At 40.8% G+C, this 72089-nt stretch overlaps 4 protein-coding genes across 4 annotated transcripts in view; 2 read left to right on the top strand and 2 right to left on the bottom strand.

The window, feature by feature from the left end:
* Nucleotides 1-13774, top strand: part of lyrm4 (LYR motif containing 4) — a 73028-nt gene extending 59254 nt beyond the window's left edge. The window contains exon 3 of the mRNA XM_072678706.1: nucleotides 13340-13774. Coding sequence (XP_072534807.1) covers nucleotides 13340-13408 — 69 coding nt within the window. The 3' untranslated portion in view covers nucleotides 13409-13774. The remainder of the gene's footprint in view (nucleotides 1-13339) is intronic.
* A 5463-nt stretch (nucleotides 13775-19237) lies between these two features.
* On the bottom strand, nucleotides 19238-21565 carry ppp1r3g (protein phosphatase 1 regulatory subunit 3G). The gene has a single exon (XM_072679150.1). The coding sequence runs from the start codon at nucleotides 21563-21565 to the stop codon at nucleotides 20888-20890; it is 678 nt and encodes a 225-aa protein (XP_072535251.1). The 3' UTR covers nucleotides 19238-20887.
* Nucleotides 21566-27875: 6310 nt separating this feature from the next.
* Nucleotides 27876-39910, bottom strand: cyb5a (cytochrome b5 type A (microsomal)). Its single transcript, XM_072678705.1, has 5 exons — nucleotides 39640-39910; nucleotides 35690-35818; nucleotides 33773-33802; nucleotides 32815-32849; nucleotides 27876-30446 (listed from the first exon to the last, which is right to left on the bottom strand). The coding sequence occupies exons 1-5, from the start codon at nucleotides 39772-39774 to the stop codon at nucleotides 30359-30361; spliced, it is 417 nt and encodes a 138-aa protein (XP_072534806.1). The 5' UTR covers nucleotides 39775-39910; the 3' UTR covers nucleotides 27876-30358.
* A 4746-nt stretch (nucleotides 39911-44656) lies between these two features.
* Nucleotides 44657-70781, top strand: c5h18orf63 (chromosome 5 C18orf63 homolog). Its single transcript, XM_072678704.1, has 13 exons — nucleotides 44657-44791; nucleotides 46411-46489; nucleotides 48518-48574; nucleotides 49440-49551; nucleotides 52993-53034; nucleotides 53377-53453; nucleotides 55272-55378; nucleotides 56879-56975; nucleotides 59281-59366; nucleotides 60577-60760; nucleotides 65041-65712; nucleotides 67122-67205; nucleotides 70659-70781. The coding sequence occupies exons 1-13, from the start codon at nucleotides 44658-44660 to the stop codon at nucleotides 70779-70781; spliced, it is 1854 nt and encodes a 617-aa protein (XP_072534805.1). The 5' UTR covers nucleotide 44657.
* The last annotated feature ends 1308 nt before the right edge of the window (nucleotides 70782-72089 follow it).

The raw sequence follows: 72089 nt of genomic DNA, 5'->3' as shown, positions 1-72089 counted from the left end.
ACAGAAATTTTTCTCCCTTTTTTTTCTGTCAGGGGAAGAAAGCGTGAGGTGAGTGCTCAGAGCAGCGCCCGTCACGACTTTGTCTTCTTCTTATCCTTGTTCTTCAACTTTCTGTCTGGGGCCCATTTTTAACGTTCTCCTCTGGAACCTTTCCCTGTGTCTTTTGCTCCTCTGCTAACTGTAAACATTGTATTCTGGTCACATTCACCCACAGCACACAGATCCACATGTCTGAAGACCTCTCTGCAGCGAGTAATACATATGTGTGTGTGTGTGTGTGTGTGTGTGTGTGTGTGTGTGTGTGTGTGTGTGTGTGTGTCATAACCAGCATGTAGGTACAGAACTAAAAAATAAAATCTGGTTTAAAAAATAAATAAATAAATAAAGCTGTAACACTTTTTGTGATCTTGTTCTTTTCTTGTGTGTGTGTGTGTGTGTGTGTGTGTGTGTGTGTGTGTGTGTCGGGGGGGATCTGCAGTGTGACACAGGGTGTCTGCTGCAGCCGCAACAATTAACATGAGAGTGCGCCTGCTGCATACTGATTGGCTAACAGAGCCGCCACCTCTCTCCTCTGGCTCCTCCCCCTCCACTAGTGGAGAAGCGCGGTCAGCGTGAGCAGAGCCATGCCCACCTCAGAGGAGCCCAACTGGGCCTTGAGCGTGCCTGCGAGTTGGAGTGAGACTCTGCTGCCCTCTAGTGGAGCCACGCTGAGAGATTTACACACGCTCCTATCCTCCCGTTGAGTCCGTTCATTCATACCCTCACACCTGCGTTTACACTACTCTGTGCTCGAGAAGTGGCAGGTAGCTGTAAACACAACAGCGGGTGTGTGTCTGGAAACAGGGTAGTTCCCCTGTTCTCAGATGTGGACAGGTGTTAGATAGGTACAGTTAAAGGGGGGGCCTGAAGTATATTTTTTTATATTCATGATTGTTTTTTTCTGATAAATTTAATGGTTGGGATGTAAACAAATACAAAGAGTGGAGGTGAAATGTTTGGTTCAAGAGAAACGTACCAGCTCAGATTTCTTTACAGTGGTGGTGATGGGAACATGGAACAAGGGCAATACAATAAATATGACACTCTTCTCCAGAGTGACTTACAAAAGTGCTTCACTAAGATCCCCTAAGTTCAGACACTACTAAACACAAGTCAGTATGGAGATCCTAGTACTCTACTATTCACCCAGGTACTCTCGGAAGAGGTGGGTCTTCAGTCTGCGTTTGAAGACAGCGAACGACTTTGACACACAGGGGAAGCTCGTTCCACTACTTCGGTGCAGGACTGAGAAAAGTCTGGACACTCGTCTTTCGTGGATCTTGAGGGATGGCGGGTCGAGCAGAGCCGTACTTGAAGCTGGAAGGGCTCTTGGTGTGGATCGGCTTTTGACCATTGCCATCAAGTACGGAGGGGCTGGCTGGTCCAGTCTTTGCTTTGTAGACCAGCATCAGGGGTTTGAATCTGATGCGGGGAGCAGCTACAGGAAGCCAGTGGAGTGACATGGCTGAACCTAGAAACGTTGAAGACGAGCTTTGCTGCTGCATTTTGGATAAGTTGCAGGGACCTGACCCTTTAGATATATGGTTCCCATCACCACCACTGTGAACAATTTAGACTTCCTCCAAAACAAAGCACTTTACACCAAACCTATTTATTACTTACTAGTTACTTTTACATCTTAATTACTTACTTAATTTTTTTATATAATGAGTGAAATTCCTCTTTGACCCTCTAGAGTCTAAAAGCATTTTGTTAAATTTGCTTTTAAAGGTGTGTTCAAAACACCTCATGTGACCTAGAGCACTGTGTGATTAGATACGCTGACTCTAACCCTAAGTCTGATTTTAGAAATTCTTGATATTTTCTGTGAAAACACGAATTGTTTGGGTGCCTGACTTGGGTTTACCAGAGTCTTCGATTCACAAAAGCAGAAGAACGTATGAAGAATAGTTTATAAACACGGGACCAGAGGTGTCTGAGGGTCCGGTCCGTTGGTCAGTTTTACACACAACCTAGACGGACGCACAAATCCATCAATTACAGATGAGAGGCAGGTGAAGGTCGCAGAAATCCACCAGTTAGGCAGACTAGGCAGAGATGAGCATGTGAACTTATCTTCACAGCCTTCTAACTCTGATGGGATGGGAGTCACGTATGATCTGGGAATCAGATGCAATGGAAAGGGCGGGCCCTACAGATTCAGGACATGGTTGGACCATATTTCTGCGCTGTATTATCACAAAGGTATTAATAGAAACATGGAGAAACGCCATTTGTGACGCACCGGCGCGTTCGTAGACTCCAGTGGGTTAAAGTAACACTACTAAGCTTAAAAATCTGTCTTTTCAGCATACACTAGTTTAGCCCCACCCATTCTAGCTGAAGTTACAAGTAGTGTTTCATCCTCTACTGCTTTTTATAAGGCATGGTACTAGGCAGCCAAGGTCCGCATAGGTCATTTGCATAGTAACAGAAATGGCTTGTTTAGTGCTAAGGGGTAAACAGAGGCTGAACGCAGGAAGGGGGGTCAAGTGTTAGAATCTGACCAAATTGTAATTGCTGGACGATGCTGGGTCAGAGCATCTCGAAAGCAGCAGGTCCGGTGGGGTGTTTCCAGTATGCAGTGGTCCAAGAAGGGGAAACCAGTGAACCGGTGCCCAAGGCTCATTGATGCATGTGAGGAGCAAAGGCTAGCCCATCTAGAGAGGACTTAAAGGATCTTCTGCTAATGTATTGGTGCTTGATACCACAGGACACCTTCCGAGGTCTCGTGGAGGCCATGCCTTGACTGATCAGGGCTGTTTTGGTGGCATAAGGGGGACCTACACAGTATAAGGCAGGTGGTTTTAATGTTATGGCTAATGATCAGTATAAGGCATTGAATAAGCTAATGTTTAAACATGTCATGCTTTTTGATGTGGAGCACCTCACAGACTACAGACAAGTGTCAGGTCATGGAAATGCCCACAAGGGCCGACAGTGACACTGTGCATTACTGACACTGTGTGCACTTGGCTGTTCAGAACAGTAAAGGTATTTTCTCACTGCAGTTTGGAAACCGTACACTGTTCAAATAGGAGGAAATGTGCTTGAGTGGCTGCCTATTTAATAAGGGAGCCCAAGTATAGCCTTCGTGTGGGAAGCGCTGCGGGTTTGACCGCTCTGAAAAATCCTGCGACAGATAGAGAGAAGAGAAACCGAGGAGGAGAGAGAGAGAGAGGCAGGGAAGGGAAAGACTCTAGGTGAGAACAAGAGAGGCAGATTTGGTGGGGAGAAGACGGTGTGAGTGTGAGTCACATCCGCACCCCCCCCCCCCCTCTCTCTCTCTCTCTGTCTCTCTCTCTCTCTCTCTCTCGCTTTCTCTCTTTGTGTGTCGTGTCTCCTTCGTTAGGAAAATTCCAGCCCTGGCTCGTGGCACCCACCGGCAACCTCCCCAGTTTCAGGCTTTTCCTGCTTTGACGTGGGCCCAGCTGCTGTGCTGTCTTCACAATGCTGCACTAAACATCTGTCTCGGTGCCAGCTAGGAGAGAGAATATAGATGCTGCATCGCTCTCTGAGGAGTAGCGGCTGCGCTCTTGAAACTGTCTGGAATCTGCAGGCGTACTTTAACTATGCAGGTTATGACCTCAAAAAATGCTGAGGTTGCTAAACAATGAATGAAAGTTAGTGTCAGAGTCCGGTCAGCAAGAACTTTTTTGTAGAGCCTTATGCTGAGTGCCCCCTCTGGTGTCATTTACTGCGACTGTGTGGTGCGCTAGATCCAAAATGACTGGAAAATAAGTAAGAAAATCAGTAAGATAAAAAAAAAGAAATCCACAAAATGAAATATATATATATATATATATATATATATATATATATATATATATATATATATATATATATATATATATATATATATATATATATATATGAACAAACGCCACGGGTGGACAGTTTCACCTAAAATGAACTTTAAAATATAATTTTGTTTACATTTACAGTTTAAACACTTCATTATTTTGCGTGACTGGGTGGTTGGGTTGAGCTGGACGGCCCCTGTGCAACAAGAAAAAGCAACAAATAAACAATATAAAAGGTTTTTTTTTTGTTCCTGGCTGCTCCAAAGGCTCAAATTAGGTTATTAACATTTTGCAACTTCATCTAAAGCAACAGTGTGCTATTTATATAGATTATATATATACTAAACAAGTTAGTGTGACAGGGTGGTAAATCAAACTGAGGAATGCACAAATTTTATATAATAGTGTAAAAATCTAATGTCAACAGACACACACATAATCCTAAAACTAATGCAGATGTGATTTACTATATGGACAAAAGTATTGGGACACCTTGACATTTTGTTTCCTTTAAAATCAAGAGTATTATAAAGAGTTTATCCTGCTTTTGTTGGAGTAACTGTCTCTACTGTCCAGAGAAGATGGCTTTCTACTAGATTTTGGAGCATTGCTGTGAGGATTTGATTGCATTCAGCAACAAGAGTGTTAGTGAAGTCAGGATGTTTTGGATGATCACCACCCCACCTCATCCCCCTAACAGGGACTAGACAAGCCATATGTGCGTGCATTTGCAAATCTGTGTGAGCGAATGCTGAATGCATTCTTTAGAAGGGGCGTCCATAATCATATACTGCATTTGTAATGGAAAAGTAATGTTTGTCACTACAGACGTGAAAATGGCCATGTGCTAATGGCAAATCATTAAAAATAGTGTTACTTCATAAGAATTTGTATATATTTTTATTATTAATCATGTTAACAGGAATACTGTAATTAATAGTAACTCTTTGCAAACATACATTGGCACATTTTTCTATGTTTAAGCTCATCAAACAGAGTTATTTTTGATGCTTTAAAATATCATTATAAAATAAAAGTGAGTTCTAAAGGGAGTCAAGTGTGTATTTTCACTAGTGGTCTCAGACATGTGGACCCCACTATACCATATAATGTCATGAATAATTAATTCTTACTCTAGCCTGTTTTCTGGCTCACTGGCACCCCCTGCATGGTTTCTGTGCTAGGTTTCTTTTCAAGCAGAGGTGATCTGTAGGACTTCAAGTGCAGTGTCAAGCGTTTCTGGAGCGAGAGCCACTCTGTTTTTCTGCAGCAGGCACAGGTGCCTCCCCAGGGGTGCTGTGTACCCTGCGTGCCCGCTGATGCCAGCCAAAAAAAAGGCCTACAGTGGCACTGTCCAAGCTGGCACTGAGCAGTGCAGAGAGCTGCTCTCAGCTTGGAACCAGAATGTCGACACAGTGTGCTTTTTCTCGCTGCTGTGTTTTTGTGATCATCCTGAGAGGCCAGAGCGTTAGCAGAGTTTTAGTTTGACCTCGGGTTAAGTGTCGAATTGAGCAGAACTGTGTGGTGCTTTGCCTAACATTTTTGTGAGGCCAGTTTTGTTCTTGAGGTCAGGGACACTGAAACTGGGGTCTTTTAAAGACATTACATAGGTTTTTACTACACTTTTACAACTACGCTATATGGACAAAAGTATTGGGACACCTTATTTATTGTGTGTTTTCCATCAAACAAAGCAACAAGAGCCTTAGGCATGGGGGGGGGAGGTTATAACCCTGTAGCACATGGCTGGCATTAGGCATAGTGCCAGTAGGTTCAGGTCCTATTGCCAATACTTCTCTTCAGTGACTAGACAAGCTGTGTGTGTGCATTTGTACTTCTGTTTCAGCAATGGGTACAGTTTAAAGTAGCTTAATGAACTTATTAGAAGGGGTGTCCACAAACATTTGGACATTGAGTTGAAGTTGAAGCCTATAAATAGAGTTCTTGTTTCTTGAGTCCTTGTTGTCCAGGTGTGGTGAGGTTAGATGGATAGTGGCATCCTAGGTGGAAAGGATCTGCTTGTAGGCATATTTAGTGGGGATCCAGTGTAGATGTAATGGAGTGCTTTGTGAGCCATGATCAGCCATGCAAAGCACTTCTTGACAGTTGAGCTGTGTGCAACAGGGTGGTCTGATTATGATTGATAATGTGAAGAGGGTTAAAATGGCAGCCTGAATATGGAAGTTGTTAAAGACGTCTGTGAAGACGCCAGCTAGTTGGTGGGTGCACCATGCACATGTTCTGGATGTTCAGTTCACCCCTCACAGGTTTCTCAACCTTGTTTGGTCCCAAAAGCTACCTGCTACTGTGATGACATTTTGGGATTGTTGGAGATTTTTTTTATGCATCTTGTGGTCTGCTCTTGGGCTGAACTTGCTTGGGCTCACCTGGTCATGCTGGCAGTTGTGGATTAGCGGACGGTGGGACGGCTGATTCTGAGATCTTTTTAAACCCCCTCCCAGACTAATCTGCATCTACAACATTCTCTCTGAAGGCCTCAAAAACTCAGAGGCCAGGGTGATGCCACTCACTTCCATAATCAAGCGCAAACCAAGCTAAAGGTTTTCTTTCTAATTGGTAGTCGCCGCCGTTCATCACTGCTCATTAGCATAAAGTTGAGCGGAGCTCACTTTGTCCACTTCACCACGCTCACGGATGCGTCTCTATACGCCTCTGAGTGTCACTGAGAGAATGCTGGTTAAGAGCATGCAGGCACTGAGAAATCTGATTACTGAGCTAGCTAAAAAATCAGCTATCTCTATCAGATTTCTTGATCGGATTCCTAGACCTTACTCAGATCAAAGAAATCACAGTATGCTGTTTCATGACTACTTCAATTATCAGATAACTGCAGAAAACCAATCTGAACAGATGTATAAGAGCATGTTAACAGGCTCACTATTGGGCTCAGGCCTTTTAGTGTGTATGCGCTGAGTTAAGGGCAGAGAGCAGAGGCTGTTTGGGGAGGCAATGTTCGAGGGGGGGGGGGTGGTCTGTATACGTGCTCAGACATCTCACTGACCCATCAGGCGCATGGAGCTGTGTTTTGGGTAGAGTGTGTGGGTGTACGACATGAAGAGAGAGAGAGATCTTTTTGCATATTTGAAAAGGGCAGTGTGATCTGCTCAAAATGATAAAACGGTCTTAATAAAAGATTTGGAATAGGATTGTACTACAGAGCAGATGTGGTTCTAATGTAATGGCAATGAGGCACAATGTAACAACTGCACTGCCACTGGTAGTGTCTGCGGTGTCCGTGTGTTGACTGCAACACCCTAAACCATAAGCTGCCATCTACTGCTTGTTTCAAGCCAAGAGAAAGAGTACATCATGTTATACAAACTTAAAAATACACAGCCTGTCCTTAAGTTTGTGGACACACCACAAATTTGCCTCGCTATCCAGGTTTCCTCTACAATTAGGGGCATTTAATATAAGGGTTTGTCCCCAAGCCTTCTGGACAGACTTTGCACTATATATTAAAACACTGCTGTAAGGATTTGATTGCATTCAGCCTCAAGAGATCATAAGGATGTCATGTACTGATGTTGGGTGATTTAGCTTTGGATTGCAAACCACTCCAGTTGTTTACCAGAGGTACTGTATGGCGGTCTGTCACTCCAGAGAAAAGAGTTCCACTGTTCCACAGCTCAACACTGGGGGGGGTTTATACCCCTCACAGGTTTCTCAACCTCGTTTGGTCTCTTTCTGATGGTAGATGCTGTACTTTGACATCAGCAGTGACTCTAGCCCAAGCTTAGCATTGGGTGACCTTAGGCCCATGTGCTGCTGCTCCAGAGTGTCCCATTCTACAAGGCTGTATGCATGCAACTGAACCCTTTTGCAGCAATGGATGCACCTTAAAGTAATGGGATTCACTTGTTTAAATAGACATGTCTGGATACCTTTGGACATAAAGGATACCATATAATGCTTATTTTAAAATGTATATAAATAATAATAATAATAATAGTAGTAATAATAATAATAATAATGCTAAAAGTGTCAACCAATGCTCAGTATTAACCTCTTAGACTATATCAGCTTCATAGGCCCTAAAATAGAACCCTGTGGGACTCAAGATATGCTAAACCAAACAGTTACCAAATAATCCACAAACATGGGCCTCAATAGGCTTGGATTCACCATCTTAATTATTAATATCTGAACTCAATTGTTTGTCCATATGGGAAACAGAAAGAGGGGACATGGCTGTAACATCCAGATATATTGCATTTAATTCCATGGCTATTAGCATGCACATGACCTCAGCAGTGAAGGAGCTTTAGTCTAGTCCAGCTGGCTGTTCTACTCAGGGGGTTGCCCACCTGGCCCAGGCTGCCCCATCTCCACCCCCCTGTCCCATTAGCCTCTGTGCTGCCTCCCTATGGGCCACTGCTCACCGCCGTCTCTGCACGTCCCGCCCCAGCTCCTCTAAACGGAGGTTACAGGCAGGAGTCACGCAGAGCCGCTGGAGCTGACAGATGGTCCATGTCACAGGGACGCGCAGCATATTTACAAAGGCTCAGCCCTGCTCCTGAACGCTCCTCTTTGCTGAGGCATCACTTTGAAAAATGAAAGTGTGCATCCCCTTAGCCGACCTTGCATCTTTTCTTCCCCCAGCGCTCTTTTTCCCCTGCGGGGCGGCAATTTGCCGCACGTTACGGCGTGTCTTGGTAACGGATGGGCTCCTTGACTCTTGTTGAGGTGTCTCTTAATAGAGTGGCCAAGTGTTGCGTTCAGCTAAAGCGTCAGTTAACTGCAAAGTGGAGTTTTCTGAAGCGCTGTGAAGACTCAAATCCAGCAGATTGGGCTGAGTCAGTGCTGCTCTACTGAGCTCTGACTCACTCCACACGCCGCCGACAGGCTTCTGCACAAAGGAGGATTAAAAGGAAAACAAAACACTCCTGCAAATAAATCACACCTCTCTCTCTCTCTCTCTCTCTCTCTCTCTCTCTCTCTCGCTCTCGCTCTCGCTCGCTCTCTGTGTCTCTCAGTGCAGCCCGTTCCACAGTGCTTCTGCCCACCCATTTAGACAATTAGGAGGAATAAACTTTTTACTTTTGCATTTTCAGTAATACCTATTTAAAGCATGCAGCGTTTTTTTATTTTAAGGATTTGGCTTCTTTATTGTAGCAACTAAAGCTGCAATAGAAAAGGGCACAAGTGTCAGACCCACCACAGACTTATGTGAAACGCTGAGAAACAAAATGAGGGGGGGGGTTATGTTGCGGCAAAAACCTAATCAAATCAGATGTATTTGTACAGAATGTTTATAACTGAAGTTGTCACAAAGCAGCTTTACAGAAATCCAGTAATGCAACAAAAGATCAACAAAGCGTAAAGCCATCAGTGAGCAAGCTGAAGGCCACTGTGGCAGGGGAAAGAAACTTTGGTTTTCAAGGGGCACCCATCCTCCTCTGGTCAGAACTACTTATAGATTATTGATTATAGTCACTGTATCACTGCATAAGACTGTTTAACTGCTCAAATGTACAGATACAGGCATAGTAGTTATTATTATTATTATTATTATTATTATTATTGTAGCAGACATTATAAGTGTTATTAGTTATTAAAGTCCCTGTAGTCAGTAATGTAGGGTGGGCAGCTAGAAGGCAGGTAGCAGTAGCTGAAGCATGAGCAGTTGGTCTGAGGCGGGTTGCAGTGGTCAATCTTCTGTCAGTGTCGGTCTGAACAAGTGAGCAGTAATGTTCTCGGAAAAGAGATGAAATTAGAATTTAGATTTATGAACATTACGAGTAATGCAAATCTTAAACGAAGATACCGTTTTTAAAGAGAGGCTAAAAAGGTCTGAAGTACAGAATTTGTGGAGGGCCAAGAACCAAAACGTCAAAACAATGTGGAAATTTTAGTTGTATATTTTAGGCTTTTAGTTTATATTTTATAACAGAATAATATTAATACAATATCAAGAGAGAACCATTTTTTGTATTTAATATAAATTAAGGGGCCAGCTTTGGTCTGTGGATCAGTTTAGGCAGCCCTGACTTTCAGCTGTAAATGACTGATCCTGCAGGGATTTAATATAAATACTCATACTCTTATAATAATACTCATACTCTTATAATAATAATTCAGTGCAATATAAAACCTTCAATTTCACTGTGATTTGATTTTAGCTCTTAGTCTGCCGTGCTCTTTTTGTTACAGTTCTAGTAGTTTTTTCACAGCAGTGGAGAACAGACAGTGATTTTGTGGTTTAAAAAATAAGCTGATTTTATATTGGTCAAACAACTTTGTCTTGGTAGAGAACCTAAACCAATGACCAAGCAGGACCCACATCACTGAAGTGATTGAGTGGGTTGATCACTCAGCTGATGTCATGGCAACAAGTATTTGGTCTCTACGTGTTGTGTACAGACGAGTGCATATTTACACATCGCTGCACTCAAAAACCTTGCAACTCCAAAATAGCAGCTTTTGCCAGATTCACTTTATTTGAAAAAGTAACTCCTCTCTAGTGATGGAGTGGGTTGAGGAGTGCGGAAGTGAAACGGATGTCATGGCAACACAATCACTGTTGGAGGTGTGTATTTTCTTCTCCAAATTAGACCAGCAAGGCAACTAATTTAGACTACCATCTACATTTGGGTATATAGGGACATAAAGCCCATCAGCATTAAGCAATTGAACTGTGTCCAGATACATTTAGGTTGAGGTGGGGTTGAGGTGGGGTGTTGATCATCCAACATCCTGACCTCAGTAAGGCTCTTGTCACTAAATGCAATCAAATCCTCGCAAATGCTTCAGTATCTAGGTAGTTAATTCAACAATAATTTTGAATATTCTTTATTTCAGAAGGAAAAATAAACAAGCAGGTGTCTCTAAACTTTTGTCCATATAAGTGTATGCTAAAATCTGTCACTTGCATTAGGATGAACAGTTAGATTCAGGGTTATTGTAATCACTTTAGCTTTGTGTGTGTGTGTGTGTGTGTGTGTGTGTGTGTGTGTACCATGTTGTGTTTTGTATGGGTATATTTCTTCTGCCACTGCCTGGCCCTACCCAGATCCACCTAGACCGTGGTGTTCCAGCAGAGTGTGTGTGTGCTTGCTTGCACACACTCTCGAGTTTAGTGTGTTTTGTGCATGTTTGTTCCTCTCCACAGGTGTGTGGAACAGAGTTTTCCAGCTTGTACTCCAGTGTTTTCGCTCGCTCATCATCAAGGCCTAACCTGTTTGGCCTGGCGGCCCGTTCGCTATCGATTTAGCCTGCAGTCTGCTCTAACAGAGCTTAACCTCTGCTGTTTAAACGCTGAACCCACACCATCAAACTGAGATTACAACACATGCCTGGACTTAACAGCTCCATGCTCCCATAAGCACACATACACCTCTCCTGTGCGTGATCTGCTGGGAGGTGCAGTTGTGTGGTTTGTGTGCTCAGGCTTATGAAGGCTGGGGAAAGCTGCTAGCTCTAGTGTGTTTGAGGTTTTTTGTAGTTTAAAACGACTGTAATTAAATTTAAATGGCAACAATTCAAAACTGCTCCAAATCCCAATGTTGATTTAGTCTATATAGAACAGCTAGAGGTCAAAGTCCTGAATAGCCTATGTGATAGAAGCCACCTGGGATGTCTGTTTTTATTTGTACTATTTATTTATTAACCGTGTTGTCTTTACTTGATCCTTACGCATCAAATCTTCCAGATTCAGCCAAATGATTGAGTTTATTTTAGACAGTGAACAGATATTGGTTCAACAAGCACACTGTACCTGAAGTATTATACAGTGACATACAGAACTTTGGGCACTCCCGTCTGAAATTTCTGTTAATGTTAATAGTTAGGACATAAAAAGATGAACGGATTTCCAGAAGGCATGAAGTTTAAATATAAAGACATATTTGTTTTTATATAACAATACAGATTAAGATGACAAAAAACCCTGCACCCAATGATTGGGGTTAATATTTTAAGGCACTTTGCAGATGCTCTTCTCCAGAGCAACTTACAAGATCCTTCTAAGCTTAGATACTACTAAATACAGAAGTCAGTATGGAAAATACATTTTTATTTTTCATGAACTAAAGAAAACGAGCCTGAAGCAAAGGGTTGGGGGCCCTTCATGGTCAGTACTTAGTAACACCCCCTTTGGCAAGATCACAGCTCATAAATGTCTTATGTATCCTTTCTAAGAGTGTTTCACTTCTTGTTCTGGAAATTTGCCCCCATCCTTTCTTGCAAAAGGCTTTTCGTTCTGTGAGGTTCTTGAGCCGTCCTGCTGCACTGCTTTGTTGACGTCTATCTACAGATGACCAATGGTATTTAAGCAAATGCTAAACCTTTAGCTCTTGAGGTAGTCTATTGTGTTTGCATTTCGAGACCATCGTCGTGCTGTAAATGCCATCCTTTTTTAATCTCCATCTTTGTACAGATGTTGTGATGTTCTTGGCTTTCAGAATTTGCTGTCAGTTAATTGAATCCATTCTTTCTTTAAGCAGTGAAATATTCTTCATGCACTGGCTGCAAAACATGTCCAAAGCATGGCCGCTATGCTTAACAGTGTCTTCATAATTTTTCCATCCTTCAGTCAGTTGAGACTGTTTTCATGTACCCAGTTTAATGAGACGTTCTTATCTTCTGACTTACTTTTGTCTCATTTTATTTGGTTTTAAAATAGAAGTTGTTCATTTTGTCACAAACTTGTATATATGCAGGACTGTGCAGGACTTAAACGCTAGATAACCTGTAAATCACTACAGAACATTAGAGAAATTACAGTTAAACAAAGTCAATAGTCAGAGTGTGCTGTCTGTCAATAAAGCTATAGATATGTTGGTTAGAAGAGAAAAGAGTTGGAAAGGGCACGGTCAGGAACGAGTTGGAGGGAGCACGGTCAGGAGCGAGTTGGAGGGAGCGCGGTCAGGAGCGAGTTGGAGGGAGCGCGGTCAGGAGCGAGTTGGAGGGAGCGCGGTCAGGAGCGAGTTGGAGGGAGCGCGGTCAGGAGCGAGTTGGAGGGAGCGCGGTCAGGAACGAGTTGGAGGGAGCACGGTCAGGAGCGAGTTGAAGGGAGCGCGGTCAGGAACGAGTTGGAGGGAGCGCGGTCAGGAGCGAGTTGGAGGGAGCGCGGTCAGGAGCGAGTCAGGAATGTGCTCTTCCGTGTTTCTCCAACTGCACTGTGCTCTCCTAACTGTGCTCTTTCCAACTCGTTCCCGGCCGTGCTCCTCCAACTCTTTCCTAAGTTAGAAAGAGCACGGTTAGGAACGAGTTGGGAGGAGCACAGTCGGGAACGAGTTGGGAGGAGCACAGTTAGGAGAGCACAGTGCAGTTGGAGAAACATGGAAGAGCACAGTTGGAACACAAAGCACAGGTTTGGGTGCAGAAGCTCTCTATGAACACTGTACGGATCTGTTCAGTTCCACCAGCAGCTCACCTGATCTACTGTAATAAAAGACTGATTAGATACTGGTCTTGCTGTAGAGACTGGCTTTGGAAATGATTTTAACCATGGTTCTTTTCTTTTTTATCTACAGGTGTCCATAGGTAGGATGTATGAAACCCAACGAACCGTGGTGGAGCCCGAACCGAAGAAGTGTGTCTGATTGGGCATGGAGTGCAGTGTGGTGGTTTAAAGGTTTGGAAACTGGCGGAGATTGGGTTTCCATTTTTCCAACAGCTCTCCGCCAACGCTCCATCGGGGTTATCGTTAGTATGGAAAGAAATGCACTGATGGTGTCAATGATGACACATTTTTATAGCTTATACATCCTCTGTTCTCAATTACGTCCTACACTCACCCCCACTGCATCTTCCCAAAATCCACGCTGCAGTAAGTGCAGAAGAAAGGACCTGTAGCTCAGCAAACACACTGCACAGCCCACTGTTACAGCTCTATCCTTTAGAACCTGTGAAATTGTAGATATGTGTGTATTCCTTGTCTTGTTTCATTAAAAGTATGTTGACTTCAATCACCACAAGCTGAGTCACTCCACTTTACTGATGGGATTATCAAAGGTATGTAAAGTGAAGCACGTGTAGAAGGGCTGCAGGGCTGTTTTGCATGGGTTAAAGGTATCTCCCGCAAGGCCGAGAGTCTAAAAATAGACGATTCTGTTAGTTTTCTGTTAGGGATGACCTAGTAAATAGGAGATATGAGTATAAAGGTCAGGTTACACAATGTCTCCACACAGGATGAGAGAGAGAGAGGAGGGGAAGCCTAGAGTGATCTGTTTCCTTTATATTGGCAGACAAGGTTGATCTACAGAAAAGTTCCACAAAAATCCTAAAAACATAAATCTTACTATTTTTCTTAAATATTAATGTTATTAATATTTAATGTTCAGATATTTTAGTAAAAATAAGTAATACATTTTTGACATCGTGGCCACTGTCTCTGTGATGTTTTTTTTTTTTTTTTTTTTTTAGATTAAACCTTCTCCAAAATGACACCTTTACAGGAGAAGGACAAAACCTTCTAAACTTTCAATGGAAGTTTTATTGGAGCATTGACATTTTAACACAACGTAAAAAACAACAGCCAGATTCACAAAAAAGTCAGAAATAAAAGAAAGATAAGTTTGAGATAAATAATCAGAACTTTTTTGTTAGATTTTGCCTCAAATACATAACTATACAACCTCATCACAGAACCTTTAAATCAGAAGATCTGAGTTATTAAACAGGACAGAAACTCTTAGATCATAATCAACCTAACATACAGCTAAGCATGTAACAGTGTGAAGATCATATATCCTAAAGCCCAGCATCATGAAACACACATATACTCCAAGAGCGAGTCTGTGAGAAGAACATGTAGAGGAACTGACCCCAGATGGATCTGTGAGACTGTATGATGGGTAAGGAAGTTGTCAGATGTAATACGGCCTTGAGGAACCAGCTTCAGGCCTACATCATGTACAACCCACTGAGCAGAAAGGCTCTCCTAATAGGCCTTCATGTTTCTTAGAGATGAACAAAGGCTGCTCTGAGCTTATCCACATCAAAGTGGCCATGATGAATTACAGTGATGTGATGGACAGCTTGGAAAAAAAGTCTCTTCTGCAGAATTCAGGGCTTGTTTCTGTGAGCGTTCAGCAGTAATTATATCATATATTGTTGTATATTATTGTATATCTCATACTTTCAATGGAAGTTAATGTAAAAAGATTTGATTTTAAGTCATTTTGAAACATTTCTATTGGCCCATTCATTGGAAGATTTTGATGTAATGTAAAAAATATACCCCCCCCCCACACACACACAAAAACCTGTCAGATTTAAAATACGTCAAAAAGTGGACAGCAGTGAGACGTGCATCAAAATAATCAATATAACAATCAATGAGAGTAATTCTGAGTTGAGTAGTTCATTTGACTCACAAGAATGGAGTCATCTGCACATTGCTTTTACAAATTCAATATTCTGAGCTAAGAAGGCATTGGCCTGATTTTTTATTTATTTATTTTTATTATTATACACCTTTCTGGGTAACACTACTCGGATGGTTCGTTACAGATACCTCGTAGATGCTGACCTGACATTAAACAAACTTTCAACTGACTTTCTAATAAATGAAACTGACCTCGGAGTTAAATGTAAATGACTATCCTGAATGTAACTCTACACCTAACCTTTACCTCAACTTTTCCCTTTTAGCTTACTAAATCTTAGATTTAGGGTTAGTGTGTAGGGTGGTTTAAGGTTTCAGTTTCAGTTGAATGTTAGTTGAATGCCAGGTGAGCATCTGTGACTCATCTCTGCTGGACCATCCAGGTAAAGTGATCCCTTCACCTGCATAATTAATGAATTGTAAAAGGTTAAGATGTAAACGAAGTCATTCAGATTGGTTTGGTGTGAAATGATCTGTTCTAGAGAAGCTGGTGGTGATAGAAAGGGTTATGTACTGCTATTTTATCAATATCTGCATTCCATCTGAAACTAAGAGGACGTGACTGAAGACTGGTCATTTCATATAGCAATCACTGATATCTAATCCAGCTACTGATAAATAAAGTGCCTGTATTTGTGCTGTAGAGTTTGTGTCACTTGGGGCTGGATTCAGTTTTCCCCCTAACTTATTATTAAAAAATTGCAAGACTTTTATTTCTCTTATTTTACGTTTTACGCCTTACCTTTCTATTTAAAATATTTAAAAAAATCTTAGATACTTAATAAAATGAAAGAAAAAAACTCCTTTTTAATCCATACACCATTTTGCATGGATATAACTGTGGAAAACAATGGAAAAATTACAATTATACATGATATTGTTTATGATGGTGTAAAATGCAGCATAAAAGGCTGCATAGGCTAAAATTCCAAAGGGAAAACCAGAAATAGTGTCTTAAGAAACTCCTTTTAAGACCTTCTTGAGAGATTATGTAATAAATTAGTTTTTGGTTTGCTTTTGGGGGGCAGGTTATTTTGAGAAATGCATTTAAGATTTCTTGTATGTTTTTATTAGGAAGGTTTTGGTGAATCTGGCCCCTGGTTTGATTCCCGGTCTAGGTGACTATGCTGCGCTACACCAATAAGAGTCGTTGGGCAAGACTCCTAACACTACATTGGCCCACCTCTGTAATACGAGTAACCTTGTAAGTCGCTCTGGATAAGAGCGTCAGCGAAATGCCATAAATGTAAATGTAAATGTTTCTATCACCACCACTGTTTCTCTACAATGCACCATTCCACACCAAACAATCTGAAAAATTGGAATTCTCCTCCACCAAAGGGATATTATTTTGTTGGTCTTATGCCAGCATGCACACGTGTAGCAGCACCACGACTGGTTTACAGCCAATTATTGAAAACATTGACTCCAAACGTTTACTACATGCAGAGGGTAGTTGTAGTAAAATTGACTTTCAATGTTAAAACCTGCAGATTGCTCAAAGCTCAGAGGCGTAAAGTGCGAACAGAGATGACCTAAAGCCCCCTTTCAGCATCTGCCAAAACGTGTTCCATATCTATAAACATACCATATCAGTGAAACAGCCTGTTCTGGTTGTGTTCACCTAAAGCAGCTCTGCTGATATTGCACCACAGTTTGTCTCGCTCTCTTTCTCCAGAGCGTTTCACGTTTCCCTCTGAACCTCATTGCTTAGGTCTTCACAACTTTTGTGGAAAACTGCTGGAAAGTTTTTAAGCTGCATATATCATAATCAGCCGTCCTCTCAAGGGACGAGCACGTTCATTCAGACGCTGTTTGTTTGTAGGTAAAAATATTATGCAAAACCCCCCCACACACACACCCACCCTTTACCATCTTGTCCTCAGCGTGGCTTCATCTGCATTCACGGCCACGCCGTCTGCACCGTGTTTATACACTCTACCACTTTCATGAGAGAACCGAGGACATCCTGTGTCATGTGCATTATTATAATTCATAAAGTTATATAACATGATGTTTAAGGTTGGGAACAAAGATGCACCTTTTGCAAGGGGTCTTTTATTGTTCTTTTTTTTCAGCCAGAGCAGAGCCGTGCTACTGCTGACTGCTAATGGCCTTTCATGCCTCTCCTTACCGCATTCTGTCAAAGTCCTTTAGGTGCATCGTTACAAACTGAAGAAATAATGATCAAATATTATTTTACTAAAAGCAGGAGGTATGTCTACCTACGCTATATGTCCAAAAGTTTGTAGACACCTGCTCCTCCAAAGTTGCTTTAGAAATTACGGGTAATAACATGGAGTCTGTATTCCCAACAGCCTCTACTCCTTACACTAGGTTTTAAAGCATTGTTGGGATGATTTGATGGCATTCAGCCATGAGAGCATTAGTGAGGTCAGTTACTGATGCTGGATGATTTGTTATAGATGTATCAAAATGCCACTGAAACAGATCCAAGTCAGTTCCACTGCTCCACAGTCCAGCACTGTGTGGATTTATACCCCTCTCTCTACCCGGTGGCATTGGGCATGGTGGCTGTAGACTCAGCCATGGCTGCTCCAGAGCTTATCTGTTATATTGGCAGTAAAGTAGCTGAACTCACTCATTAAAAGCAGTGTCTGGATACTTTTGTATGCATCCACCTTTAATTTCCATTAAACAATAGAGGGTCAGTTAGAGGATGTCAATAACTGGAAGAAGAGGAGAATCCAGTGTGAACAGCAGCACTTTATGGTCTTCTAGTAGTAGAGTGCCTTTACTTCAAATACAATTCGACCACAAATCGAACATGATATGAACGGAAATTCTCCTGAAAGTGGGTGTGGCAAAATAAGGTGGATAGTGTATAGCTGTGTCCAAAACGGTGCCCTATTCGCTATCCCTCACTATCAGTATGTGTGTGAGCTCACTGCTTAAACAACATGACGCATTATGGGGGTTTCCTTATCTGTTTAATGTACAATGTTTGTTTACTCTACATTACGGTGCATTGTGGGATTGTTACGGTGCACTGAAAATTCAGCACTACATTTTCAGACATCACGTATATCTGTACTTACGTACCACTGCAGCATTGTGAAACCATGTGGGCGGGTGCCCACAGCAAATGTCACATTTTGTTGTTTTTCTAAGTGTAAATAAGTAAATCAATTCTTAACAGAAAACATGATTAAATTTAATATATAACATTTTTTGCACATTTTAGACACATTGCTGATGTGCTAAATGTAAGACGTAACAAATAGCATGAACCATTACTTTAAAATATTCAAATTATCATTATTAATTGCAACGTGTTAAGAATAAAGCAAATCAACAGTAAAAGTGTGCAGAATTGTGTTCTTGTTAGAAGGTGTGAAAACACTTACATTTATGGTATTTGGAAGATGCTCTTATTTAAAGCTGTATAGCATTTATTACAATACAGGTATCTCAGTGTAGCAGTATGAGTCTTGCTGATGTCTGCCCAGGGGGAAGGTAATAGCAGCAGGGTTTTTTTACTCACTAAAGCTTAAAAAAAACCACCACATGCAGGGGTACCCAAACTTTTGCATAAGATTGTATATACATAGGGGCCATCTTACCCACGCAGCGCGAGCAAGGCCAATGCTGCTTTGGACTCTCGACTGCAGATAGTTGCAGCATCGCTGGGGGTTGAACTCTCAATCTCACGATGGCTGTGCCCCAATCTTCAGTCTAGCTGATAGGACTGAGTACATAAACTACGCTCGAGCGGTGTTGGAGATTTTACTAGCATGGCAAACACAAGTTGCCTTTACAAGATTACAAGATTTGAGATACGGTCTTATGAAAAACAAAGAACACCCTTCTTTTAATTCTATGGTTTTACAAATCGAGACACAAATGAAAAAACATCTTAGCAGGTAAATGCAGTTAGGCTAATTAGGTAAATGCAACCTCAGATGGAAAAACACCAGGTTTCAGTGTTTACTTGTTTATTTATTTATTTGTTTATTTAACAAAAATGAAGGCAAACTGGAAAAGCCATGTGTAAAAAAAAAAACTAAGTACACCCCATGAATCAACAGCCTGTAGAACCACCTTTAGCAGCAGTAACTTGAAGGACTGGTTTTCTGTCTGACTTCTTTCTCACATTGTTCTGGAGGAATTGTAGCCCACTCTTCTTTACAGAATTGGTCCGGTTCATTGACATTTGTGGGCATTATTTTATGCACAGCTCTCTTAAGGTCCTGTCGCAGCATTTCATTTGGGTTGGGTTCTTTCCTTTTAAGTTTTTCTGTTATAGATTTGCTGGTGTGCTTAGGGTCATCGTCCTGTTGCATGACCCAATATTAGCCATGCTTTTGTTGGATAGATGGCCTCACATTTGACTCTAGAAATCTAAAAATGCCATTGTTTCAGAGGTCTTTTGGTTTGTTCAGATGGGGGAGGAGGGATTGGCAATTGTTTTGAATGTTTCCTGCACTTCTGATTGTGTTTGGAATTGGCCTAATAACCCTTCCCAGATTAATGGGCAGCAACAGTTGCTTCTCTAAGATCATTGCTGCTGTCTTTCCTCCTTGGCAATGTTGCTGATCTTCATCGTCGCAGTGATTTTAATCTAATCAGTATCTCATACAAAAAAACTGGATATACGTGTTTTTCCATGGACTGCAGCGATATGTCCAAATGTTGGTGGGCAGATAAACTTTTTTGGCGCCATGACTGATGCCAGACATGTTACTACTACTTTTATATCTTAGTGGCATAAGAGTAGTAGCAACCAGCATTGAGCTGTGGAGCAGTGGAACTCTGGAATAATGGTACAGTACCCTTTATGTCAGAAGAAACAATGAATGCAGGTGTCCCAATACTTTTGTCCAAACATTGTAACATTGTTCTATATTAAAACACACTGGCAGCCAGGTAGAGTGTATTTGGCGTGTTTGAGGATCATCAATGTGCCGATCCTCAGCAGTTAGAGCTCCGGGCTCTGGGTTTGATACCTGGGCTCGGCAAGCTGCCACTGTTTGGCCCTTGAGCAAGGCCCTTCACCCTCCCACAGCGATGGCTGCTCACTGTCACTGTGTGTGTTCCCTGCACGGATGGGCTAAAGACCCAACACTAATGGTGAACACGGTGGTCTTAACGTTTATTGCAAAGTGTAAAACAGCCTGTCAGTTTAAATGGTCCTCCGGTGGGATTGAGAACCAGCAGTATAACCTGTGTAGTGTAGCATTTCCCAAGAACCAACAATGTCCTGATCTTCACCAGTGGCTCAGTATGGTGGTAGGGTTCCAGTATCCAGCATAAATGTTCAAAAGGTCTTAGGAGTCTTTAGGTGTGATTGAATTTCTTTAAATGAGTGTCAGATTTATAGCAAAACACCTCACCTGTGATTAACAACCAGAAATGTGATTCTTTACAACGTACCATGATACACTTGGTGTGATTGAGGGTCCAGCTTGTGCCGACCAGTGGGTTCGGTCAGTACTGACGCAGCATTGTCCTTCATTGACACACTGTCCTGTGTAAAGGCTCTCCGCTACACAGGTACAGAGAGGAGGTCGTCTTCGGTATGACCTTTATAGTGTTCCCCGTCCCATGAGCCACCGATCTGTCGATCTTCACCTCTGGACCAGTTTTGGGGCTCCAGAGGTGTCCTACAGCACTGTCCTACAGCAACTCAACCACCAGTGAAGAGAGCCCCCCTTAACTAGTCCTGGGGTCTTCACACGTTGTTTAGTTGCCCTGGCCTCAGTGTGTAGTTCTGTCCGTCGTTGTTGTCCCAGAATTCCTCTTCTTCAGTCCTCAGGTATAAAGCGAAGTGCACGGCAGCGCTGGGCTCAGGGCGCGGGGGCGCGCACACGGTGAACGAGAACCTCTTCCCGCCGGGCACGAGCACCGCCGGCACAGACACAGGCACTGCGTGCGCGTCCACGTACGACTGCCACTCGTCGAGCGTGTACCTCACGCCCACCTCCCTCGCGCGCGCCCCCGCGTCCGCGGAGACCCGTATGATACCGTGCACTCGCCCGCAACCGACGGTGACCCTCTGGAGCGCGAGCCCGCAGCGCCGCACGCGCTCCTCTAGCTCGCCGTCGTCCTCGGGCGCCCTGAGGGCGGGCGCGAGGGGGAGCCCGCAGAGGTGCATGGGCACGCGCGGCTCCTCCGCCGCGCTGAAGTGCTTGACGCTGGCCAGGGTGAGGCCGAGCGCGTCCGCGAAGCGCACGCGCTTGCTGCAGCCGTGCGAGTGCGCGCGGAGCAGCACGCTCGCTTGCTCCGGGTACGCGGGCAGGGACTTGGCGCGACGCCGGTCTCGCGCGTGCACTAGCCCGATCTCGAACTCTGCCTGGGACAGGTGGTCCTCCTCATCGGAGACCACGCCGTTCTCCTGCGGGACGGACATCGCGGCCTGTCTGCAGGGGCAGCACTCAGGAGTGGAGCTCAGTGTGGAGTTTGGCTCAAGGGGTGGGGGGTGGGTTCATGCACTGGGGTGGGTTCATGCACGCCCCCGGACTGGACGACGACAGGCCTGATTGCATGCGCTATACTAGCAGGTGACCTACACTTCACCTGCTGTGGACCTGTTCTAATGGAGGCATCCAGCTGCTCTGAGTTGCACCCATTGCTGACACAGATGTGCAAATGCACACACACACACACACACACACACACAGCTTTTCTAGTCCTTGAAAAAAAGTAATGGTAATTAAGTAATGAAATAGGACTCTCTGGAGCAGCCTAATGTCAGGCCTGTGCTAGAGGGGTATAACGCCCCCCAGCATTGAGCTGTGGAGCAGGGGAACTGTGCTCTCTGGAATGATGGTTGGTGTTTTGGGCTGGGTCTAGGCAGAACCTCAATTTTTCATTGGCTGAATGGGCTGCAGAGTTGAAGTGCAAGGTGGGAAAGGTGGGAAAAGTGGGTTAGCGCCTCGCTCTGGTCTCTGTCTGTGAGGAGTTCGGTGTGTTCTCCCCTTATCCATGTGGGTTTCCACCTCTAGGAATGAGAGAGCGTGTGCTTGTGGTACCCTGTGAAGGACTGGTGCCCTGTCCAGGGGGTCTTCTGCCTTTAACCAATGAATTTGTATAGGCTCCGGACCCACTGAAACCTTAACCAGGATGAAGCGGATAAGAAGAAGGATGGACTTTTAGTCATCCCGGCCTTACTTACCAATCCTAGAGCAGGAGCAGAGCTATTAACCAATCCTAGCATAGCAGGAGATTAAGTGGCCTACCGCTAACCAATCATAGAACAGGAGAAGTACTACTAACCAATCATAGAGCAGGAGAAGTACTACTAACCAATCCTAGAGCAGGAGCAGTACTACTAACCAATCATAGAGCAGGAGCAGTACTACTAACCAATCATAGAGCAGGAGAAGTACTACTAACCAATCCTAGCATAGCAGGAGATTAAGTGGCCTACCGCTAACCAATCATAGAGCAGGAGCAGTGCTATTAACCAATCCTAGCATAGCAGGAGATTAAGTGGCCTACCGCTAACCAATCCTAGAGCAGGAGCAGTGCTATTAACCAATCCTAGCATAGCAGGAGATTAAGTGGCCTACCGCTAACCAATCATAGAGCAGGAGCAGTGCTATTAACCAATCCTAGCATAGCAGGAGATTAAGTGGCCTACCGCTAACCAATCCTAGAGCAGGAGCAGTACTACTAACCAATCATAGAGCAGGAGCAGTACTACTAACCAATCATAGAGCAGGAGCAGTACTACTAACCAATCATAGAGCAGGAGAAGTACTACTAACCAATCATAGAGCAGGAGCAGTGCTATTAACCAATCCTAGCATAGCAGGAGGAGAAGTGGCCTACTGCTAACCAATCATAGAGCAGGAGAAGTACTACTAACCAATCATAGAGCAGGTGCAGTACTACTAACCAATCATAGAGCAGGAGAAGTACTACTAACCAATCATAGAGCAGGAGCAGTACTACTAACCAATCATAGAGCAGGAGAAGTACTACTAACCAATCATAGCATAGCAGGAGAAGTACTACTAACCAATCATAGAGCAGGAGCAGTACTACTAACCAATCCTAGCACAGCAGGAGAGCTAATACTAAGTGGCCTACTGCTAACCAATCCTAGCACAGCAGAAGTATTATAAGCCAATTCTCTAGAATAGCAGGAGAGCTAATATTAACTAACCTTAGTGTAGGAGAAGTAGCATTTTACAGCACAGCATGAAGATATTACGTCCCAACCCTAGCGCATGAAGAGAGATGCTTCTAGCCAATCTTTGTACAGGAGACAAGATCATTCTATTTTCCAAGAATCGAAGAATCATCCTCCCTAATGTCTTTAAAAGTTTAAAACTTACAGACATACTGTCTATTCTCTCGACCAAACCACCAACCACAGCTTCAGTTTTTGGGCTTGTGTCATAGAGCAGAGCCTTTGTTTTTTTTCATTCTGCTGCACCAGTTCAGCACAATACCCGCTCTGAGAGGCCTACGACAATGCTGCTTTTCATCTGCCTGCGTGGGACTGCTGGACCGCACTATAGGCCTACTTTAAACTTCCGGCTCTCCGGAAATCCGTTCTTCAAAGTCCACAAACGATTATTCAACATAAAATCTTTATCACTCATCATCTGTATTCCAAACATGAAACTCCAAGACCAGAGTGACCATACTGTGAGTTTCCCTGGTTTTAAATGGAGCATTATCAGGGCTGCTGAAAGCTTGACTGACTGCCCCACTGGCCAGAGTCAGAGGAGTGGTCAGCTTCTCAACACTAACGCTTGCAGAGAGGCTGTCCTGTTGATGAATATGTGATGTAATAGAAAACAATATTATTGACTGGTGGAAAAAGTGGAAAATCAGGGAAGGTGCCGTTTTAGCCTAATATACGAGAGCTTTACAAGTCATAGTTCATTTTTACTAGAAAAAAACTCAAATTCAAGATCTCAGTAATGATGATTTTCATATCTGAAATTAGGATTTGTAATATTAACATTTACTAGTAATATTATCAGATCTATAAATGATGACATATCCTAATGTACAGTGAGTCCAAGAAGTATTTGATCCCTTGCTGATTTTCTTTGTTTGCCCACTAATAAAGACACTATCCTTCTGCACTTTTAATGGTAGATATATTCTAACATGGAGAGACAGAATATCAAGACAAAAATCCAGAATATAATTTTAAAGAATATATTTTAATTAATTTGTATTTCAATGAGGAAAATAAGTATTTGATCCCTCTTGCCAAACACACTCAATACTTAGTGGCAAAGCCTTTGTTTGCAAGCACAGCGGTGAGACGTTTGTTGTAGTTAACCACAAGTTTAGCACACACACCAGGGGGAATTTTGGCCCACTCTTCTTTGCAGATCCTCTCTAAATCATGAAGGTTGGTGGGCTGTCGCTTGGCAACTCTGACCTTCAGCTCCCTCCATAGATTTTCGATCGGATTGAGGTCTGGCGACTGGCTGGGCCACTCCATGACCTTAATGTGATTTTTCTTGAGCCAATCCTTTGTTGCCTTTGCTGTATGTTTAGGGTCGTTTTCATGTTGGAAGACCCAACCACGGCCCATTTTCAGATCCCTGGCAGAGGGGAGGAGGTTGTCCCTCAGGATTGTGCGGTACATGGCTCCATCCATCTTCCCAGTGATGCGGTGAAGTAGCCCTGTACCCTTGGCAGAGAAACACCCCCAAAACATTATGCTTCCACCTCCATGCTTGACGGTGGGCACAGTGTTCTTGGGGTCATAGGCAGCATTTTTCTTCCTCCACACATGGCGGGTGGAGTTGAGGCCAAAAAGTTCAATTTTGGTCTCGTCTGACCACAAAACCTTCTCCCAATAACTTGGTTCATCTTTCAAATGATCATTGGCATACTTGAGGCGCGCCTCCACATGTGCTCTCTTCAGCAGGGGTACCTTTCGGGCACTGCAGGATGTGAATCCATTGTTGCGCAAAGTGTTGCCAATTGTTTCCTTGCAAACTGTGGTCCCAGCTGCCTTCAGGTCATTTGCTAACTCCTGCCGAGTGGTTGCAGGACGATTTCTGACTGTTCTCAGCATCATTGCCACCCCACGAGGCGAAATCTTCTTTGGAGCACCGGGCCGAGGTCTGTTGATTGTCATGTTATACTCTTTAAACTTTCTGATAATTGCACCAATAGTTGTTACTTTCACATCCAACACCTTACTAATCTTTTTGTAGCCCATTCCAGCTTTGTGAAGGTCAACAATTCTGACTCTGAGGTCCTGTGACAGCTCTTTGGTTTTACCCATGTTGGAGACTTGAAATCTGTGTGATCTGTCTGATTCTGTGGACAGGTGTTTTTCACACAAGTGATTAGTGAGAACAGGTGGCTTCAGGTCAGGTAACAAGTTGATTGGGAGTGTCTAACTGGTCTGTAAAAGCCAGAACTGCTAATGAATACTAAGGGATCAAATACTTATTTCACTCCATGAAATACAAATCAATTAATATATATTCCTTAGATTTATTTTCTGGATTTTCTTTTTAATATTCTGTCTCTCCATGTAAGAATACATCTACCATTAAAAGTATAGAATGATCATGTCTTTATTAGTGGGCCAACGAAGAAAATCAGCAAGGGATCAAATACTTCTTGGACTCACTGTAATTTTGACTAGTCTAATGTTACCATGGATTTACATGGAATCTCACTGTATTCTCTACAACTGTTTTTATTAGTAAAAGATCAATATAAAAGTATGGACACTGTAATTCTATTTAGTTTTAGTAACATTTTAGATATTATTATTATCTAACATGTTAGATATTAAAATAGCAAGCCGTTTAGCCTAAAATCAAGTCATAAGTTTTACTAGTAAAAACTCAAATTCAAGATCTCTGTAATGTAGTTCTTACTAGTAGAGATTCTCATTTCAGCATGAACTACAAATGATCTGACTAATATCAGATCTGCAGATCTATAAATCCATTTTACTATGTTTTACTGTCATACTGGCAGGACGGCATATCCTTCATGTATTTTGTACTAGTCATATGTTACCATGGATTTACAGAGTCTTTTCTACAACTATGTTTTTATTAGTAAAAGGTCAAACAAACATTTGTACACTGTAGTTTAGTGTTTAGTGTTAGATATTAATATGGTAAGATGTTTTAGCCTAAAATCACACCAGTTCTACAAGTCTTATCTCAGTTTCTACTCATAAAACTCAAATTCAAGATTGCAGATTCTCATTTCAGACTGAACTACATGTTTTACTAGTACTAAAATCAGATCTACAGACAAAGACTTTCAGACTAGTCATACTGCCAGCAAGGCATATCCTAAATGTCATTTTGACTAGTCATATTCTACCATTAATTTACATGAATTTTCACTCTCTAATATCATTAATTATATTTTCACTAGTAAAACTGTCACACATCTGTGAATGAATTCTGACTGGTACAAATGCTCATTTAAAACACCTCTAATGTAAAAATATATCGATTAAAGAAACTGCACATATATTAAATTACAACCAGCCAATTCTAAATAGGGTATATTCTATATTAGCATTTGCAATAGTCTGAATTTGTTTAGACATATGCAGACTTTAATATGGGCTTTTTACTAGTTGGAATTACAGTGTTGATACATGACATTACAGGTTTTACTTAATATAAACTGACTAAATGTCTCAAATATTAAAATGAGATTTACTTTCTATTAGTAATAATGTAAACAGCTTGTATTACTGGGGCAATTTAGGCTAAAACAGCAACATTCAATATTAACTGAGTGACCTGCCAGTATTTGTTACAGCCTAGTCAAATGTGTGCTGTGTCTTTAGTGACAGCTGCAACCATTTCTGTCTTTTTCTCTTTTCCTTTTCTGATGTGTTTCAGTGTGTTTACATACTGATATATGTTATTTGTGTATTATAATGGCAAAACGTTGCTGCTTTCAATCCATTTTTCATACAAAATTCAGTTTAATTGTTAATTATTAAATTATTTTTATATATATATATTTACCTTAATGAGGTCCTGAGCGGTTAATTTTGAGTACTTTTTTGACTTTAATAAACCTAGTTAAACTGCTTGTCACCACATAAAGCAATTTATTTAGGTTGAATAGACAAAGTTTTGTAGTGTACTAATAAACAAACTGCATGTTGGCAGCAGAAGTCTAACGGAACTACCTCTGAATATGTATTTTACATATCCACACACTAGTAAAAATTCCTAATAGTAAGACGCTGCTACATACTAATTATACATGTGTTGATAACATGCTATTCAAAATGAATATAAAAAAGGCTTATTGATTGGTTCCCTTTGCTTGTCTATGCATAGCCACCAGATGGCAGTGATGCAACACCTCAGAGAAGGCAGGATCTCTCATGCAGGGCACGGAAAGTGACCAACAAGCGATTTTGCTAAATCACCCTGGATGAAGTCCAGCTTAAGGAATGATATGGATCAGACAATATTGGTGTAGTTGCAGCTGTCCAGGGATGGGGAAACACAGCACAGCACCAATATTCTGTGGCTCATATTAGAACAGAGTTTCCCAAACCACTGATCAAGGCCCACCCCAATCGTGCTGTATCACAGCTCCCGGTACGCCGGCCCAATATTCAGTCTTCACATTAGATGGGTGGTGGTGTGTTTGGAGCATGTGGACCAGCTGGTGAGCCAACAGGACTTATTTACGTTTTGCTAAAGAAAAATGCTGATTATGCAGGATGGTACATAATTAGTTTATATTTATTATTCATGTGATTAAACAAAGACGTACAATAAACAAACAATGGACATAATTCACTGTCACCCAACTCTGCTGAGTTTATTATATTATTTCAGTGATTATATTAATATATTAAGGCCCCAATCGGAAATGAGTCCAAGTGCCAGCTTCTAGTAATCTTTCATACAGTGCTGAACACTGTTTCCCAATTCTGGCCCTGAAGATCTACCGTTCTGGATGGCTCCAGATGCCTCTGACGGCCTTCATTACCTGGGTCAAGTGTGATAGATTAGGACTGGCACTATAATCCAAAGAGTGGTACTTTATACTATACGTACAAAAGTATCCAGACACTCCTTTTAATGAGGGAGTTTAGCTACTTCATGGTGCACCTATTACTAATACAGGCATTTAGCTGCACAGCTTGTTTAATCGCCATAGAAAAGCACTGCCAGTATAACCTGGAAGCTGTGGAGTCTACAGTCACCATGCACAATGCCAGTTTCATCTATAACTGATCATCCATTATCCATACCTGACCTCATTAATGCTCTTATGGCTAAATGCCATTAAATCTTCACAGCACAGCACAGTGTAATGCCTTTGCAGAAGAGACTCCCTATTATTACCCTTAATTTCAAAAGCAACTTTGGAGGAGAAGGTGTCTACAAACCTTTGTAGGTATAGTGTAGATCACCAGGACCTGGATTGGGCATGCCTGCCTCAAGCCATGAGAAGGCCATGGTTATGGGGAGTCATGACTAGAGCTTCAATATGAACAATCTTGTCTGTTAAATGTGCAATTATTAATTACTTGTGCGCGTGTGTTCCTCTCTTAGCAGCACATCCGAGGAGGTGAAAGCATATATATAGTATAGTATAGTATAGTATAGTTAGTACACCATTGGCTCTCCTTGACATCTCAAACACTAAAAGACTTTATCCAGGGGGAGAAAATGTCAAGTGCTTGGGGTCCCTTCAACTGTTATTCAAAAGTTTGGGCACTTTTTTTTTGTTGTTGCTTTTTTTTAGTGAAAAAAGTGAGTAAATCCTAAATATGTCCTTTTTCTGCACATTTTACAGTATAATTTGTTTATTTACTGAATACTAAGAAAAAACTACAGATAATTTACCATAAACCATTCTACATGCCACATTTGTACTTTTTCTATTTTTTTTTTTTTTACAATATGTTAATGTGAATTAAAAACATGAAGAAATTGTCTGCAGGCAATTTCTATAATTCATATTGGTATATCCAGTGAGAAAGTCATAATTCTGATGCAACATTAACACTATACACTGATCGGCCAGAACATTAACACCACTACTGAAAATATTGAAAAGGTCCCCCTTGTGCCGCCACCACAGATCTGACCATTCAAGGCATGGACTCCACGAGACCTCCAAAGGCATCCTGAGGTATCTAGAACCAAGATGTTAGCAGCAGGTCCTTCAAGTCCTGCAAGTTGTGAGGTGGGGCCTCCAAGGATTATATCAATGAGCCTCGCATCACTCTGTCGGACTGTCTGACTCAGAACTGACTGTTCACTTGCTGCCTAATATACCCACCCCTTCACAGAAGCCACTGCAGATGAAGGTAATCAAGGTTTTTCACTTCACCCTCAGTGGTGCTGATATAATGGCTGATCGGTGTATAGTAGTGATTCTGAGGTCTTATTAGGGTTAAATGAATAGAACACTACAATTAACATGCTGTATGTTATGGCTGTGATGAACCCCACAGTAAACAATGTACAATGTACTGCTGAACCGTGACTACTGTGGACTGTGCTACTGTGACCAAAGTACTGTCCTTTCTTTTTAATTAAATCAATAGCTTGAGCAGTAAAAAGACCTGGCATCTGTAAAAACACAGGCTTGTTTGCATATTTAGGTATAGTAAAAGCCAAAAGTGCATGATGGCTAACATAGGATATGTAGTACAGCCCTATGTCCTATCAAACAATTTTTTGGAAAAGAAAAAAAGATGTTTAGACTTCAGAGAATCGATGTTCCAGCATTGTATTTCCATTTGGTTTTTGTTTTAAAAATGACCATGTTAGGTTTTAAGGCCCAAATCAGCTTCTATGATGCGCTCTCTTCAAATACTTCTACAATTACTGAGCTTTTCACATATAGTGTCAAATTTACCCCAATGTCATGCAACTTGTAAGCATATTACATAATTATATCCACACAATGACACATCAGACAGTAAGGGAAAATTTCGAGTACATCTAAAAAATATAAGTCTCAGGGTAGTGCGACTACATATTCCTCTGGATATTAATAACAGTGTTCAAAATTTGTGGGATAAATGTGAGACATACATAATGACAAAAAAGCCTTCATTAAATCATAGCTAAAAATAATAATAATACTAAAGCAATCCTGAAATGTATTCTTGGTGTCATTGTTCAGCATGTATGTACTATAGAAGTGGGATAAACCGGTCCAAAAGTCCACTGAGGAAAAACCTGAAGGTCTGTTATGCGTCCTCCTCTGCTGTGTATATACGGTACATCAATGTGACGATCGCTGCAGCAAGGGCAGGTATCAACCAGTTGGACCACCAGCTTTAACACAGGACAAAATGCAAACACAGAGCCGTTAATAACTTTCATTTGAATACTGAACACCCTTAAAGAAGAAAAAGGTTCTGAGAAGTGTCTTTCTGGAAATGCCATAGAAGAGGAATGTACAGTTCTTTATGGAACCATTTGGTGAGTTGTGAGACCATGCCATCAGCATGTGAGAATATGAGAGGATACTGCAGAAGAGGGTTAACTCAAGAGAACTTTGAGCTAGAAGGTCAGAGCACTTTCTGATAAGTGCCGCTAGGATTAAAAGATATGGCGGAGTTAAAGGGAAGTGACAGGGTGGTAACAGGTTGCGAAAACCTTGCCGTCAACATGTGGACATGGTAGAGGTGGAATTTAAAGGCGTTAGATTGGGAGGAGAAGGGGCTTCAGGCATGTTCCTCCTCACAAAAAAACAGTTATTTCACAACTCCACTTTTTGTCAATGAGATTTGCAAGAAGGTAGGGCCCCATACATATTGAAGTTCTACACAGGGCTACAAAACCACAATGGGAAACAGAACGGAAGCGTTATTTTGCAATCTCTGTTATCAGTCAGGAACGTTCCAAGTTTTGTAGTCAGTGGATCAATTCTCACTGTGCAGTTCAGGCATTTTTAAATGGAGAATTTGATTTAAAACTCTATTGACAACATTGTAAAACTGTATGCAGACTTAGTTTATTATTACTTCAGCTTTCCATACCATCTATTGCATTATATTAGGCATTATATGCCTTCTATTGCATTAGGCATTATATACCTATTTTTGCATTATATTAGGCATTATATACCTTCTATTGCATTATATTAGGCATTATATACCTTCTATTGCATTAGGCATTATATACCTATTTTTGCATTATATTAGGCATTATATACCTTCTATTGCATTATATTAGGCATTATATACCTTCTATTGCGTTAGGCATTATATACCTATTTTTGCATTATATTGGGCATTGTATACCTACTATTGCATAATATTAAGAATTATATACCTATTATTGCATTATTTTAGGCATTACATACCTATTTCTACATTATATGAGGCATTATATACCTACCATTGCATTATATGAGGTATTATATACCTACCATTGCATTATATGAGGCATTATATACCTCCTATTGCATTATATAAGGCATTATATACCGCCTATTGCATTATATAAGGCATTACATACCTACTGTTGTATTATATTACACATGTCTATGTAAAAGGAACCAAATGAACCAGTTTTCCAATTGTTTCTAACTAGTTTAGGGACAAGTAAGGCCTTATTCATTCAGGATTCTTTTTTTTTTCTGGTGAATTGGGGTAGTATCATTATTACCAAAGTTTCTCAGTGATTTTACTCCTGGCCAGTCATTTTTACAGATTGCACTGTCCTGCGTCAGATTCCGCTGCCTTTCACCTTCCGTAAAACGAGCCGCAAAATTGACTTCAGGTTATGTTAATCCCGTGCTAATTGACATGTGGGCTACATACTCAGTCATATCCTGTAGAAAAGGATTAGTTTATGTCTGTGGAAAACCTCAGTAAAACACCCACAAAAGGACTTCACAGAGGCGCGGCACAGCTGGCAGCTTTAGGCAAGTCATGTGTGTGGGGTGGTGGGTAGAGCACTGGGCTACTGATGACAGGGTTGTAGGTTCCACACCCAAGTATGGCAACAAGCTGCCACTGTTGGGCCCTGAAACTAGGCCCTTAACTAGCTCTACAAATGCAAATTCCATCTGTCTTGTTTTGTGCTGTGCAGCCTATTGCCTTAATACATGCCTTCAAACATGTTACTGTTAATCATTAAACTAAAATTTCATTATTATTATTATTATTATTATTATATGTGAGATTATGAGATTACATGTTTTTGGCAGCTGATAAATTGAGACACTCCCCTCTCCGTCATTTATGCTGAAATTTCTTATCTCATACAAATTGGTCATAAGTTCTTCAGACGTCCTGCAGTAAAAATACATTACTCCTCCTCCCCATGTAAAGCTAATCCCGTCCAAATAGGGCTTTAGTCAGAAGCTGAATGGACGTACATCCAAGTTAAGCCTCCAGAAAGCGTTCTTTTTAGTGCGTAAAGCATGACTAGCAGGAACAGGCATGACTACCCATGTGAACCCACTGAGAAATCTTGAGGTTTTACAGCCATCATGTCAGTTCATGTGAAGCAATGACTAGGCACAGTCTCAAAAGAGGAAATGCCCCTAATGAAGTGAAATTTCAGTGGAGGTTACTTGGAGTCATCACAAGGCTCATCACAAATTCAGCAGCAGTGTGTGGTCATACACATGACTTTTGTAAAATGGGACAATTCTCCAGCAAGTAAAATGGCATAATTCTTTTTAGCCTACCTTGTGGGCTCATAAACGGTTGTAACAAGTGACTCCTAAAAAAAAGGAAAAAAGAAAAAACATATAAAAGAAATACTGTTGTAGTAGGTTTCCCTCTTCTAATACCCATGACTGCTTTGCAAAATGATTAAGATGTGCTTATACACCAGCACAGCATGCATATATTTATATATTTAACAAACCCGATATTATGCAAGTGTCAACACTCACCCAAATGTATATACACTATATAAGTATTGGGACACCTGCTCATGTATTGTTTCTTCCTAAATCAAGGGTATTATCCAGCCTTTTGTTGGACTAATTGTCTCTACTGTCCAGGAAAGAAGGCTTTTGAGTAGATTTTTGAGCACTGTATGTGGGGATTTGATTGCATTCAGTGACAAGACAAGTGACAATGTTGGATGATCACCACCCCCAACTCATGCCCAACTTTAAATACAATTTAAAAGTACACACAACTTTTACTATTACTAGAATATTTGTGCTATGTCATCACTGTCAAAATGGCATTCCCATTTTTGCTGTTTTCACTTTTTGACATAATGTGAATTTGGCAGTTGTTCTTCACATTGTGTCAAAATTTCATGATGAATGGACCAATAGAAATGCTTCAAAATGACTTGGAATAAAATCTTTTTACACTGACTCATACTGAAAGCTCCCTTTCCATTGAAAAAGTTCTCTTGTCCTTGTAAAGTTGCCTTTTGGAGATACATGGTCTGTGTGTGACAATGACATGATATTCTCTATTGTATATTTAGTATTTGTGGTATTTTGACCCCACTAATAATTCCTGAATATCTGCAATTAGCAAATACAGACCCTAATTAGAAGTCTGAAAATGGTGGTAGTCCAGAGCCAGAACTGGGAAATATTTATACAACAGATATTTGATACAAAAAAAAAAAACAAAAGAAATCCAAGAAAAAAATGAAGAAGAAAAAGATTTACACACCGGAGGTTTGGCGATCTTATGTCTGTCTTCCTGGATGGGAGAAAAAGAGAGAAAGAGAGAGAGAGAATGAATACGTGTGAGAGGTACTGACAAAGACATTGGGTCAATGCCACTTGCCACCAAGTACCCATGTTTGCTTTGTACATAATCCAGCACATGGTCTGAGAGGTGGTGTTGCAAGAGAATGGGGAGAGGGAGGTTTAGCATGTGCATAATGCAGCGTAAGTCTGTCAAAGCATGTGAAGTATTACATTCAGCCCAGTGAACACAGCCCTTTTAGGCCCAATAAAATGGATAAATGGATTCCAGGTAGCGCCTCAATCCCTACAGGTCATATGAAACATCTGGTAAGACATAAAGTTATGCCTCTCGCCACACCCTAATGTTTGTCTAGCATAGCAACATAAGCATGGTCTTCATCAGTGAGTAGGCCAAGGCTCATTCCTAGATTACAGAAGACAATAGAGAATGTAAAAATGCTCAGACTGAGTGAAACTCAGTTATGCCTTCATGACTGGCTGTGTTTTGCACTAGGGCTGGGTGATAGGGTGTATATTGTGTATCTGGTCAGCACTTCTACAACACGGAACTGCAATTATCAAATACTGACCAATTATTGGGAGCCTGTCAGTAACAATACAAGTGCAGTAACTGCATCGACTGCATGGTAATAAGTAGCCTGTTTCTTCTTAAAGCAACATTATGTAGAAAATAGTACAACAAAATCATGGTGAGGCTCCGCCGACTTGTAATAGAGAATAGCTTCTCTATGGTTGATACTCTGGGCTCGGCACGCTGCTCACTGCACTATGAAACTCGAGTCATAGTTGTGTAAAATCCTGTAAGACTACTTAAGTCTGTCCACATGCTTCTTTCACATTCAGATACTGGTACTGTAATTCTTAGCTTATCAGAAGCGTACGTGTAAAGCGTGTCCTTTAGTGGCAGCTCAAAGGTGACTTATGGCTACACAATAGCCACTTAAGTAGAGATGCCCTGGAAGTTGGATCCTGGGCTGGATTTACACTTTCTGTAGCTCAGGATCTTCATTCTGCTTACTTTCAGATACTTCTTACCTGAATTTTCAGTTAAGCATCAGCAGACATGCCCTGACATTGGGAACAAAATCCTGAGGCCGATTTTCACTTTCCAGACCTAAGTTTACAACTGAGCTGCAGGCAGTTGGTACAAAATCCTGAGGCCGATTTTCACTTTCCAGACCTGAACTTACAGCTCAGCTGCAGGCAGTTGGTACAAAATCCTGAGGCCGATTTTCACTTTCCAGACCTGAACTTACAGCTCAGCTGCAGGCAGTTGGAACAAAATCATGGGGCGGATTTTCACTTTCTGTAGCTTTGGACCTGAATTTTCAGCTTATTTTCAGGTACCTTTTCTCTGAATTCTCAGCTAAGCACCAGCAGAGCTGCTCAGACAGTTGGAACCAAATCCTGGGGGTGGATTTTTACTTTCTGCCCAGTGCAATTTCTTTCACTCCAGTCCTTGGATTCATGAAGTACATTATTCATATCATCAGTTTGGATCATTGACTTCTGGTGAATATTGCAGAATTACCCTTCTCTAATGTAGGAGGAGCCTGGGAACAAGAAATCCCAATTCTCACATAAAGCTGCTTTGTTATAAATAGCTTGTTTTTGCAAATGTTAAGTAAAAATATCTACTCTCAGATCTCTTTCATTGCCTTAGTAAATGTGGAACTACCTTCTTGCTAAGCTTTGCATGAATTCTGTATCATGACACATCACATTTCACGAAAATGCTGTCTGGGAAATACTGTGATGTTAGATGTTTGCCATGTCACTCTCCGTTAGTTTGCACATTTACAGTGACCCAGCTGATTTTCTAACACATTTTGCTTTGGTAGCTTACTGTGAAACTCAGGAAAGGGAATTCACTTACTGGATGCAGTTCTCCTATGAGCATGCTGCTGGCCATCTCTCTCGCATCTGTCGAATGTCCCACATCTTCAAAACTCTCCGTGGCGTCTCCTCCGGCCTGCTCCCGCAGCACCTCCTCTCCACCTGGGTGCTGGAAAGCCAAACATCCAGTCAGACATTACTACCACCACCAGTCCTCATTAACCAGATTTATTATTACAGTCCTTTACTGACCAACTTAAAAGGACACTGAAAATACACAGGCTTGATCTGTGAAGCAGATGTGATTGGCTACAAACAGAGCTAGGGGTGTGCTTGAAAGTGAGTGTTGTGATTGGCTCAGTTCACCAAGAGTCAACACTGAAATGTAGCCATCTCCTCAGTTACTGCTGGTTCTCTCCATCTGTCCTCTTCCAATCCTCCACATGCTTGTTTTTTCTGTACTAACTCATAAAATGATCAGGATGAGTCATCAGATTTTAGGTATTTCAGGTACAGTGAGGAAATCTGTTTGTGTTCTAGCTGCCTATCCCACCCATTGCCCATTCCCCAGTCCTACTGCCACACCGCGGGTTGCCAGGTACGAAACCCAACGTGCTGCAGCCATTGAAGCGAGTAAGCAACCTGGACCTGGATCATTAGATGCTACACAACCCGAACGAACTTCAGCATTCGTCTAAAAAGTTCAATGAGACGAGAGGAAAACGAGAGTAAATATTGGCAATGCTTTTGATAGATGGAGACAGCTTAGAGCCCAGAGGAACTTCAAGACGGACGCCAAACTGGTGAGCACTGAGCTTCAGCTCAGGTTAGCTAACCATAGCTAGATCATTTATTACAACCACTAGTAGGGATGGGCTTTTTTTGGGGTAGTACTAGTTGTCGCTCATTGTAAAAGTTACTGAACTCGTCTTGTGATCGTTCCTGAGGTTCACTGTCCTCAACCTGGCAGGGCAGACAACTCTCTCCAGTGTTTTGAAACTGGACTGCGGTGGACATTTTGAACTATTGCCGTTGTTTAGTACTTACTGTTCCTTTAAGAAATCAAATTTGTAGCAAAGGTTCTGGATGCAGTGTGCTGCTCACAGGCCAACTCACTGCTGTGTGTTTGTGTGTGTGTGTTCAACAATGAGGTACCTAGGACTGGAGTTTGGGATAATGGATAATGGATGATAGAATATTGCTCATGCATACAGAATCAAAAAGGCAACCCCAGTTTTAGATATTACACTTCAGATCCCCTGGCTCTCTGGTTCTCTCCCAACTAAATCTCTGAAAACTATCCAGTAGGGGTGTAACAGTATCCGCTCTGAACTCTCATGGTACGGATGTTGCATTTCAGTGCATGCAATCAAACAGAAAGCACATGGGTTCCCTACTACAACTACTACACACATAATACTATAATGTACAGACTCATCTTAACAGCGCAGGACTGGCAGGTTAGTAGACAGGATATTAACATACTTACCATTTTTCTACTGACAGGAAGTGATGAAGCATTGCTAGGCCAATTTACACTCAAAAACCTCTGATATCTGAGTAGTATACTACATACTTCATACTCAAAAACGAGCTGGTATTAGTAATTAGTGTGCAATTAGGACACACCCATAGTAATCTACGTGGAAAGACTGACGGATGTAAAGCAAATTCTAAATCTAAAGCTGTTAGACGTTAGAAAGTTAGAAACATGTATCGCTAAGCTTAGCTCATGTTGTTGTTGTAAAAAGGTAAAAGGTAATGGTGCATGTATTTGTCACTGTACAGTGAAATGTGTCCTCCGCATTTAACCCATCTGTGGTAGTGAACACACACACACACACACTAGTGAACTAGGGGCAGTGAGTACACACACACACCCAGAGCGGTGGGCAGCCAACTCCAGCGCCCGGGGAGCAGAGAGGGTAAAGGGCCTTGCTCAAGGGCCCAACAGTGGCAGCCTGCTGAGCCCGAGAATCGAACCCACAACCCTGTTATCGATAGCTCGGCGCTCTAACCACTGAGCCACCACTGCCCTCATATGTTATGTTATTACTGTTGTTGTTGTTTATGTTGTTGTTTTTCCTGCCACTATACAGAGCTCCTACCAAACCGTGAGCTCCAAGATTTTGAGGTGGCTCAGGCAGGCTTGAATCACCTGGGCAACTCCAGGGCCTATGCTGGATTTCCCCCATGACAGAAAACCGCCGCTGCTGCCGTACCCTGCGATTAACAAAAGTTACAAAGCTGATACGTCGGGTCCTGTGTCCTTCCCCCTATAAGTGAATTACGAGGCCGTTAACAACACAAAAATATTCATTTGCCACAGTCGAGCCAACACTGCTGTGCTCTGGACTGACATTATAGGACCTGACCTTGTTTTATTACACAGCAGTGTTCGCCTGCTTTAAGTGTGGATGTAGAATGAATTTACTCACAGATTAGAGAAGCCAGGGGCATTCAGGGAGAAAATGAATAGTGGAAAAAAGACTGACTGTGTTTGGAAGAGTTTGATTTTCACCAGGGAAAAACAGCGGCAAGTCCCATTCATTTCATTTCTGTCATACGGAAATCCTCAGAGATCTTAAAGTTTATCTGAGATTAAGAAGGGTGATTATTAATATCTAGCAATCATATCAATCAGTATACTATTAATATAACATATACATTTACGTCAGACATCTTTTTTTGTTTGTTTTACTCAGGTCCTAATATGTATGCTTTCAAATATTATACTATTTTAGTATAACTGAACGGCCATCTGGCATTATTATTATTATTATTATTATTATTATTATTATTATCATTACCCAGCTGACATAGAATAGTGACGACAGCTGACGTAGATTTTTTTTGTTGATTCTTTGTTGTGATATTAAGTATCCAACATCCAAAGTCTTCCAAACGTCATCTGCAAAACATTTTTATGTATTTAACATCTGCATTCATTCAACATGCTTATGCTGAATGCTTATTCACAAGTATTTGGGTAGGATGTGCTGTCCCACACAGTTTTGTTATATATATATAAAATATGTCATATTTTATACTTTATCACCTCAACATTTATCTTTAGTCACATTTTTCCATTTGAGGTTTTAATAGTGGTTTTAAAAAGCACTGGTTTAGGCTGGGACTATACTGTTCCCAAATCCTAACTAAGACAGCAGTCTTTGGGGGTCTGCTGGGGTCTCCACGGTATGAAACGTGGCTAAAACCACGCAAAAGCAGATGGATGGACATTAACCTCGAACGAGCATTGCCAGAAAGGACATGCAGTACATGACACACCTGCAGCAGTACACCTGGAGCAGTACACCTGGAGCAGTACACCTGCAGCAGTACACCTGGAGCAGTACACCTGCAGCAGTACACCTGCAGCAGTACACCTGGAGCAGTACACCTGGAGCAGTACACCTGGAGCAGTACACCTGCAGCAGTATACCTGCAGCAGTATACCTGCAGCAGTACACCTGGAGCAGTACACCTGGAGCAGTACACCTGGAGCAGTACACCTGCAGCAGTACACCTGCAGCAGTATACCTGCAGCAGTATACCTGCAGCAGTATACCTGCAGCAGTACACCTGGAGCAGTATACCTGGAGCAGTACACCTGGAGCAGTACACCTGGAGCAGTACACCTGGGGTTTCCTCCCCGAGTACAGCAGCAGAGTAAACAGCAGAAGCAAACGCAATTACTACACCAATATGTGTGTGTGTGTATATATATATATATATATATACACACACAGAGAGAGAGAGAGAGAGAGAGAGAGTGAGAGAGAGACGCTGAAGCTGACTCCTTTGTCGAACTCCCCGTTCCACCTTAAACTGCGCTGCAGTGCCGTTGGGCGCATGAAGGCTCCCCACTGTAACTGCTGCACTATTTAAGGTGGACCGGAAAGATCCAACAAGAAGCCAATTCCAGCTGTTTTGGTGAATGATGGAAAAGCTTTTTGGTGAAGTCTAAGTCACAGTAAAGTCACTAACCTCCTCTAGAAACTTGGTGACATCATACACCTTGTGGTTGATGATAATCCACGTACTTTTGAAAGAGTTGCGTTCCTCCACCTCGGACAGGCGGTAGTATTTGACCGTGTCCCCGTGTGCTCCCTTTTCTGCCATTGGTTTCCTGATGTTGCAGGTGTTCGCTACGGACTCGGACTTCACTACCAACCAAATAAAAACACCAAAGTCCAGCAATCGTCTCTCCTCCACTCCTCAACTCCTCAACTCCTCCAGCTCCGTCTTACAATTGTAGTTCCTGACATCGGGAAGAACCGCCCACACCCGCCTGACCTCGTTCTGATTGGACAATGCATCGCTTGCGTTCCTCACCTCTCCGTCCTGATTGGATAAAGGCGCGCCTCTCAAAGCGACGAGGCAAAGGACACGGAGCGGCTGGGCAGAAGTTCACCGAAGTTCACCACCAACCTGCTTCTCACGCAACACGGAAATATAGGGGTACCTTGGAGAAATCGTGTTCTGGGAGGCACGCAGATAATTCAAGTGATTTGTTAAAGCTTCAAACCTGCAGGGCAGCAAATCAGCAAACACTGCATTAAACATGTAGTTACTAAACGTTCATACTTTATACTTTATACCAGCTCTTGACCAACACAAAACAAACACCTTTCAGTAAACGTTTACTAAATGTTTATACTAGGTCTTGACCTCAGGAAACCAGAAAACCCAGTTTACCAAATGTCTGAATCAAAAAGAGCTTTTTGGTAAACATTTACTAAATGTTTATACTTTGCTAGCTCTATTCTACCTGAAAGGGGGCTCATGAAACATTTAGTAAATGTTCATATTAAGTCTTGATCTCAGTAAACCAGAAAACCCAGTTTACCAAACGTCTAAATCAAAGAGAGCTTTTCAGTAAATGTTTACTAAATGTCTATACTTTGCTAGCTCTATTCCACATGACAGGGTGCTCATTAAACGTTTAGTAAATGTTCATACTAGGTCTTGATCTCAGTAAACCAGAAAACTCAGTTTACCAAATGTCTGAATCAAAAAGAGTTTTTTGGTAAACATTTACTAAATGTTTATACTTTGCTAGCTCTATTCCACCTGACAGGGTGCTAATTAAACGTTTAGTAAATGTTTATACTAGGTCTTGACCTCAGTAAACCAGAAAACCCAGTTAACCCAGTGTTTGTATTCTAAATCGAAGACAGCTTTTCAGTAAACGTTTACTAAATGTTTATACTTTGCAAGCTCTATTCTACCTGAAAGGGGGCTCATTAAACATTTAGTAAATGTTCATATTAAGTCTTGACCTCAGTAAACCAGAAAACCTAGTCTACCAAATGTTTGTATTCTAGATCAAGGAGAGCTTTTCTGTAAATGTTAACTATTTGTCTATACTTTGCTAGCTCTATTTCACAGGACAGGACCCTCGTTAAACGTTTAGTAAATGTTCATACTAGGTCTTGATCTCAGTAAACCAGAAAACCCAGCTTACCAAATGTCTGAATCAAAAAGAGCTTTTTGGTAAACATTTAATAAATGTTTATACTTTGCTAGCTCTATTCCACATGACAGGGTGCTCGTTAAACGTTTAGTAAATGTTTATACAAGGTCTTGATCTCAGTACATCAGAAAGCCCAGTTTACCAAATGTTTATATTCCAAATAAAAAGATAGCTTTTCTGGAAACGTTTACTAAATGTTTATACTTTGCTAGCACTATTCTACAACAATTACTAAATGTTTATACTTTGCTAGCACTATTCTACAACATTTACTAAATGTTTATACTAGGTCTTGACCTCAGTAAAGATTTTTGAATCTTGAATTTACACAACACAAGGCAACCATATTCACCATTAGTGTTGAACACAGATGGACTCTGGCCTCTAACCTTCTGGCCTTTACCCATGCATGCAGTGAACACACACACACACACACACACACACACACACTAGTGATCAAACACACACAGTGACAGCAGTGAGCGGTGGGCACTGCCCCACTACACCTCACCGTTGATCTTATAGACCCCTGTATTTTGTTACCAGACCACCAATTTTCCACTTTTTTCCACTACTTCTCAGTAGTTTTGAGAAATTGACCCAGGGAGCAGAGAGCATGAAGGGCCTTGCTCAGGAGTCCCGCAGTGGCAGCTTGCTGAGCCCAGGTAGCGAACCCTTAACCCTGTCATCAGCAGCCTGGTTCTCTAACCACTAAGCCCCCACTGCCCCGCCACACCTCACTGTTGATCTTATAGACCCCTGTATTATTTTACCAAACATTTTTCATTGAAAACAGAACTTTCTCAGTATAAAATTACGGCAGTGTCAAATATACGCATGTTTTATAAAATAAAAAACCTCATGTTTTGACTTTTGAATCATTAAATCATTAAAGTTTTGCTTTATATCTCTGCAGAAACATCTGGAGTAAAATGAATGTCTTGTACTTAATGATTCATTTGACTGGAATGACATAATATCTCAACAGCGAGATACTTTCTAGTAACTGCAAGATGTTGATTATCATCATGACGTGTGTTTTTAACTAAATAATATCTCATAATTACAAGACACTCTTTTTTTTCATATTTACAAGATGTCCTGTCTTAATTATGACATTGTGTGTGTTGTCGTTATGGCGTAATATCTTATAATAAGAATTTTATTGTAATCACAAGATGTCACACATGTTGTCTTATGATAAGTCAAATTCAGAACTGTCAAACAAACACATACACATAATTAACTTAACATAATTTACTTCTTATTTTTAGGAATGTAAGAGTTTATGTTTTTGCATAAATAAATAGAGGTCCCTGACATTGACATCAGAAGTAAAGTGGCATATGCAGCAGTGTACTTATAAAGTGTATGACACTGTACAGAGGTCCCTGAAATGATATAACATCATATAATATTAAAAGATCTGCGTATGATCAGTGCAAATGTAAACTCTTATCAAATATAGACTCTTAAAGTAATAATATTATTGTTATTAGCGAAATATTATTATTGTTCTTTGGCTCCGATTTAATTAGAGAGGAAATATAGGTTAGACATATGAATAGTACTCTATGTGAGAAGATTTTTCTCATTCATTTATGGATGTAAATGTAAATTTCCACGTTTTATGAAGTTTGTATGTAAGGGAAAGTAACAGTATGAGCTTATTTATGAGGGAAACTGAAGGGGCTCCTGAATACAGCTAACTGCACACTAGCTAGCCACCCAGCTCACTTTAGCCTCAGGAAAGAGCAGCAGCTGCTATTAGATGGATAACTTTAGTGAAATTAGGTAAATAGGTCTTCAGAAACCCCCTCGTTGCCTTATATATTCATCTAAACTCTTTTTCTCACCTAAATTCACTTAAGTAGCTCTAGAGCTAGCTAGCTAGGAGGCTGAGCTCGCTAGTGCTAGCTTGACTATGCTATGCTAGCTATGCTAGCTATAGCTACTCCACTAACTAGCTGGTTGACTCTCTTGGGCAGGTTTTCATGCTTGTAGACTACATAAACCATCAGATTTAGGTGAAAGGGGAAGCTGTAGTGGTCAAGAGCTTAACCAGTCAATCAGCTTGACCAGGGGTTGACGATATGAGGATTGTACCTTACAAACTGATGGACATAATATAGCTATATATAGCTTCCCATTAGCGTTACCTGGCTGACAGGCTACACAACACTACTTCTGTTTACGGCTGAACGTTAGCTAACGTTAGACCACAGTGATAATATAACCCTAATTAACTTAAGGTTAATTAACTTAATTATTAACTTAATAGGCTACCTAGCACTAGTACGCAGAAGCTATAGCTGGCTAGCTAGCCTATAGCTAGCTGTCTGCTTGTCAACTAATGTTTGTGTTTTAAACACAGTGATAATATAACCCTAATTAAGGTTAATTAACTTAATTAGTGCTAGCTAGGTAGCTAGCTAGCTAGCACTAGTATGCAGAAGCTATAGCTGGCTAGCTAAGCAGCTAACATAGCATAGCTATCCTATAGCTAGCTGTCTGGCTTGTCAACTAATGTTTGTGTTTAAGCAAACATTAATTAAGTTAATTAACCTTAATTAGGGTTATATTATCACTGTGTTTAAAACACAAACATTAGTTGACAAGCCAGACAGCTAGCTATAGCTAGGATAGCTAGCTACGTTAGCTGCTTAGCTAGCCAGCTATAGCTTCTGCGTACTAGTGCTAGCTAGCTACCTAGCTAGCACTAATTAAGTTAATTAACCTTAATTAGGGTTATATTATCACTGTGTTTAAAACACAAACATTAGTTGACAAGCCAGACAGCTAGCTATAGGCTAGCTAGCCAGCTATAGCTTCTGCGTACTAGTGCTAGGTAGCCTATTAAGTTAATAATTAAGTTAATTAACCTTAAGTTAATTAGGGTTATATTATCACTGTGGTCTAACGTTAGCTAACGTTCAGCCATAAACAGAAGTAGTGTTGTGTAGCCTGTTAGCCAGGTAACGCTAATGGGAAGCTATATATAGCTATATTATGTCCATCAGTTTGTAAGGTACAATCCTCATATCGTCAACCCCTGGTCAAGCTGATTGACTGGTTAAGCTCTTGACCACTACAGCTTCCCCTTTCACCTAAATCTGATGGTTTATGTAGTCTACAAGCATGAAAACCTGCCCAAGAGAGTCAACCAGCTAGCTGGTTAAACTGTATGAGCAAGGTGGTTGACCAGCAAGACCAGTTCGCCCACATTCGTCCACCAGTATGACCAGCTTCGGTCTATCAGTTGGTCAAGCTGTTTTCACATGGATGGCCTTGACCTGGCCACCTTGACCATCAAGGTCCAGTTTAAAACAGTTGTTAAACCAGCAGAAGTTGGTGTTGAGCTGGATGGGTCAGCAGGAATTTATGTATAGCTTCAATTTTGGCATAATTCTGGTAAAATGCAATTTCGGGATATCCTAGACCGACTGGCCTTCGATACAGAGCTAGACAAGAGTGAGCGTTTTATCTCTAATGTCTCCAATGAATCTAATGTCTGATTTCTGCTTTTAGGATGACCGGACAAAGTGAGCAGTGTCTGTTCTTCGTCTCTGTGCCAGACCTGAGCAAGCTGTGCGGTGTTTTTCTGGCCTTTCAGAGCTGCTGTGACGAAGGAGAGCTAAGAAATAAGCAGATAAAAACATGCAGGTGAATAAATGACAACGTGGACTAGTTGACTTTCTCTAAGGTACTATAAATATAGTTGTGAAGACATGCATACACAATGGGCCGGACAGAGATTAAGCCTAGTCATGGCCTATATTTTTCTTATCCAGGACAAGCTCCCTTTAAAATGATGTGTAGAACTGGACTAGGCTCACACCCTGTCTCAGAAACGAACATTTCATGACCAAAAGTATCCAGACATCCCTTCAAAACAGTGAATTTGTTTGCACACTGTTTGCTGCACACATTGCTGACATTGTTCGATTGCATGGCTGTTCAAATACACAGCTTACAAATCTCCATAGAAAAGCTTGAGCTGAATAGTCTGGAGCAGCCAGGCAAGAGTCTTCTGTCAACTAGGAGGGTATAAAGCCCCCGAACATTGGCCTGAAGAGCAGTGAGACTGTGTTCTGGGGTAATGAAGTTCAATCCAGAGCTGAAACGATGTTTATGACCCAGAACTAACGTCGGTGTCTAATTTCAGTAATGCTCACTAATGTTAAATCAAGTCCTCATAGCTATGCGTCAGTATCTCCAGAACATCAATTTTCCTTCCAGGTCATTGTGGAGAATTTCTGTTGGTCCCTTTATCTTCAAAATTGGACTCAATATCAAACTGATTTTAATAGACTGGCATTGTCACAAAGCAGCTTTACAGGAATCAGTAATAAGACAGCAGATCAACAGAATATAAAGACCCCCACTTTGGGACAAACCAAGACCCATCATCCCCTGATTAGAACTATTTATAAATTATTGATAATTGTCACCAAACCGCATAAGACCATCTCCTGCTCTGGTGGCTGAAATAATCGTAATATAATATGTAACTAATATAGTCATGGTAGAGACAGTAAGAATAATTAGAGTAATGATGGTCAATGGTGGTAATAATGGTTGGTGTGGTGCAACAGATAACACCACTACCTGCCACTGAGCTACCACACCATGTAGGAGACTGGGGTTCGATTCCCGGGCTGGGTGACTATGCTGCGCTACACCAATAAGAGTCCTTGGGCAAGACTCCTAACACTACACTGGCCCTCCTCTGTAATATGAGTAACCTTGTAAGTCGCTCTGGATAAGAGCGTCTGCTAAATGCTGTAAATGTAAATGTAAATAATAATAATAATAATTATAGTGGCAAAGTCCATGTACATTTAAACATAGTTGATAGGCAGGTAGCAGTGGCAGTAGGGTGGGCAGCTGGTCTGATGCAGGTGGCAGGGAACCATGGTGGTCAATCTGGTGTGTGGGCAGCTGGTTTGACTCAGGTGCAAAAGGGGCCCAGCAGTTTTCCATCAGGTCAGGCCGGATAAGTGGGCAGACATTAACTCTGAGAAGTTAAAGAGATAGAATTAGTGCTGAATGGATTCATGGAGAACAGAGAATGTGAATATTATCAGAGTGTAAGAAGGTAACACCGCCACGGGAACACCCTGAAACTCTGGCATCCATCCGCTCCACCATCCAATATAAAGTGAAAAATGGCAAAAATAGAGAGACAAGGTTTTTGCACAACTGCGATGATATATACATGTTTTTAGTTTATTTAGATGCTTTTTTTGAGAGGTATGTTGTTTTGTTCACATTTTTTTCAGAGAACTTCTGCTTTTGTGTTCAGACGTTGTTGCTTCTCCTGTGCTGGGCTCTTGCGGGGGGCTCAGCGTTATAATGGCTGTAAGTATGACAGTTAACTTGGTGTAGTTTGTCACGGCACAGTTACCTCAAGTGATACTGTGATAGATACAAGTCTGCCCACACAGGAAGTATCTCTGCTTCCTTGCAGTTATCAGCTTCCCCCAGGTTCAGCAGAATCATGACTTTAGTGCTGTGCTGAGAGTTACAAGTAAATAGTTTTCAGATTGTAATATGGAAAGCATAACATTTACTCCAACTCTTTTTATTATTATTAAATATGTGTGTAGTACAGTCTTTCTGCCCCAAATGAACAGTTCAAATAAATATTTAAAAGCCCAATATTGCCATGACATTCATATCCATTATGAGTGTATATAAACTTCTGACCAATGTGTATCTACACTCACGGGCGATTTTTTTTAGGAAGATTGCTAGTCAACACAAGGTGTTGAAAACTTTCCTTGTGTTAGAGATGTAGGAGAACTTTCATGCTCTCAAAATCTCCAGTTCTACCACCCCTCCAAAGGTGTTTTACAAGATTCACATCTAGTGACTGCAAAGTCACTGAATAACTCTAAACTCATTGTCATGTTCAGGAAACCAGTTTAAGATACTTTAGCTTTGTGACATGTTGCAGCATCATGCTGGAAGCAGCCACCAGAAGATGGTAAACTGTGGCCATTAAGGGATGCACATGGCAGCAACAATACTCAAAAAGTCAGTGGCATTCAAGCAGGGATTGATTATATTATATTACATTTTAGATTTTATTATATTAGATTATTATATAATATAATATAATATTATATTATATAATATTATATAATATTATATTAAGAACAGACCCAGAGTGTGGCAAGAAAAAAAATTCTGTGTCCTTCAGCAGAAATCAAGATTCATCAGACCAGGTTATGTGTTTTCCAAGCTTCAGTTGTCCAGTTTTGTTGAGCCTATGCCCACTGCAGCCTCAGCTTTCTGTGCTTGGCTGACGAGAGCAACACCCAACATGGTCTTCTGCTTTTGTAGCCTCAGGGCTTGATGTGTTGTGTTGTGAGGTGCTTTTCTGCTCACCAAAATTGTACAGAGTCATTATTTGAGTTACTGTAGCCTTTCTGTCAGCTCAGTCTGGCCATTATCTGTTGATCTCGCTCATCAGCAAGGCGTTTCCGTTTGCAGAACGGAAGCTCACTGGATGTTACTGCTCACTGCACCATTCTGAGTAGAGTCTACTTAAGCCAACCTGTCTGGCATCATCAATCATGCCTCACTCAAAATCACTTATTTTGAAGCCATTGGCCTGACTATCTGTGTGATTGTATGTATTGCACTGCTGCAACATGATTGGCTGATTAGACAATTGCATAAAAGAGTAGGAGTGCAGTAGGTGTAGGTGTGCAGTACTAATAAACTGCACAGTGAGTAATCGAGTCCCTCTTTTTCTGTTACGAAATATTGCATAAGAATAGGTTTATCAATTATGCGTGTGTCTGTGCGTGACAGTGTGTGTATGCGTGCCTCCACAGTCTGTGCTCAGGCACGCTCCGTGAGAAGGCAAATGGCTGGTGCACATTCCAGACATTCTGTCAGCTCTCTTCCTCTTCTGGATTCAAGCCAACACAAAGCAACGGCACAGAAAGGAAGTGTCAAAGTCAGCTAATGAGCTGCCCGTCTATTTAACCCTGCTGTGGAGCTCTTGATGTCGATCCGACGAGCGCGACAGGAGCTTTTCATTCATGTTGCGCGTTCGGTGTCAGATTCTAGACCAAGCCTTTCACTTCAACCAGCAGCTTTGGTGACATTTTGAAATAGTGGTAAATAATTAACTGTGTTGTGGTTATGTAACTGTCTTTCATACTTACACAGCCAGAGGCGACACACGCAACATGATATCAGAAAAGAGTGCTGGTGATTTCTCATTGTCTTGATTACTGTTATTTATTATCATGCATTCTCTCATAGGTCAGTGATATTGGTGATCTTTCAGACTGACACATTTTATAGTAAATCAGAAATGTAGCCAGTCACTGTCTACTCTGTTTGTCTTTGTCACTCTGAAATCTTCCCTAGATAACATTTTTCAAGACAGGCTTCATCCAGGCCTATGCGCTGAGGCACGGTCTACAGGTCAGTTTGGTCAGATCTAAAGAGCTAGATCATGCAGTCAACCAGTCAACCAGTCAGATTAGCTCACTGTAGCTAGGTAGTGTGCTGTAAAGTTAAAATCAGTGTGGAAACTGTAGTTTGGATTCTAAATGAAGGCTTTGAGATATTCAAGATTGTGTTTGGCACCTGAGGCCGGAATTCTGAGTTTACAGGAGTAAAAAAAAAGATGTTGAACTGTTGAAATCTGTTTATGGGGGCACTGTCAAGGGCCATTGACCCTTGAGTTTGAAGTCTCTTTGTGCACATTAATGCTGACTGATAACAAGTAAGCAAAATGTGTTTGCATTGTCCAATCAAAAACAAGTATCTCCAAAATAGTGACTTTACAGGAGAGGGCAAAAAATGTTCTTCACTTTGAATGGAAGTCAAGGTAAATTAGGAGTTTATTTCATGACATTTAGAGCATTTCTATTGGTCTATTCATCCAGAATTAGTGACACAGCTACAGGGTTCAAACCATAGAGAAAACTTAAACCGGACAAAAACGGAGATACATGTTTATTATTAGACAGCATTGATATTTTAATGACTGTAATAATTTTGGACATTCAGTTCAGTGTTATACTATCTGCGCACACACAGTTCAGTAACAGTATTAGAACTTCCTTCTGACTTCTATTCTTGTGACTTTTTTTATTAAAGGTTTTCTAGTTTTTTTATTATGTTATGAAATATTAAGGAATCTTTGAAAGGCAGTACACGGCAGTACAAGTCCATTTGATTGCTTTTCTGAATACTGTCTTTACTGAATACTATTTAACTGCACAAAGCCTTACTATATATTCCTGTAGTAAGTAATCTTCTTTTTTTGCACTTTTGAGTTCAGATAGGTCCTCTTAAGAGGGTTCTGCCAGACAACCTGCAGACCTGTCTGTCTTACTCCATTACTACCAGACTGGCCCCTTACTGGAACAGAGCAGGCCAGTGCCTAATCGCAGGTAGGATACAGCAACAGAGAAAAGATGTCTGTAAAACAAGCTGCACTAACCTGACCTAATTGTACTTATATATTTTTTCATTCACTAGAACTACTACCTTCCTTGAATGGGATGGGGTTGTCTAATATCTTATCTAATATATATATATATTGTCTAATATCTTATCTAATATAGTCAGGTGTTGCCAATCAGCCAGGACATGTTTGGTGTCTGATGTATCCACGTTATTCTGCGCTGCAGCTACAACACTGATGTTTGTACCCCACCAGTTAGCATGCCTAAATCGTCACACACTCACTTCAGTATATGTGAAAAGGGCCCAAATTCAGACAATGCGGTACCTGCCCCACCGGGGAAGGTACCACATTGGACCATTTTAGAAAATGAATACTGGATGGGTTTGGGTCAGCTGTGCACCTGTGACTTGGTGAGTGGTTATTATTACAATTATTGACTTATCAGAGCAGGTTTGGGGTTCTGCTTAGCTGCTGTTGGACTCTAAGCAAAGCCTTAAGCTTCTCTGCTGGCCAAGCTGGAATATGTGAGGCGAACAATTTATTCTAATGACAATAAATGTACCCTATGCTGTGTTCCTGTGCCAGCCAAGGCCCCTCTAATCAGTGCCTTGTTCATCTACTTCTGACCTACTGTCTGGTCAGTACTGTGAGAAAAATGGAAGACTGGAAGAGGTGGAAAACAAGAAGCCATTCCCCCAGTCAGTGTAAGATGGTCTTCTGAACTCTGACTACTGCATGTTTCGAAAGCCCAGCACCACACACCTCCAACTTAGAGCACAAACATCAGTAGCTCTTTTCCCAACTCCAACTGCCGCCACAACCTTCTCAGGTGATCTGTGAACAGGATGTGTGCCAGAAAATGAGGAAGGCACCAGGCCCAGATGCTGGATGAGTGTCCTGTCTGCAAGTACACTATATGTTAAAATGTTTGAAGACACCCCTCCTATTAAATGCATTCATTCAACTATTTCAAGTCATGTTTTATCTGCTGCTGAAACCAGTGTGCTAATTCACACACACACAGCTACAATTCCCTGTAGAGACATATTGCCAAGGCAATAGGACTCCCTGGAGCCATTAAACGTGAACCTACTGGCACCTTGCTTAATGCCAGGCGTGGACTAGGAGTATAAATCCCCCCAGCATTGAGCTGTGGAGCAGTGGAACTGTGTTCTTTGGAGTAATGATTGGTGCCCTATCCAGTACTTTATAGTTGATTTGGGGAGTTGTGGATGAGGTGTGGTGGTGAAAAGCCAACATCCTGAATTTACTAACACTCTTGTTGCTGAATGCAATCAAATCCTCAAAACAGCACTCCTGGTAGATCTAGTACAAAGCCTTCTCTGGACAGTAGAGACAGTTACTCCAACAAATGCAGGGTAAACTCTTTTTAAAAACCCTAAGTTTAGAGGGGCAATGGATGAACAAAAGTCCAAATACTTTTGTCCATATAGTCCATATATGATAGAATACATTTGAGGTGAGAGGGAGAAAGCTGTGCAGGTTTATCCAGTTTCATTTCTGCGGGGAATGGAACTGACTTTGTTGACATTCTTGCAATAACATTATATTATAATAATTTATATTTATATTAAACTAAATTCTGTCTCATGTTCTCATCCTCTATTTAAGCCATGCACATTTGGAATTAGCCATTGGACTGTAGAATAGCTATGTGAAATATAAAGAGAAAAATAGAGAGTGATAAGGACTGAATGAATAAGCCTAATTTCTAAAAATTAAACTACAATTTTAATAATATTCCTTGATTTATAACATGTATTTTGACTTAACATGTCCAAAGTGGAGAAATGCAACCAGATGACATTTTAATTAACCTGCCCTAGTGATAACAGGCACTGGAGGTACTCCAGTGACCACATTGTTTATTCAGTATTTTCTGTGCTGTATTGTATTTCCATCTGTGCCCCTCCTGTCTTTTGTGAAACGCTGCTTTATAGGAGATTATCACCACAGATTAAATGTCATAGTTAGCATACTGCTTTGTGGTTGTGCTGTTAACGCTTAATGCAATCTGACTACATGTTCACCTCGGACCTGCTTTCTAGTGAATGGTACCATTAACGCTTGGGTCTGAGCAAAACTTCCTGTCTAAACTGAGCTAATATTTTTATATTTTTTAAACTACTTGTAAACTTAATGGTACAACAGTGATATGATATAACGTTACAACTACTGGAGATAATAAGTTTATCACAATTGCTCTTGGTTTTGTTCAGAATAGCACTTAAAGTTCAATACAGCCTCCTAAATATCATCAGTGCACAGTGATGTTTGTCCTAGTAGCACCATATAATGTCATTACCTCATAACATTTTTAAAATGATACTTAAATCATGTTTAATGTTATGTTTTTTAAGTGGGATATATATATATATATATATATATATAGATTCATTATCCTATACAGCGTATGCAGCCATCAGTGCACAGATTGTGTCTCATACAGAGAGAGTAGTGCTACGTGCTGAAACCTGGCACTGTCTTGCCTTGCCCTTGTACTGGAGGACATTTCATGGTAAAACTGCCTCTAATCGACCTTGAGCTTTGTTGTACTGTTAACGCCCTCCCACTGCTATCATAACTTTAGAGACAGCCATTATTCTTCCAGCAGAGTTTTGCAGTACTGTTACAGTGCATGTTTACAATGTTAATTTACCTTGAAAGCAGAATGTTCCCTATGTTATGAGAACATTTCATGATGAATGAACCAATAGAAATGTATCCAGAATTAGTTGTAAAATCTCACTACATAAATGCGCATTAAAGTTAAGTTGAAATGAATTGATACACTATTTGAAAAAATACACTATATGGACAAAAGTATTGGGACACCTGCTTGTTGTTTGTTTCCTCCAGAATCAAGGTTATTAAAAAAGAGTTTATTCAGCTTTTGTTGGAGTAACTCTACTGTCTCTACTGTCCAAGGAGGAAGGGTTTTTACTTTTACTTTGGAGCATTGCTGTGAAGATTTGATTGCATTTAGCAACAGAACCCTATTGAGTTCAGGGTATTGGAAAATCACCGCCTCACCTCACCTTCCAACTCCACAGCTCATAGGATGGAGCAAAAGTATAGGATAGAGCACCACCAACCATCATTCCAGAGAACACAGTTCTTTCACTGCTCCTCAGCTCAATGCTGGGGAGCTTTATACCCCTGACATTAGGCATGGTGCCAATGGGTTCATGTTTTTTTTGCTGTAGAGAGGGACTAGACAAGCTGCGTGTGTGTAATTGCACATTGGGAGCAACCGAATGCATTTGTTATAAGAGGTGTCCACAAACATTTGGAAATGCAGTGTACAAGGTTTTATTTTAACTGTGGCAATTTGAGAAATGCTCTCTCTATGTTTTGCTATTGCTGACTCTTTCCTAACAATCATATAATTTATGTTCTTCAGGACAGGACTTCCTGAGTGATGCTGGAAAGCGGGCTGCTGTTGGTATGTTGGACGTATAGAATACAGATCTTAAATATAGACCAATACTGTGGCTTTAAGCTACTCTTCAGTTCATTCAGAACATCATTAGGTGTGCATATGAAATGTAATGGACACACTCATGAATACATGCTCAACCTGTTTCTTGGTTGGTAGGATTTTATTAGTTGGTTGAAGTTGTAGGTGACATTCGGATGTTGTCTTTTTTATTGTACTGTTCTGGCTAGTAATCTGTTGCATATCAGCTATCAGCTCTGATCTGGGGTGGAAACGGTTACACACACACACACACAGTCGTAGTGTTTATTGTTTTTGCTTTTGTTGATGGTCTTTTTTTGTTGACAGTCCTTGAACTGAGTGTGAATGAGACTCACCTGTGTGTCAGTGTGGAGGCCAATACTGTAAGGCTTCCTCCCGCTTCGGTAAGAGACAACTCTTTAGTTCTAATAATGATGTGTACTAATGATATTATTGATGACCAACATGTTTTATAAGATTTCATGTTAAAATTTTTGAGACTTCTGAGCATACTTGCAAGATTTCCTTTTAGTTTGCATTGTAGTTAGAACTGCCAAAATGACAAATATGTTACTGTACATTTCACATTTGTTTGATATTTAAATACTAAAGAACGGGTGAATATAGGAATTGGGATTTTGTGTCCAAATGTCTGTGTGGTTCTAATAAAGCTATATAATAGCAATTGTTCACCATCACAGTCAGGGTTATATATATTAAGATATCAACTTAATTTAGTGTTATTGCAGATTGAAATTAAATAATGAGTTATAAAAAAGCAAGCGCAGGCTCTCAACTTGTAGAAATTTAAATATTTTGGACAAAATAACAAAATCATCAGTTGTGATTCTTAAAACAGTCAATGATTGCCAGAATCTGTAAACGTATAGTTCCTTCTTGTTCCTCGGCTGTTGTTTGGCATTTTTGAGCTCACCAATGTGTTCTTTCTTTTCAAGAATGTACATACTGATTTGGCCAATACCAATTTAATGTTCTTTTTGTATTTATTTTCTATCTTCCAGCCTAATAATGACTTGCTTCACTGGCAGTGACAGATTTTGTATTATTCTGCAGTTTTAAAATTAGTATTAAACGTTGTCACACTGTATTCTGTACTTCGGTGGGAAGTGTCCCCATGTCTATGTAAAACGCCACCAGCCAGCTGTAATGTGCTTTTTTCTTGGTGTGTCTTATGGTGCCCCCTGTGTCCTTAAAAATATTTTACTTTTAGAAGCATGCTTAAGAATATGCATTGGCATTTTACTGCATTTTGAACTCCTTGTACTTTTATCTGCTTAAAATAAGTGAAATAGTGAGTGAATAACACACCTACCATGGGACAGCTGAGCAGCCGTTTGTTAAATGACTTGGATCTCTAGGAATGGGGTAGCATACATAATAATGTATGGAAATCCCTGCACCATTTACCTAAATGGATGTAAATACTCTCACATTAAAGATAAAAGTCACTTTGAGCTCATTCATTATTTCATGTCACCTCTTAAAGCTGTGGTAGTCTAAACTATTTAAAAAATCTGAAACTTTGTCCATGTCCAAATATTTTTGAAGCTGACTATACTTCTACTACTGAACAACAGTGAATAAAGCCAAATGTAGTTGATGTAAATCCGGTCAATTCAAATGTGCCTCATGTAGTCAGTTTTAAAAAGAGTTTCTGTTAGTTTTCTCTTTTATTATCTTAAGCTAGTTCACTGCCAAGTTTGAAGCAAAGCCTAATACTGAATGTAATCCACATAAATAATAATATATGCTCTGGGTGACAAAGCTTCAATGAATTTGTAAGTGGTGAACTTTCGCTTACACTTTTAGCATATTTCATGACATGACCTTTGGTCCAGTCACACTACACCCACTTCAGGCAATCTGAGTTCAGCACAGGTGAACCTTAGCCCTACGTGACTCCTAGAGGAATGGCTTTCTCACGTTCAGCCTGAGTTGAGTAGCTAAGACAAGCCTCAGGCTCCCCCCAGTGTTAAAGAGATTATAGCCTTTCTGTCTCCACAGAGATTTGATCTTAATAGTGCCTAAACTCTAGGTAGTCTCTTGAGATTCTAATAACTTGAATATAAATACAGAAGTCACATATTCTTTTTCTGCTTAACCTCATTAGTCTCTGTGTTTATCTGGATGGTGAAGGTTTTGTCAAGTTTAGGATCCTGTTTTGGAAAGTAGTCACTTCTGATTATCCTGTCTCTCGTCAGTTGGAAGACTTTGACGTGCCCCCTCTTGTGGTGAAAAACTTTCTCAGCAGCAGAGAGGCAGTTCTCCACATCACAAAGCCAAATAACTGGTGCTACATACTGCCAAGGTAGGCCTCCTCTTTGTGGGTTAGTAGATGTTCAGTCATAACATACAGTTTAGGCACCAGCACAATGGTCGTGACTTTGTGAAATGCTTTTTATAAAGCCCTCACATTTATTATACCTTTCATTTTTAGTTTTACAGCATAACTAGATAGTTATGGTAGAAACAAAGTCAGTCAGTGTTGTTAATGGTTCTCTGTGGTTTAACGCTCTGTTCAGAATTGTTCACAGTAAGGGTGATATGAACCAGACATCTGAAGAGGTTAATGCCTCTGAAATCAATATAACAGAAAGTAATAACACAAAATGCTTACAAATATGCTGCCTGATGTTCAAGACTTATTTTGCCTAAAACAGAAATATCCAAAGGGTAAGAGCATAACCCCCAAAAAGCTAGCCAAAGTCTTAGGTTTGCCAAAGACCATCTTGATGTCTCACAATGATCCTGGCTTTGTGAAGTGCTTTCCTTAAAGGCCACATATTTAATGTACTTTATTTTGGTTTCTGATATTCTTGATAGTTAAGGCCTAAATACCTAAGGTCAGTCAGTGTGGTTAATATACAGTGCTCTGTTCAGAAGGTTTCACAGCAGTGGTGATATGGACCAGACATCTGGGAAGTTTAACGCCTCTAAAATCTATATGACAAAAATTCCTTTTTTTCATTTCTTCAGTTAATTTCTTTTTTGAGACGTAGCCTTAAACTGAAAGAACTCAAAAGACCCCAAAGACTAGCCACTGCTGTCCAAAACAAATGGCCTTCCTTAGGTTTGCCAAAGACCATCTGGATGTTCCACAGTGCTTTCTGAGAAATATGTGTTATATGGACAAATGAGACAAAAGTGGAACGTTTTAGCTGAAATAGACAATTCTGTGTTTGGAGACTCGAGAGCATCATAATTTGAGGCTGCTTTTGCTGCCTCCGGGCCTGGATGCCTTATAATCACAGAGGAAACAATGAATTCAAATGTGTATTAAAACATTTTAGTGGAGAATTTAAGTCCCTGACCTCAAGCTGAAGTTAAGTTGTTGGTAAAGCAACAAGACAATGACCAAAACACACAAGTAAACCAACTAAAGAAACATTGGAGACCCTAAAAGGGGCTGTGGCATGACTCGAAGAGAGCTGTGCACTCAAAACAGCTCAGAAATATTGAGCAACTGAAACACATTTGCACGAAGGAATGGGCCAAAATTCTTTTGCAACATTTGGTGGAGGTGTTCACTTACTTTTTTTTTAGCCTGCACTGTGGATGTGTTTCTCAGTGTGCTCAATAAAAGGCATGAACAGTAAATTTAGTATTATAAGGTAGACTGTGTTGATAATTGTGACTTAGATAATGATCAGTAATCTCAGAATTCATGTAAAATTGGTAATCAGCGCTGAAATCCAGGTCATTTATGAGTATGCTTAGATTAGACTAGGAATTTTTCATGTGTATTTCATGTATAATCCACTTCTTGACATTGTACAAAACGTATATATGTTTGTGTGTGTGTAACTAGCATGAAAAGAGGCCAGATCATCAGTGTCAGTCACAAGATGCCACCAGAGTGTCCATTCCATTCTTACGCAGAGCTTCAAAGTCACTGGACCAACACGGTACAAAATTACGTCATACACTCCATATCATGACAAGATAATTTGGTAAAAAAATGTAGGTTTTAGTGGTTCAGTAACAAGCATATAAAGGCAGGGCTAAGTGCTTGGCCTGTAGGGTAGAAAGCAGCCAACAGAGGCATTTCAGCTCCCGACACCATCATGGCATCCAGTGGGAGGGTTAACATTTGCAAGGTTGCCACCCTTCACTATAAAATAGATGGAAAACTCCTCTCTATTTAATCAAGACAAATTTGGCCTTCGCCGTTAACCCATTAGTGCAGTGAACTCACACACTGAGACATTAGTGAGCAAACATACACAGTGACAGCCCAAAGTGGTGTGCACCCATCGCTGCGGCACCCCGGTGAGCAGAGAGGGTTAAGGGTCCTGCTCAAGGGCCCAACAGTGGCAGCTTCGAATCCACAATAGCCTAGTGCTTTAACCACTGAGCCACCTCTGCCCCATTCAATTGGGGCAGAGTCACAGACACAGCAGAACTGAATTCCAACCGCTTGGGGGCGCACTAGCCAGGTTCAAAACAGCAGAGGTACAAGGAATATTTTGTTGCTCTCCTGCAAAAACCTTGTTTCTTTATTTTTGCCATTGTTTTTTTATTTGCCGCGCCTTCTTTATGGTCTTTACATTATATCAAACCAGTAGAAATGCTCCAAAATGACTTGGAATAAAATCTTTTACTTTACTTTTTGACTTCCATTGAAAGTTGAGATTTTTTCATTTGTCTTAAGTTTGTACCAAATTTAATATATATATATAAATAAACATTGTTTGGATTTTTAAAATAATATATATATAAATTTGATCCAATATATATAAATAAACATTGTTTGGATTTTTACCCCTCCAGCAAAAGGACATGAATCATCCTTGTGTATGTTATACACAGTGTGATAATGACACACATCAGTTTACAGCACCTCATTATTTTGAAATTAGCCTTTCCTTGTATCGTCAAATGAAACCAGCAGGGATTATATTTCTCCTTGAATTCTCAGTTTCTGTGAAGGCCAGTGCAGTTCATGTGCTCCTGCCTGTGGCCTCTCCACACCATGTGTTTTCCATTCACTCACTGTTTTCTGCATAGGGTTTTATCACCTTCACTCTCACAGACGTGTAAATCTGCTGTCACTTCTGACGGCAGCTCACTGAGACACATGCTAGGAGTTTTGAACCCTTTGAAATATTCCTCTGAAATATACGACATGTGAAAGACTGCGTGCACTTTTTGTGCGTGTGTGTATTATTGTGTGTGTGTGTGCACAGAATTTTAGCTTTGTTTACAGTTGAGATTGAAATCTAACCTTTGATCACAAACAAACCCAGTATATACTGGCAAGGCCTGGTGCACACACACACACACACACACACACAACTGAATCTAGAGCAGTTGTTTAATTTGGCTGTGCATCATGATTTACTTCTAAACACAGCATTGGAAGTTAACCTGTCCTAAGGGTCACAAATGGGCAGAGGACAGTCTATTTACCCTAGTGGTGTAGAGCTTTTATAGACATATGAGCAAAGGTGATGTTTCACTTTCTGTAATATTTGGGGTCCCTCTAGGAAGAGTTACTGAATGTGAAGCTGAAAAAGGATCACTTATGGGGGTTTCTCTGCTGTAAAGAGGCAAAAATACAGATTGGAAATTGGAAAAAAAGACTAATTGGAAATACAGTAATACTTTATTTTGAACTCTGTATTAACTCATTACCAACCACAGTCTACAAGCCTTGGCCAGCATATATAGATTTATAGAGGCCTTTTTTTACATCACACACAACCTATACAACATCAAAACATCAGCTAATTGATGTAAAACAAGCCAATGGAAGTACATTGCATTGAAATACATTTGACTGTCATTAGAGAAAAGGTTATAATTCTAACAAAGGATATGTGTAGTAGAAAGGAGAGCCTATGGAGGTTTGTGTTTTAGGGGCCCAGGGTTAATTTATCCTTTAATATTAACAGAGGGTAATGGAAAACTGAATCCAACGACTACGGTTTCCATTACCCACTCCTATAACTTAATAATAACTCTAATTTTGCACTTTTTATCATGTAGTAAGTGAATAATAAGCCTTAGGATGTAAACGTCTGTCAGTGTAAAGGCGTTAATTTGCCCCTCATTCCACTGTATTACGTTACTTGTGAAACTCTGTTGCTGTAAGATTTATTGGGCCTGTTTGCTTTTCCCTGACTCTGAGGCCCTCACTTGCAGATTGCAGAGAAGTGTAATTTTCAGAAACTAGTACAACCCTCTCTCTCTTTCTCTGTCTCTCTCTAGTATGGATATCATCTGCCCCCACTGAATGAAGATGATGTGGTGTACTGCAGTGTGTATTTCAAACTGGTTGGCGAGAAGCTCTTCACGTATCTTTTCATCAGTCATTTGTACAGGTAGTACATGTAAGACACTGTAAGACACTGACTAGACATATATTCAACATGTGCATCCATAATTTTGGACTGGGGGGAAAATGTACTTCACGGTGGCGGGATCATAAACATGTTTGTAAAATATATCTGATTTAAACTTAATTAGTTTTTTAATTTGGTTGTACATCGTGATATGCTTCTAAACACGGTTGAAAGTTAACCCTTGTGTAGTGTTAACATTCTGTATACTGCACATGTCTTAAAGGTCAATAAGGACCCGAAGACTGTTTACCCTGATGGTGTGAAGATTTTAGAGACATATGAGTGTTTCACTTTCCGTAGTGTTTGGGGTCACTCTAAGAAGATCTATTGAATTTGAAGCTGAAAAAGATCATTTTGGGGTTTTCTCTGCAGTAAAACAAAGGGGCGGATCATCCTGACCCTTAAGACAACGCAAGGATTAAGAAGTTTGTTTTCCTTCTCTTGTAAAGCTCTGTATTTAGGGTTTAAGCTCTGTATTCTCTCAGGGACTTCAACCACAGTCTACAGGCCTTGGCCAGTAGGGGGCAGCCACCCAGCATATGTAGATAGTAGATGTTTGTGTATGTTTGTTTAATTTGTGATATTTGTGACAGATTTTTTCATAATTTATTTCATGATATAAAATAAAAACAATTTTTATATACTTATTTTATTAAGAATATTTTACTTCTGGGTTTTATTAAAAAAAAGAAAGGTACTTTAAGTGATATTATGGAGAAACCACATTTAGGTTCCTAAAGAACCACTGATTAAGGGATGTATAAGATATGTGTGATTGTGAAGAACCTTTACATTGGCCTTTGCATCAAGAGAACTTAAAAAGGTTCTTTAAAGAAATCTCTTTAACAAACATGGTTCTTTAGGGAACAAAAGGTGGTTCTTCTCAGGCATCACTTAAAGAACCCTTTGTAGCACATTTACTTTTAAGAGCACAGCACTCCAAATTCTCCTCAAAATTATGATTCTTATAACTGGGGTCAGATTTTCCTTGTTCACACCGGCGCCAGTGTTTCTGATGACATCTAGTCAGACTCTAAACTTAAGATCAGCATCAGCATCTTCTGTAACCTATTTGCTTGGCCAGTTCATTTGACCCGCTATAGTGTCGGTTGTTGTTGATTAACAGTGTTTGGTGTCTGTCCTTAAAACCTAAACTGCTCAGATATCCACTGAGTTGTATTCGGATGCAGCCATTGCAGTTCTTTCCCCGAGTTGACCTGCAGGGGGTGCTTGGAGCCTTTGCGTCAGATCTGAGGAGACTTCTGGATAACGTTTGTGGCTTTCCAGTACAAATGACCAACAAGCCCCGCTACCACACTACCAAACTGAGCAGACCTGTCTCACAGGTATGAGGCAATTATGAATTTTTGTTTTGTTTTGATTGGTTATTTATTCATTTTTTGTACATGCTCACTAAGACTTTACATATACATATTCACTATTAAATTACATGGTTTATTTAATGTGTTTCTAAATGATTGACTGTGAAATGCCTAGATGGTTATTTATTGTAACACAGTTGAATAGCATGTTAACTTCCGGTTTGGGATGTATTTAAAGTTTTGGATTCCTTTGACTGGGTTCCTTAAATGATTCCTTAGAAGACCCACCTTTGGGTCCACAAAGAGCCACTTTTATAAAAGATATATACACAGACCAGCCATACGATTAACACCACTGACAGGTAAAGTGAAAAACATTGATTATCTTTGTCTACAGTGGCATCTGTCTTCCAAGGTTTTGGGCAGCAAATAAACAGTCAGTTTTTGAATCTGAGACGCTTTCACAAATACCAAACTGTGATGGCTAGACAGCTGGACCAGAACATCTTCAAAACATCAGGATGGTATTGTGAGGTTTTGTGGTATGCAGTGGTCAGTACCTACAAAAGGTGCTCCAAGAAAGGACGACCAGTGAACCAGCGGCAGGGTCATGGGCTCCTGAGGCTCATTGATACTTATGGAGGTCCCACCTCTCAACGTACAGGACCTAAAGGATCTGCTGCTAACATCTTAGTGCCAGATACCACAGGACACCATAAGAGGACTTGTGGAGTCCATGCTTTGAATAGTCAGATCTGGACCTACTCAATGGTAGGCAGGTAGTGTTAATGTTATGGCTGATTAGATATCTATGGGTATGTGTGAAGAAGTTAATGTAAAGGTTCTCTATACTTGCATCTCCTCTTTAATGGAATCACTCAAAGAACCCTTGGTAGCACCTTTATTTATAATACATGAGTGTATTTCTCTCATGTTTTTGGATAATTGAATTATGGCGTGAGAGCTAATCCATTCTTAAACGAATTAGTGGCATAGGAAATTATAAGACACAGCTCAGAACACTTCAGCGAGCGTATAGTGATTATTTGCGAGCACATCTTTCAGTGAGAACGCTAGCACATTTACACCATTTAAATAGAGCTCCAAGTGAAATCCATGGTGGAATCTGGGTTTTCATTCACACAGATTAAATTTCTCTGTAATTCGGCACCGTGTAATTGAGTGTATTGCAGCTTGTCCATCTGTTCACTTCGTGCATGTTTGTGTTGGACTGTAGCGGCATTTCTTTTTGGCCAAGGTGGAGCCGCTCCATTGTGAAACCACAATATGAATTCTTTAATACTCTTGTGTTGTATTTTCAGCCAGAGACAGTGTGTCTCTCACCTGACCCTGTGAGCAAGAATAATAAGCCAGCTGCCCCAGTGTGCTCTTAACTTTGGCAGGCAGGCTGTGAACATTTTCCTGCTCATAGATGATAAATTACTGCTTGAATCCAGCTGAATGCACGTAGGGAAAAGTACCTCGAACATAAGAGAAAGTTTGTGTGTGTGTTTGTGAGTACAGTGGACAGCACTATCTGATGTAGCACTATCTGATGTAACTCTTTTCCCGGCTTTCTGAATAATATAAGCTGACCATATAAAAAAAACAAAAAAACAGGAAAACAAGTTATAGGAAAACTCAGAGTTTCCAGGCAGAACAATAACTGTCCCTACATTAGGTCATTTCCTCTCGACTGGATTCCAGTCCACAGATGTAGAGAAACTCTAGCAATGTCTGCCAGGCGTATCAGCTTTATTTATGCTGGCCGAGGCTCACTTTGGTGATATTAAACTATGACAAGCGAAGTGGAGCTGATGGGAAGAAAACAATTTGTGTCATTCCCTGAGAGTTAGTGCAGATGGAGCTGTGTTTTAACCCTGCTGGGCACTGGTGATTGATAATGACAGCACCAGACCAACCTTGATAAACTGATCGTGATTAGATTATGGTTCATGTACAAGAGGCAAACACAAGCAGCAGTCATGACATTGCAATGTTGTACTTTCAAGGTCTTTGAAAACAAATGGTTGTTACTCATCCAAGTAGGCTTCTGTGATCAGTTTTGAAACCACCACAGCTGTGCTCTGTATTTTACTTCTGGCAAACCACACAACTCTAAAAGCATGTTTAACATCTCTCTGTAAAAACTGTACAAACCTTAACGTCTTGGTGATGTATTTGCATTCCTCAAATGGGTTCCTCTGAGGTAGAAGTATTCAAACTTTTTCCTCATGAGGCCCCTTGGCAGTTTTTTGAGAAGTTGCCCCCCCCCAACTAAAACAAATATGTATGTATTTAAGGAATCAGGTTAAATCATCCTATTTTAACTGGCTAATTAATATAACAATCAGCACATTGGAGCTTCTCCTCTTTTCAGCACATATACACATAACTAGGGATGTCTTGAGCCGATCCAATGACTCGGGATCAGGGACTTTTTTATTAATAGATGGGGTATTGGCTTTTAAGAATTCAGTCCTCTTCAGAGTGCCATCTATCATCCTTCTCTGCATTAATATACATGATCCTCTGCTGCTGCAGTGACAGATTTCAACTATCAGAGACTGATCTGTTACCTTACTTCAGTGAACAAAACAAAACAGAGCTTTATTGGAACTGATAAAAGCGGTGATGTTACCAGTTAGCAGCCAAAGCTGGCTTCTAATCCTAACTCCCATTCCACCCTAAATAGTACCGCAGTAACATTGTGTACATTTCACCAACAGAATGTGGATGATCAGAATGATCAGATCAGAACTTTCTGCCGTTTTTTGCCTGCGCTGCCAAAACCACCCAGTTTGGTCGTAGTTTTGCATTAACAAAGATATTTTACTGCATTATCTCCATTTAGGAAGATCTAATGTTCCTCCCATCCCATCTTTACTCTTGATTTACACCTGGTTAGAAACCAAACTATGGTGGAAATGCTCTGTTCTACCAGCGAGAGAACCTCGCTCCTTTCTTTGGTTCTAAACCAGCTCTGAGCGGTGCATTCAGAACTGAGGAGGAGGCTAATGAAGCTAATAAAGTTGCTCCAAACAAAGTCAATCTGTTTAGACTACTGATGTTTGCTGTTGTGTACTAACACATCTTACGTAAGTTGTTGCTATCGGCTGATCAGCGTTAAGAGACTTGGATCGGATTGAGGGTAAAAAAACCCTTATCGGGACATCTCCAAAAAAATAATCTATTTCACTTCCACTTAAGTAGCCTAAACTCCTTTAGGGAAAACAGTTTCTATCTTGCCTGTTTTTCTCCCATGCAAGTTCAATACATTGCAAACTCACACATTTTTTACATGGACAGATAATTGCACTGCAGCCTTACCTCTCCACACACTTTGATGGAAGTAATCCCATATTTTAAATAATCATCATCATATTGTCTCTTTTTTCATGTGTTTTGTCTTTCTTTTTCTGATGTTGTTGATTTTGTAGAAATGTCGTCCATTTTGGAAATTGTGATTTGTTGCCAGTTGACAAGACATGACTGCATTTTTTTAAAAATAAAAGAAACCACCATTAATAAATTGGATTGTGAAAAATACAAAAATGTTAGATAAAAGCAGTTTTCTGGCAGAATTTTTTTTTTTTCCTTCAAATTTTCTATCTCGCTTCACACTTATGCCCCCCCCCCCTTGCAAATCTGCCCCACAGTTTGAATACCTTGGTTCTATGAGGAATGATCCATAAGGAATCTGGGCTTCCTTACAAGTTGGTTAATTTCCCAGTAACATAGAGTTCTATCATAGAAAGATACTAAATTCTTAAATGACATGCACTCACCAAGCACTTTATTAAGAACACTTGTACACATTAATGCAGTTATCTAATCAGCCGGTCGTTTGCAGTGCATAAACTCTGGTCATCCGCTTCAGGAAATGTTTAGATCAAATATCAGGATGCAGAAAAATGTGATTTAAGTGATTTTGAGCGTGTCATGATTGTTGGTGCGATACAGGTTGGTTTGAGTATTACTGCTGATCTCCAGAGATTTTTTAGCACAACAGTCTCTAGAGTTTGCTCCGAACACTATAATAAAGAAAACATGCCATGCCACTAAGAATTAAGGCTGTTTTGAGAGCATGAAGCGCTCAGTCAGTGTATATCAAACCCACAAACTGCCATTTTCCCTTCTTCGCTTTGAGCTCTCTTTAAAAACAGCGACTGTCCATGATTTCATGAAGAGTGGATCAATAGAAATGGTCCAACATTCACTCCAACAAGTTAAATGTTTTCCATATTCTACAAAGTTTGGTTAGAAAAATGCTTTTTTTGCCATGCTTTTTATATTCTTTTTAGGTCTCCGGGGCCCCACCTGCTAACTTGACTACTAAAGCCACCAGCAGACCTGTGCTGACCCAGCTCCCCAGCGGCTGTGCCCCAGGGAGGGTGTCTCTTTCTCATTTAGCACCTTCTCAGTGGCCCCTTATTCAGACTGGACATCTGAACAACATCAACCAGACAGCTACAACTAGAGAACTGGCCCCTTTTCAAACCCCCAGCACCAGTATTGAGTCATCTCATTTCTATCTTACAGACTCACACCATTTCACCATTACCTCAGTCCCACCATTCTGCTCTTCCTCCTGTCTTCCCACCATTCATCCTTCTTCCACTCAGACTGAGCCTGTCTATTCAACCCCCAAATTGGTGCCCATTTTCAAAAACAAATCGCTCAGCCGCCATGTTAACGTCACTAAGATCCTGGCCGAGAAGCAGCAGAAGCAAGCGCAGGTTCAGAGTCAGCCTATGTCTGGACCAGCGGCTAAAAGACCACACTCCTCTTCTCCTCCACCCTCCTCTGCTCTTGCCACCTTTTCTCCCTCACTCAGTCGGCCACCTGTCAAAAGGGTCACTCTGCCCTTCTGCAAGAACCAGATGAGAAACCATGGAGTCTCTGTACCTGCCCCACAGCAGCCAGTCTCTAAAACACAGCCGCTCACCATGCCTGAAGTTCCAAGCAAAAGAGGGGTAAGGAAGTGACCACAAACTTTTCACAGAAGTGATGCTCCTGGAGATCTACCTTCCTGTAAAGTAGATTAGATGCCATCTAATTACCACCTTCGAACATGCTTGATTGACTGAATTAGGTGTGGTAGATTTAGGTTGAAAGTAAAATATGCAGGAAAGCAGAACTCCAGGAGGAGTGAGCACTGATCTACAGGGTATCTACAAGACAGTCTAACATTAAATGAATTTCTTAAACTGTGTTTCCATGATTTAGTTAGACGACTGCTTTCAGTCTGTAGGATTTAGTATTCAGTAAGTACTAGATAGTATTTGGTACTTACTGTGAAACAAAGATGTAGATGAAATAGTAACAAGACTAAGGAATGGAAGTGTGGCCCTAACGGTTTAAAGAAGTACTCCAGCATTTTTCAACCTCTGTCTCTATCTGCAGTTGATTAGTACAGACAATTCTTTCCACATGTTAGTAAAAGAATACAAATGCCATTGACTTAAGGCAGATTTAGGCTGGAAATGGACAAGAATGGGGCAAACACTTTTCCCCAAGATGTGGTTGATCAGCTAAGACATGTTCAATGTCAAACTTTAGCTTTTTCAGACTAATATTGCTAACAAACTCTAAGAACCCTATCTTACACCCTCTGCTAGCCGTGTCGCAATGCTCATTGCTATCTTACCCCCTGCCAACAGTCTATTTTCATGCCTTCCGCCTGTGTCGTTTAAATAGCAATGTTGCTTGCTATTTAATATCTACGCCGATGTATGTGGTGGTCTCGAAATGAGGTGTGTTCAGGTAAACTCTGGCGTATTGCTTTCTTGGCATTGGAAAACACAGGTGCGCCACTGACTGAAAACAACCTAGGCAGACGGTCATTGCTATATTGGCAGTGAATTGTCAACCCAGATTTTTATTGTAAATATATGTTCATACACTTCTCTAATACACTAAAAACACAGTTTCACTGCACCACATCCTATGCCTGCAACAAGGCATGGTGCCAATAGGTTCATGTTCATATGATAGACAAGCTGCATGTGTGCATTTGCACACCAGTGGGTGCAACTTAAAGTAGCTGAATGACTGCATTAGAAAGGGGTACCACAAACATTTGGACACATAGTGTGTTTACAGAAATGATTTGGATGACTTTTGGTTTCTGTTGTTTGTTAACAGTGTTAGCCTCATAGCTGACAATTTTAACACCAAACATTCCTTCGCTGATCAGCTACATCCGCAGTAACTGGAAAACTGGAAATTAGATTTTTTACCAACGCACTCCTTTAAGCCTGGTGGATTTACAGGTGGTAATACTAAAGCTACCTACGTGCTAGAGAGGACATCTCAGTATACATGCCACTAATGAGAGTCAAATATGGGCCATGTGTCTGTTATTAATGTGGGTTTCTTTCAGAGGGAAGTGTTTGAGCCCCATCCGAAGAGACCCAAAGTCACCATTAAGGATGTAGATGTGGTGAAGTATGCAAAAAGCAATCAGGTACTAGCGTCCCTCTCCTCTGTCATATTTTATCCTTATTTACATTCCTGCACGTTTTAAACTCGTGAGCTCTAATTTGAGATAAATTGGCAAAATAGCAATAAACTAATACACATGTACATACATTTACAATATCTGTGACTCTCTGTCATTAAAAACAACTCAGGTTTCTCTGTTTAATTTGATTAATTCTTCTACATGAATTAATTTATTGTAAGGTGAAGTGTGTGTGTGTGTGTGAAGAGAGAGTCAGTTTGATTTATAGTCCATCAGTGCTTCAGAGTTGCTGCATATAAAACAAATGAATTGTCTGGCGGTCTCTAAATGAAATCCATTACAAGCTTGGCATGTGCTCATGACCTGGATTAGATGCCATTAAGAGTGACGAGCCAATGCATCATCCTGATGATCGTGGCAGGAAAAAGGTGCTCAGACAGTTTAAGTGTGCAGCCACAAATGTCTGTGTTATTAGATGCCTCAGATTCCAGAATGATTGATTAATTAATGAATATATCCATAATTACACCACCTCTCAAATATTTGTCCTGTATGGTTAAGTCTTTAACATCCAGTTCTGTCTACATAGAATGAAAAACAACATCCTGCTTAACATGTCACAGACAGAGGTTATGAAACACCCTAACGAGAATAAATATTGGAGAGATTGAATAAACCTATAGGAAAAAGGGTTCTAGATAGTACTAAATAGGCTCTTTAACTTGTAGTAATAGTGAGACACTGTTAGGTGTCGACCAAAACTATTTTAAGAGGTTCGAAACTGTGTAGAACAGATTCTTCATCATAGGGAAGACACACGAACCATTTAAACACCTCAGGGGTTCTTTAAAGTGACAGTCCGTAAGTTTTGGGGATTTAGCGACCTCTCTGGCGAGAATGTGTAATTTGTGTGCATTGAGCATGGCGGAGAAGGAGTACTGTGGTGCATTGTGAATCTAAACATTAGAAGTTTACATTTAGTCAGTTTCTTTGGTTTGACAGTGGGTGAATGAGCAGATTGAGAGACTGTTCTGAAATCCCCATGTTTGCAGTAGCTCTCGCAGTGGCCGTTTTGTTTGTATCAGCACCATGAGCAGCGTCGTGGATGCTCAGCTAACCAGCAAACAGTGCTTGATCCTATTGACAGCTTGTGCATGTGATTTAAGTATGTAAAAGCCTGACATGACTGAAAACTCCCACGGAAACCTACCAGACCACTCTGTTTTTTAAAGGAATATATTAGGCTTTTGCAGAAATGGACGCTCAGCACACTGATACCATTTATTTATTACAACATTTTTGCACCTCCCCCTCAGAAAGACTACTGCTCTCAATTGAAATGAAAAAATCGTAAGGAGTGCTGCTTTAAGTTGTTATGATTCTGTATTAGTGCTGTCAGAGTCAAACCCCATAGATAATATGTAAATGCAATCAATTATTAACATCACTATCTTCGGTCTAATGCGCTAAACCCAAGCCATACCGCTTTGCCCTCAGCAGCTGGAGTCCAAGAAAGCACAATTGGTTGCGGCATCTGTTAGCTGGTCCGTTGGAGCTGTGGAGCCTGCTAAAACAGCTGCTTGCATGCTGTATGGTGTGTGACTTAATGGTGCTTTACTCCCCATTTAGTGCACTATGTAAAGTCATGCCCAAAAGTATTGGGACCTCTGCACATCAGAAATGGCACCACTTCTCCCAGACCTAATGTTTTGTTAGTCACATGTATATTTCTTTTGTTTGCATTGAAACAACACAAAAAACGGAGAAAAAGTCAAATCTGATATCATTCCAGCTCCAGCTGGAATCCTGCTCCAGGTCTCTCAGACCAACATCTGTTCTGAGATCTCTCCACTGGTGTTCTATGAGATTTGGATCAGGACTCATTGCTGGCCACCTCAGAACTCTCCAGCACTTTTTCCTAAACAATTTCTGAGTGCTATTAGAAGTATGCTTTGGGTCATTGTCCTGCTTAAAGACTCATGACAGCTCACAAAGATCTAGCTTTCTGTCACTGGACCGTACACTGCGCTCCAAATTTCTTTGGTAGTCTTCTGATATTTCATGCACACGGTCAAAGCATCCAGTTCCAGAAGCAGCAAAACAACCTTTTAAACAACCCCTAAACTAAATCTTTGAACCATCACCATGTTTGACCTTGGGAACCACATTCTTGTCTTGGCCATGAAGGCCTTGTTTCGTTTTCTGTAAATGGTACAATGATGTGCTTTATTAAAAAGCTCTATTTTGGTTCCAACTGTCCACAACATTCTCCCAGAAGAAAGGTGGCTTTCTCAGGTAAGGTCTGGCTTTCTTAACGTCTCTGTGTCAACATCAGGGTCCTCTTGGGTCTCCTACCATAGCATCCCATTTCATTGAGATGGTGATGGTATAGTGTGAGCTGACACTGTATGTTGGGTCCGCAGGTCAGATTGTATTTGTTTGGAAGTTGATTGAGGTTCTTTAGCCACAAGACTTTAGACTTGTATCGTTGAGATTGCCTTTACTTTTTCCTCTGGTTTATTTTTTGCTCTTCTTTCTTCTCCCCATGCTGAGTGTGGTGCACAGACACAAAGATTGATTGTCCTTTTCTCCATTTAAGCTTGTTAATTGTGTGATTTCTATATTGCCAGCAGATGTTACGTGTGAGTAATACAAATTAAAGAAGCACCATAGGATTGCAATGGCCAGTTTGAAGGTGGAAATAATTTATTATTTATAATTTATGATTTCAGATTTGGGTTTTTCGCTGTTCTAGTGCAAACCAAAGACATAAACTTGTGAATACCCAAGCGTTGTGACTGCATCAGAATTCAGGGGGAAGTGGAGCATTTTCTGAAAGAAGTGAAGGTCTGCCAATATTTTGGGCTTTGGCTGTTTATCATAAAATAATAGCATTTTTTTATCAGAGCTTATTTCCAGCCACTTCCGTGCTGTGAATGTTTATGGTTGTACTGCACTGAGCTTAAAGTATCACTTACATGCTGGAACCATTGACTGTATATGAAATACAGTGTATATGTGAGATATATGATATATGCAGGCATTGATTGGAACATGCAGACAGTGTTGCTGTTATAATCCATAGGTTAATGTAAACCATGCATGCACATGATTAGAAGAGTGTTTTTACATTATTGACAGCAATACATAAATTCTGATGATGCTGATTTGATGTTCACTGTCTGGCTGATTTTTCCCAAACACAGCTTGAAAAATAAGCTTTCTTTAAGATTCAATTTGAGTGAATAAACAAATGTGATTAATCACAATTAAATATATGAAATACTATATAATAATAGTTGTGATTAAATGGTGTAATAATTTGGAAGTATTTTACTGTATATAACCATAGCCTTTAATAAAGAAACATGTAGTAAAGAGCCCTTAAAGAGCTTCCCTTTAACCATGTTATTTCCCTGTGATGATTTAAAGTTACTGGTGTTTTTCTACCCTTAGCTGGCCAGAATCAGCTTGGCTACTCTGCAGGCCTGGCTAAGAAGTCAAGGAGTCACAGTGCGTGCAAAAGAAAAGAAGGAGGAGCTGGTGTCAAAGGTGATGCAGTGCCTGTATGAACCATGAGGCAGTGGAGTCACCGGTCAGGCAGCTCCAGGTTTAGGGTTCCCCTTTCTGGTAATCCACACCTGAACAGTTCATTGTGTTGCACTTTGTCTTCTGCGACTAAATTAGAGTGATGTTAAAATTTATTCTCTACAGAAAACATTAGAAAAATGACATAATTTATATTAATCGCATCAGATTTTTGTCTGCAGTGTTCATTTTGTTTTTATATGGCTTTAAACATGTTTACCTGATTTGCTCAAGGTACCTGTTAGAGTTCAAAAGTCAAAATTGTCTTAAAGGTTAAAATCTACTGCATAACATGTAGGATGACCTACTGGGAGATGAGGAAATGAATACAAAGGTTTTTTTTACTGTACTGTTGTCTCCTTTGTTACTTCTGTTTAGCGCTCATCAAAATGCATAAGCAAAACTAATATCCTAATGTAAACTATTTGGGCAAAAGTATTGGGACACCTGCTCATTCATGTTTTTTTCTGAAATCAAGGAGATTAAAAAAAAGAGTTGATCCTGCTTTTGTTGGAGCAGCTGTCTCTACTGTCCAGGGAAGAAGGCTTTCGACTAGATTTTGGAGCATTGCTGTGAGGATTTGAATGCACTGGATGATCACCACCCCACCTCATCCTAAACTCCTTAACTCAACCCAGAAATATGGAATGGAGCACCATCCATCATTCCAAAAGACGCAGTTTCACTGCTCCACAGCTGGGGGGGGGGGGGTAGGTAGCCCACGCCTAGCATTAGGCATGGTGCAAAGGGGTTCATGTTTTTCTGCTCCAGAGAGTCCTATTCTATTGGCAGTTCTTCTCTACAGGGACTAGACAAGCTGTGAGTGTGCATTTGCACATCTGCAACTTAAAGTAGCTGAATGCCTTCATCAGAAGGGGTGTCCACAAACATTTGGATATGTAGTATATTTTTGTATCCTCACTAGCCTTTTGGTATCTGAACACTTGATAAAGCAACACGTTTGGACTGCAGCAGTTCTCAGAGTGATCTTTCCGTAAAACTCACACAGAGAATTTCAGATGACAGCGGCTGCTGGGTGCCGTCGCTGCAGAGAAGTGTGTGATGCAAGTGTTAAAGAAAGCTCTGATGGTGGCTCAGGCAGGCCCTAATGACTTACTTGTGATGACAGGGAGCGGGGAGCCGCAGGATTTTGACTGAAATGGAAATCAACCCAAGCCACTTTGATGGCTAATGAAGCGGCCAAAACTCGCCGCTTTCAGCTCAGCTCAGCGCATGGCCGTTGAGCCTTTTTAACACTTCTTGCTTGAAAAAGAGTCTTGATGACTTGTACAAATCTGA

Source organism: Salminus brasiliensis, chromosome 5, assembly GCF_030463535.1.
Source record: "Salminus brasiliensis chromosome 5, fSalBra1.hap2, whole genome shotgun sequence".
NCBI lineage: Eukaryota > Metazoa > Chordata > Actinopteri > Characiformes > Bryconidae > Salminus > Salminus brasiliensis.
The sequence above is the reverse complement of the archived record's forward strand: the minus strand, read 5'-3'. Positions and strand labels throughout refer to the sequence as shown.

Bases quoted from the DNA above. Each gene is read 5' to 3' on its own strand.
- ppp1r3g (XM_072679150.1), bottom strand. From the start codon at position 21,565: ATGTCCGTCCCGCAGGAGAACGGCGTGGTCTCCGATGAGGAGGACCAC.
- c5h18orf63 (XM_072678704.1), top strand. From the start codon at position 44,658: ATGACCGGACAAAGTGAGCAGTGTCTGTTCTTCGTCTCTGTGCCAGAC. The intron at 44,792-46,410 runs GTGAATAAATGA...CATTTTTTTCAG, and splicing joins AAGCAGATAAAAACATGCAG to AGAACTTCTGCTTTTGTGTT. The intron at 46,490-48,517 runs GTAAGTATGACA...AATCTTCCCTAG, and splicing joins GGCTCAGCGTTATAATGGCT to ATAACATTTTTCAAGACAGG.
- cyb5a (XM_072678705.1), bottom strand. From the start codon at position 39,774: ATGGCAGAAAAGGGAGCACACGGGGACACGGTCAAATACTACCGCCTG. The intron at 35,819-39,639 runs GTTAGTGACTTT...TTGGCTTTCCAG, and splicing joins TCACCAAGTTTCTAGAGGAG to CACCCAGGTGGAGAGGAGGT. The intron at 33,803-35,689 runs GTAAGTGAATTC...TCTCCCATCCAG, and splicing joins TCATAGGAGAACTGCATCCA to GAAGACAGACATAAGATCGC.